Here is a 72,089-nt window from a genome sequence, read left to right as displayed (position 1 = left end):
TCGATTGGATCAGTGTCCTCATCCATATGGTCTTCTGAGAAGTGATCCTGTGGTCCTAACGGAACAAAGCCTGCAGGTTCCTAAATGTAATCTGCTGGGTTAAACTGGCCTCTGAAGTAAGGAGTGGGGTCGTCAAAAGCACGGTGCGATACCGAACGCTGTAGAGGTATGTAGGAGGGTTGAGGGTTATTGGGATCATTTTCGGAATCTGGCCCGAACGAGTGACGGTACAATGGTGTTGAGCTGTGCGAGGTGGAATGTCTCGCAGGTTCAAAAAGGTTTCTCCGTCTTTGCGGTTCTTCACTCCTTGTGGTCGAAGGAGCTCGCGTATTTGAAGGTCCAGCTTCGTGATCGTGGTGAGTAACGATCTCTCCTCTGCCTCTTCTTCCCTTCCTCTTCCTCGGAAAATTACAGGTGCCATAGTTCCTGCTTTTAAAACTTTAAATAACAATAATAAAAGAAAAAGACAAACTTGGAATAAAAATTCGAATTTGTCCTAAGTTCTTGTCTAGACTCAAGTATGTGCAATTGTGTCACTGAGATTAAACACATTAGGATACTGTTTAATTCACTCAATGTTGGCTCTGATACCAACCTGTCACACCCCGATTTCCACGTGTCTCATCGGTGGGCCCAGTGGGGGATTACCGTGACGTAGTTGGCAACAATATAGTCAAACCACACAATTATATGAATGCACAGCGGAAGCATAAAGATAAATATAATTCAACCATTGACTGTAATATCGAATGTATCACAAATAGTCGAATGGTATCCACAGGGGGATCAAAATAATAAAAAAAGTATTGTTCAACAGACAAGGCATCAAAGCTTGTGAGACTTCTTAAGATGCTAAGGAGCTATAGCCAGCCGATTACGTTTTGTACCTGCATTTAATCTTTTTGGGAAAATACGTCAGTTTACACTGGTAAATACATTCAACCGACACTTTTGTAAAATGTTTATTAAAATTGATTTGAATGCACAAGGCACAAACTCTTTTATAACTTGGGAGAATTATTTAATATTATAATCTTGTGAACGAATTACATGTTCCTTTGGCGTTCGGTAGCCCGGATCTAGTCCGGGTTAAAGATCAATAGACACACCACATAGCATATAACACCGTGGCGGGTAACCAACGGCTATGCCTTTATAATTATGGACATAATGCCGGGTGTACGCCTACACCCGAATGTCAAGGTCGTGGCCATTTCGTAAAATGCTGCCAAGGATATCCGGGACATGGTCATTAACCCCCCAAAGGCTTTTAAGTAACAAGACTGTTTAAACGAGCCGATCAAATTATTCAATTAACCACCAAACGATGGAAGATTTGATGCTCGATCAAGCGATATTTTATATATACCGTAACCCAAGCCCGTATAACGGAAAATAAGTTAAAAGTATTTACCTTTGCAAGTATAGTCCTTAATTGATTAAATCACAGATATCTTTTACTGGTCTCCTATTCTGGAACGAAGGTTTTAAAATAACCTATTAGAATCCTAACGGGTCTTCATATTGGCCGTAGCCTAGACCGGTCAGTTTCAGAGGATAGATACGGTTTAATCGCGTGAAAGGCGAAAACCGTGAATGGAGTGTGATTTTGACCCAACAAGTTTGAAGACTTGTTTTATATGGGTATAATAATCATACTCTGGATTTTGGGGTCAAAATAATGTGGTTTGACCCGTATCGGCTAATTTATGTAAACTAGTTACATAAGCCGAACCGTGCGCGCAATAGGCGCAACGGGTAACCGTAAGAGTCCTACACTGTTTCCTAAGTCAATATACTTTAAAGAGGTTGTGGTATCAGTAGGATACCTTCCATAATGCCCGTAACGAGTTTTAGTTCATTATACGCCCCGTAGGGGTTTTCCGGTCATTTTAAAGACTTTTAAAGGGCTTTCTGAGTTCTACAGGAAATCTGAGTTTCCCGTTCAGTTTATAAAGTCCTAAATACTTTATTTATTATTTAAAATCAGTAGCAATTGGAATCGGGTCAAAAGACCTTGTAGAACTCAAGTTTTGGCCGAAAAGGGCATATTCGGTATTTACCGAACCGTAGCCATAACCGCAGGTTATGAGCAGGTTAAAATTAATTAAAAATCTTTAAAAATCCCAAAATATTATTTTACAACAGTGAGTAAAAGGTTTGGTGTCAAAATCTTGGTTTAGGTAGGCGTTATGCTAATCGCGCCATTTATTACAAAAGTTTCCTTTAATTGCGCTATTTAGCGTAACTCCTACTCTAGACCTCGGATTGGCGTGAAACTTTAGGGACATGCTTAGAATTTAGTAAGCAAGGTTATGGTCCCTTCACGTGTCCGAAATACTCGTTTTATTTTGAAAAGGGCGTTACGGTCAACTTTTAAGCAATTAACGGAAAGGCGTAAAAGACTCGGACAAACAACGAACCGGTCACAGAGGGTGATACCATCACGTGACCTGGTCCTAAGAGAGTCCTAAAGCATATCTACATTGCACTAAAACGGGTCAGAACTGAAGTTAAAGCAAAAGTCAAACTTTTGCGACATTCGGCTCCGAACCGGGTCAATATAGCAAATGGCCGAATCAAACAAGCTTAGACAAGTTTATATACTTAATATCATGTTTTATGAGTGTTCAAATAGGTTACATATCACCTACATTACAGATTATGCAAGAATCGCAAAAATGGCTTTCTGTTGACTTTTTAAGTATACGTTTGACTCAACATTTGGCCTAGTTAGAGTGGTTATCAGTGGGAACCCTTTTAGGGGTTTATTACCCACATAAATACCAACACATAACTACTTTTGATTTGACAATTCACTGGACCATTCGTGATTTATCACAAAGTCAATCGTTAGTTACGACGGATTGACTTTTGAGCTAAACTAAGCAAAAACTAAACCACAAAAGGGTTAGACAACTTACAGAAGCTTGTGCACGACTTAGGAATGTTAGAAGAAAGCTTGTGAGCTCCAGGAATGATCAGAAGATGTGTTTTGAGGTGTGTTTCAATTGTGAACTATGTATGGCCTTTTATAGTAAAGTTTGGTTCACAAGATCATTACAACACATCCTACATTGCTCATGGATGATTGGCAGGTGTCCTAAGGTGCTAGGGGTCAAGTAGAGGGCGCACATGCTTCATTGATTGCTCACAAGTTCGTTTACAAGCCAAATCATTGAAGCTGCCCATGTTTTCTGTTACTGTGTGTCCCACGCGGCCCGCATTAAGAGTTCATGCATCTTGGTCGCGGGCCGCCTGAACCCATAAGTCAGAAACCGGATTAACAGGTGGCTCGCGGCCCGCATTAACTAACCCTTAACCTTTACGCGGCCCGCGTCAGGTCTATTTTTCAAGATTTTTGAATCTTTTATAATCATTGCCTAAATCTTTGTAATTAATAACGAAATCTTAGGTAATTAATAACCTGACCTTTCGGGTTTGAAGGGGTAACTTTGCGATTTGGCCCTTGATTATTTACAACTAAGGGCCTCGTGTTATTTACCCGCATTGTTAAGTCCCCGGTTAGTTTGTTAATTATTCGGAAAGCTTTAACTTTCATTGTTGACGCTTTAAACCTTTCTCATACGAATTTGATCATAACTTTCTCGTTTTAAAAAAACGGAACTTCGCGAAATTTATATAGTATATTCTAGTGAGCGTATTTTATTGTTACAAAGCCTCGGGTATGTCAAAGGGTCACTCAGAGGTATAATTGAACATGTTGACACAGTTAACCCCCTGCAGCTTGTAATCTCTCACTTTCTTCCGCGATTCGCTTTCGTACGATCCATGATTTATTCGTTTGAAGGTACGAGCATCGTTTAGGGTTACTATACAGTATACTTACACTTGTTTGACATTTATAACCCTCGAATTTACATACTTTCAAGGTTTGTCAACTTTAGTCCTTTATTTAATATTAAATGCCACGTGTAAACTCAAGACACGTGTCAATACATTATTGGACACAAAATTTCGAGGTGTTACATAAATAAAGGACTAAAGTTGACAAACCTTGAAAGTATGTAAATTCGAGGGTTATAAATGTCAACGAAGGGTAAATATATTGTATAGTTACCCTAGACGATGCTCGTACCTTCAAACGAATAAATCATGGATCGTACGGAGCGAAACGCGGAAGAAAGTGAGAGATTACAAAGCTACAGGGGTTAATTGTGTCAACATGTTTAATTATACCTCTGAGTGACCCTTTGACGAACCCGAGGCTTTGTAACATAAAATATACTCACTAGAATATACTATATAAATTTCGCGAAGTTCCGTTTTAAAACGAGAAAGTTATGATCAAATTCGTAAGAGAGGGGTTAAAAGCGTCAGCAATAAAAGTTTAGGCTTTCCGGATAATAATTAAACTAACTGGGGACTTAACAGCGCGGGTAAAAGGCACGAGGCCCTTAACGGTAAATAATCGAGGGCCAAATCGCAAAGTTACCCCTTCAAAACCGAAAGGTTAGGCTATTAATTACCACAGATTTGGTCAATGATTATAAAAGATTTAGAAATCTTGAAAATCAAGCCTAACGCGGGCCACGTAAAGGTTATGCATGAGTTGATGCGGGCCGCGAGCCACCTGCAGATACGCGTTCTGACTTAAGAATTCAGGCGGCCCGCGTACAAGTTGCCTGATCTCTCATGCGGGCCGCGTGAGAGTCCCAGATGCAGAAACTTTGGACAGACTTGTTGTTTGAAGTTGTGAACGATCATATGGGCAATAAATGAAGCATGGGCGCCCTCTACATGCCCCCTAGCACCCAGGGCCACCTGCTGAACATCCATGATGCTTTGTAGGATGAGTTGTGATGATCCTAAGCCTCATTTTTCACTACAAAAGCCAATGCATTGTGCATAAGTGAAACACACCTCAAAACCTGCCTTCTGATCATTCTTGGAGCTCTCAAGCATTCCTCTATCATTCTAAGTCGTGCACCAAGCTTCTGTAAGTTGCCTAACCCTTTGTGGTTTCATTTTTCCATAGTTTTAGCCTAAAAGTCAATCCGTCGTAACAAACGATTCACTTTGCGATAAATCACGAATGGTCCAGTGGTTTGTCGAATCAAAGATAGTTATATGATGGTAATCATGTGGGCATTAAACCCCTAAAAGGGCACCCTCTGATTCCCACTCTAACTAGTCCGAATGTCGAGTCAAACGTGCTTAGAAAAAGTCAACAGAAATGTCATTTTGCGATTTCTTGCATAATCTGTAATGTAGATGATATGTAACCTGTTTGAACACTCATAAAACATGATAATAAGTATATAAACTAGTCCAAGCTTGTTTGATCCGACCATTTTCTGTTTTGACCCGGTTCGGAGCCGAAAGTCGCAAAAGTTTGACTTTTGCATTGACTACAGTTCTGACCCGTTAAAGTTTGATATAGATATGCCTTAGGACTCTCTTAGGACCAGGTTACATGATGGTATAAACCTCTGTGACCGGTTCGTTGTTTGTCCGAGTCTTTTACACATTTCCGTTAAATGCTTAAAAGTTGACCGTAACGCCCCTTTTAAATTAAAATGAGAATTTCGAACATGTGAAAGGATCATGACCTTGGTTACTGATTTCTAAGCATGTCCCTAAAATTTCGTATCAGTCCGAGGTCCAGAATAGGAGTTATGCTAAATAGCGCAATTGCGAAACTTTAGTAATTAAATAGCGCAATTAGCATAACGCCTATCTAAACCCGGATTTCGACACCAAACCTTTTACTCACTGATGTAAAATAATATTTTGGGATTTTTAAAGATTTTTAATTATTTTTAACCTGCTCATAACCTACGGTTATGGCAACGGTTCGGTAAATACCGAATATACCCTTTTCGGCCATAACTTGAGTTCTACAAGGTCTTTTGACCCGATTCCAGTTGCTACTGATTTTAAATAATATATAAAGTATTTTAGACTTTATAAACTGTTCGGAAAACTCAGATTTCCTGTAGAACTCAGAAACCTCTTTTATAACCTATAAAAAGACCAAAATACCCCTACGGGGCATAATATGAACTTAAACTTATTACGGGCATTATGGAAGGTATCCTACTGATACCACAACCTCTTTAAAGCATATTGACTTACGAAAATAGTGTAGGACTCCTACGGTTACCCATTGCGCCTTATGCGCGCACGGTTCGGCTTATGTAACTAGTTTACATAAGTTAGCCGAAACGGGTCAAACCATATTGTTTGGACCCCAAAATCCAGAGTATGATTATTATACCCATATAAAACAAGTCTTCAAACTTGTTGGGTCAAAATCACACTCCATTCACGGTTTTCGCCTTTCACGCGATTAAACCGTAATTATACTTGAAACTGACCGGTCTAAGCTACGGCTAAAAATAAAGACCCGTTAGGATTCTAATAGGTTAAATTAAACCTTCGTTCCAGATTAGGGGACCAGCAAAAGCTATCTGCAATTTATTTCAATTAAGGAATTATACTTGCAAAGGTAAATACTTTTAACTTATTTTCCGTTATACGGGCTTGGGTTACGGTGTCTAAAATACCACTTGGTCGGGCAATTGACCCCAACTCATTAGTAGTTGGGTATTATCAATGTGACCCGTTTAAAAACTTGTTTTGTTGACTTAACGCCTTTGGGGGCTTAATGACCATGTCCTAGATATCCTTGGCAGCATTTACGAATGGCCACGACCTTGACATCCCGGTGTAGGCGTACACCCGGCATTATGTCTATAACTATAAAAGTGTAGCCGTTGGTTACCCGCCACGGTTTTATACTTTGTGGTGTGTCTATTAAACTTTAACCCGATACGACTCGGGCGACCGAACGCATAGTAACATGTAATTCTTTACAAGATTTGATTATAAATTATCCCAAGTTATAAAGAGATTGTGCCTTGAGCATTCAAACCAATTTTATTAAACATTTTTACAAAAGTGTCAGTTGGATGTATTTACCAGTGTAAACTGACGTATTTTCCCCAAAAAGACTAAATGCAGGTACTATGCGTAATTGGCTGGGATTTCTTCTTAGCATCACTAGAAGTCTCGCAAGCTTAAGATGCCTGAAGTCTGTTGAACAATACTTTTGTTATTTCTTTTTGATCCCCTGTGGATTATTATTTCAACAATGGTGATACATTGATATTACACTTAACGTTGAAATATATTATCTTATTGCTTCCGCTGTGCATTCATATATATTGTGTGGTTTGACTATAATGTTGCCAACTACGTCACGGTAATCCCCCACCGGGCCCACCGGTGAGACACGTGGAAATCGGGGTGTAACATATATCCTACCCAATATCCTTTATAGCCCAAAAGTTATCAAAAATTTAATTTCTGTACGCCGTTTTACTCGCGATAATAATTTATCTATTGAATTTGACCCATTTGGTTTTACTTTGAAGGATCTTCCAACTGAACAAATTCTTTCGCGCCACAATAGCACAGGAGACCTTTACCCGCTCACAGCTCCTGAACTTCCTCCACCAGCCTGCTTTCTTGCTTCCGCCTCTCACCCTTGGCATGATCGTCTTGGACATCCTAGTGTTCGAGTATTAGATATTCTTAGTCGTAATTTCAATTTTCAATGTAATAAGACAAAGTCTACTTTTTGTCATTCTTGTCAGTTACCTAATAGTAAACGATTGCCTTTTTACACTTCCAATTCTTTTACTTTTGCCCCATTTGATATTATTCACTATGATTTGTGGACATCTCCTGTGCTTAGTAAAACTGGCTATAAATACTACATGGTACTCATTGATAACTTCTCACATTTCATATGGGTTTATCCCTTAAAATATAAATCTGAAACTTTCCCAGCCTTTGTCAAATTTCACCATTTAATAGCCACACAGTTTAATCGTCCTATTAAAACTTTTCAATGTGATTTAGGGGGTGAATTTGATAACACTACTTTCAAAACCTTTGCTCACCAACACGGACTCCTTTTTCGTTTTGCGTGTCCCCAAACCTCATCTCAAAACGGCCGAGCGGAACGGATGATTCGGCGTCTAAATGATATCATTCGTTCTTTGCTCATTCATGCCTCACTTCCTCCTATTTTCTGTGTGGAAGCTCTTCATACCGCAGCCTATCTACACAACATTCTCCCCACAAAATGCCTCAACTATTTCACTCCCACCTATGCCCTTTATTTACGCCATCCCACGTATGATCATCTACGTGTTTTTGGATGTGCTTGTTACCCCAACACCTCTGCCACTCAACCTCATAAGCTTCATATCCGTTCTGTGAGGTGTATCTTTCTTGGTTACCCTCCAGACTTTCGTGGGTATCGTTGTTTTGATCCCACAACCGGTAGAGTCTATATCTCCCGGCACGTCACCTTTGACGAACATACATTTCCTTACACCATTCCTACCCCACCCACCTCCTATCAATTTCTTGACGATCCCATGCCACCTCTCTTTCAGTTTCATCAGCCCAGCCCGTCATTGCCTAAACAGCCTCACCCGGCCACCATACCCTTCCCGATTACCTACACTCACCAAAAACGTCCCACATCAGCTGTTCCGGGTACTTCTGTACCATCCCACATCACCTTCTGGTCACCCTGCAGAGGTGAATTCTGCACCAGTTGCACCACCTCCGCCACCATTTGGATATGACAATCCGATACCAGCGTACGGCGCTTCCACGGCGTACAATCCGTTTGAGCAGCCGACACACACGCACTACAACTATAACTATGATGCCGATCCATATGTGATAGCGGCTAATTATAATGCCCTCCATGGAACCTCTTGGAGAGCAGATTACTCAGCTCATGGGTATCCAATACCTCCTAGACCTCCGGTTCAGCAACCGGCGCAGCAGCCACGTTTTTCTCCACCGGAGCAAGAAGAAATACTCCACCGTTTATACCGTGTGGAACGAGTCTTCGAACAAGAGCGCAAGAGTAGTCGCGGATTTCTCAAGGGCTTAGCAAACCTACTGAAGGGAAGGAAGAAACGAGACCATTAGTCTCCTTATGTAATATTGTATTTGCAATTTAGTCCCTGCGTGGACATTTATCGTATTTCAGTCCCTACGTGGACTTATCTTTTAGTCCCTGCGCGGACATCTATCTTGTGTTGGTCCATGCGTGGACTTGTTTTTCTATAAATCTCTGCGTAGGTAGTTATTTAATTATAAAGTCCCGTTTAGGGCAGCGTGTAATCGTATTTGAAGTTTATGGAATGTTAGGTTATAAATTTCATTTTTGTTATTACTATATATGAAATAAATCAAAATCATTCCTTTTAATTTAAATCTGCCTAAGTAAAGAATCTTAAGAGTGAAACCTAGCCAGGTGTCTTTTTAGACCCGGCCAAGATGGTAAGACCTAATTAAAAGATTCAGAATTTCAGTTAACCTCTGTAATCATGTTAACGTTCATGGTAGATGTGATTCGTTAAAAATCGCACACGTCATTCTTATATAAGAATCCTTCTAAGGATTTCAAAGCCCAAATTAATGATTTAATAAATCATGGGTTAAATCATCAATAAAGATGATCATTTATTAAACATCCATTAGTGATGTAGTGCCTACGGGCCGAATTATTAAGCATCCATTAGTGATGTAGTGCCTATGGGCCATGATGATTGTCATATAAGACAAAAGACAGTGGTAGTCTATGACTCCCTGTCAGAAAGGGTAAAAGGACTACGGTTCAAACCTTCATACCTTGATTCTCTGTAATCTCGGCTAATATTATAAAAACGTCCTCGTGACTAGGCTTTTGTGCCAATAGCAATATTGTTTGTAATTAGGATAAGTATGTTCAAATCCTAAATAAAAGTGAGTAACAAATTAACCAGATATGGTCTCTGTTACCATGGTTAATGAATTGCCGTAAAAGACAATTCCATAATAAACTCCTAAATAAAATTTTCGTTATCTTCTGTAACAGATTCAAGTTACCATGGCTGATCCTAGTGGAGAAAATAGCCACTCGAAGGAAGACGAATATGATAACGCCCAAGTTCATCTGACGGGCGCAGAGTTGAAAGCTCTTGTCGATAACGCTGTCAAGGCAGCTCTGGATCGACAATATGAGGAATATACTGAATCTCGGAGCCGAACTATATCCAAACCGCACTCCAAGCCGAAGACCCACACCAAATCTCACAGCAAACCGCTGTCCAAGCCTAAAAAGGACGATGATAATCATTCGTCCAATGAAAACAGTGTCCGTCAAGAAAGAGTATATACTGACGCATCTCGCGCCAGAGGCTGCACCTACAAGTACTTTGTATCATGCAAGCCCCGGGACTTCACTGGGGAGAAAGGAGCGGTCGATTGTATGACGTGGCTTGACGAGATGGACACCGTGGTGGACATCAGCGGTTGTGCAGAAAGAGACGTGGTAAAGTTTGTGTCTCAATCATTCAAGGGCGAGGCCCTGGCTTGGTGGAGGTCGTTCGTTCAGGCCTCAGGAAAGGCTGTTCTATACAGCATGACATGGGAGGAATTCGTTTCTCTCATCAAGGAGAATTACTGCCCTCAACATGAGGTGGAAAAGATAGAATCCGATTTTCTATCATTGGTGATGACAAACCTTGACTGCCAAGCTTACCTAACGAGCTTCAACACGATGTCCCGGTTGGTTCCATATCTAGTGACCCCGGAGCCAAAAAGAATCGCTCGTTTCATCGGTGGGTTAGCCCCCGAAATAAAGGCAAGCGTGAAGGCCTCTCGGCCAGCGACCTTTCGATCTGTAGGCGATATATCTTTGTCCCTTACTCTGGATGCGGTCCGACAAAGATCGCTAAGGAACAAAGAAGCTGAAAAGAGAAAGTGTGAAGATGAAACTTCACGGAGGTCGAGCAAGAAACACCGTGGAAACAGTGATAACAAGAGGGGGTCGGAGTCAAGGAAGGATGGGCAACAGTCTGGTGAGAAGCCCAAGTGCAAGACTTGCAAGAGACATCACTTTGGAAAGTGTAGGCTCGACTCAAACTCGCAGACTCAGTCGAAGTCGTATGCTTGCGGGTTGTGCAAGTCCAAGGACCACAAGACTGTGGATTGCAAGAAAATAAAAGATGCAACCTGCTATAACTGCAACAAGAAGGGGCACATTAAAAGCAACTGCCCTAAGTATGCCAAGAAGCCTGAAGAGGCCAAGAAGAACAATGCTAGAGTCTTCAGGATGGAGGCGAAAGAAGCAGTGCTGGATGACAATGTGATCACAGGTACTTTTCTCGTAAATGATATCTTTGCAAGAGTACTTTTTGATTCAGGCGCTGATAAGTCTTTCGTAGATCATAAATTTTGCAAATTGTTGAATATGCATGTCAAAACCTTAAATGTGAATTACGAGGTAGAGCTAGCAGATGGCACCATAGAAACCGTCTCCACTGTGTTAGATGGATGTGTGATATCCATTAAGAACCACTCTTTTCCTCTATCTCTACTTCCCTTTAAATTGGCCGGTTTTGACTTAGTGTTGGGTATGGACTGGTTATCTCACAACCAGGCCCAAATCGTCTGCAACAGAAAGCAGATTGTGATAAAGACTCCGGCTGGTGAATCGCTTACCATTCGGGGAGATACCCAGTACGGATTGCCTGAGCAAGTGACTATGCTCAAGGCTTCAAAATGTCTAAAGAAGGGTTGTGTCATCTACATGGCACAGGTGATTATTGAAGAGCCTAAACCGAAGATAGAAGACATTCCCGTCATTTCGGAGTCTCCAGAAGTTTTCCCTGAAGATCTACCTGGGTTGCCACCAGATAGGCAAGTGGAATTCAGGATTGATATCATCCCTGGAGCAGCACCTATTGCTAGAGCACCTTACAGGCTAGCACCAACCGAAATGAAGGAGTTAAGGACCCAGCTGGATGAACTACTAGCTAAAGGTTTCATCAAACCTAGTTCGTCTCCCTGGGGAGCACCTGTCCTGTTTGTTAAGAAGAAGGACGGATCGATGCGTCTGTGCATCAATTATCGCAAACTTAATAAGGTCACGATAAAGAATAGATATCCCTTGCCGAGGATCGACGATTTGTTCGATCAGTTACAAGGGGCAAGTTATTTTTCGAAGATCGATTTGAGGTCAGGCTACCATCAACTGAAAGTCAGAGATGAAGACGTACATAAAACAACATTTAGGACTCGTTACGGTCACTGCGAGTTCCTAGTGATGCCTTTTGGGCTCACTAATGCACCGGCTGCGTTCATGGATCTCATGAATCGCGTCTGCAAGCCGTACTTGGACAAATTCGTCATCGTCTTCATCAATGATATTCTTATATACTCGAAGAACCGAGCTGACCATGAGAAACACCTTCGCTGTATTCTCAAACTGCTACATCATGAGAAACTCTATGCCAAAGTCTCTAAGTGCGAATTCTGGCTACGAGCAGTCCAATTTCTAGGACACGTTGTCAGCGAGCATGGTATCCAGGTGGATCCCGCTAAAGTAGAGGTTGTCATGAATTGGCAAGAGCCAAAGACGCCTACTGAGATTCGTAGTTTCCTGGGGTTAGCAGGATACTACAGGCGATTCATTGAAAATTTTTCAAGGATTGCTGCGCCCTTAACTTCCCTGACCAAGAAGAAGATAAAATTTGTTTGGGGCCCTAAGCAGCAAGAATCCTTTGATATTCTAAAGCAAAAGCTGAGCAACGCCCCTGTGCTGACATTACCTGAAGGTACCGAAGAGTTCGTAGTTTACTGCGACGCGTCACACACTGGCATGGGATGTGTGCTCATGCAGAAAGGCAAAGTTATTGCCTCTGCTTCGAGACAGTTAAAGGTGCACGAGAAGAACTACACCACCCATGACTTGGAGCTGGGTGCCGTTGTGTTCGCACTAAAACTATGGAGACATTACCTGTATGGTATCAAGTTTGTGATCTATTCGGATCACAAGAGCCTTCAACATCTGTTTAATCAGAAGGAGCTAAATATGAGGCAACGCCGTTGGATGGAGACTTTAAATGATTATGATTGTGAAATCAGATATCATCCCGGCAAAGCGAATGTAGTCGCTGATGCCCTGAGTAGAAAGGAAAGGGTGAAACCCATCCGAATCAATGCCAAGAGCATTGAAGTCAAGAATAATTTGATTGAAAGGGTGTTAGCTGCACAGAGAGAAGCTGTGTTGGAAGCTAACTATCCTAAGGAGAAGTTAGGAGTAACTGAGGAGCAGTTAACTCTTAGCAAGGACGGAATTTTACGTTTGAATGGACGAATATGGGTTCCGATTTATGGAGGACTACGAGATGTTATCCTCCAGGAAGCCCATAGTTCCAAGTATTCTGTTCACCCGGGAGCTGATAAGATGTATCAGGATCTAAAGGCAAATTATTGGTGGATAGGCTTGAAAAAGTCTGTAGCCGCTTATGTAGCAAAATGCTTAACTTGTGCGCAAGTCAAGGCTGAGCATCAAAAGCCATCTGGCTTGCTACAACAGCCTGATCTTCCTGAATGGAAGTGGGAATGCGTAACTATGGATTTTATTACCAAGTTACCCAAGACAAGGAAAGGAAATGACACAATATGGGTTATCGTTGATAGGCTGACTAAATCAGCGCATTTCTTACCCATCAAGGAGACTTATAGCTCCGACATGTTAGCCCAGTTATACGTTGATAAGATTGTAGCCTTGCATGGCATACCTGTGTCTATTATCTCTGACCGGGATACTAGATACACGTCGTATTTCTGGAAGAGCTTCCAGCAATCTGTGGGCACGCGTTTGAATTTTAGTACGACTTACCATCCTCAGACAGACGGTCAGAGTGAGCGTACCATTCAAACGGTGGAAGACATGCTACGTGCATGTGCTATCGATTTAGGTGGTAGTTGGGATAAGAACCTACCACTAATCGAATTCTCCTACAACAATAGCTACCATACCAGCATTAAAGCTGCGCCTTTCGAGGCATTATACGGTAGAAAGTGTAGATCGCCTGTTTGTTGGGCGGAAGTTGGAGATGTCCAATTGTCTGGACTAGAGATAGTTTTCGAGACGACGGACAAGATTGTCCAGATTCGAGACCGTCTCAAAGCTGCCCGAGATAGGCAGAAGAGTTACGCGGATCCAAAGCGTAAAGATTTTCACTTCGAAGTAGGTGAAAAAGTGTTACTTAAAGTATCACCCTGGAAGGGGGTGATGCGTTTCGGTAAGAAAGGCAAACTAAGCCCGAGATACATAGGACCTTTCGAGGTTATTGAACGGGTCGGGTCAGTTGCCTATAAGCTAAACTTACCGGAGGAGCTCAATGGAATTCACAATGTGTTCCACATCTGCAATCTAAAGAAGTGCTTCGCTGATGAATCATTGGTGATCCCACACACAGATGTGCATATAGATGAGAGCTTGAAATTTGTGGAGAAGCCTTTGTCGATTGAAGATCGACAGGTAAAGAAGCTTCGAAGGAAGCATGTACCTATAGTAAAGGTCAAGTGGGATGCCCGTAGAGGTCCCGAATTCACGTGGGAAGTTGAAGCCACGGTGAAAGAGAAATACCCTTATTTGTTTGAGTAAATCTCGGGTCGAGATTTATTTTAAGGGGGTGAGGATGTAACACCTCGAAATTTTTTGTGTCCAATAATGTGTCAACACGTGTTATGAGCTTACACGTGGCATTAGATATTAAATAAAGGACTAAAGTTGACAAACCTTGAAAGTATATAAATTCGAGGGTTATAAATGTCAACGAAGGGTAAATATACTGTATAGTAACCCTAAACGATGCTCGTACCTTCAAACGAATAAATCATGGATCGTACGGAGCGAAACACGGAAGAAAGTGAGAGATTACAAAGCTACAGGGGTTAATTGTGTCAACATGTTTAATTATACCTCTGAGTGACCCTTTGACGAACCCGAGGCTTTGTAACAGTAAAATATACTCACTAGAATATACTATATAAATTTCGCGAAGTTCCGTTTTAAAACGAGAAAGTTATGATCAAATTCGTAAGAGAGGGATTAAAAGCGTCAGCAATAAAAGTTAAGACTTTTCGGATAATAATTAAACTAACCGGGGACTTAACAGCGCGGGTAAAAGGCACGCGGCCCTTAACGGTAAATAATCGAGGGCCAAATCGCAAAGTTACCCCTTCAAAACCGAAAGGTTAGGCTATTAATTACCAAAGATTTGGTCAATGATTATAAAAGATATAGAAATCTTGAAAATCAAGCCTAACGCGGGCCGCGTAAAGGTTATGCATGAGTTGATGCGGGCCGCGAGCCACCTGCAGATACGCGTTCTGACTTAAGAATTCAGGCGGCCCGCGTACAAGTTGCCTGATCTCTTATGCGGGCCGCGTGAGAGTCCCAGATGGAGAAACTTTGGACAGACTTGTTGTTTGAAGTTGTGAACGATCATATGGGCAATAAATGAAGCATGGGCGCCCTCTACATGCCCCCTAGCACCTAGGGCCACCTGCTGAACATCCATGATGCTTTGTAGGATGAGTTGTGATGACCCTAAGCCTCATTTTTCACTATAAAAGCCAATGCATTGCGCATAAGTGAAACACACCTCAAAACCTGCCTTCTGATCATTCTTGGAGCTCTCAAGCATTCCTCTATCATTCTAAGTCGTGCACCAAGCTTCTGTAAGTTGCCAAACCCTTTGTGGTTTCATTTTTCCATAGTTTTAGCCTAAAAGTCAATCTGTCGTAACTAACGATTCACTTTGCGATAAATCACGAATGGTCCAGTGGTTTGTCGAATCAAAGATAGTTATATGATGGTAATCATGTGGGCATTAAACCCCTAAAAGGGCACCCTCTGATTCCCACTCTAACTAGTCCGAATGTCGAGTCAAACGTGCTTAAAAAAAGTCAACAGAAATGTCATTTTGCGATTTCTTGCATAATCTGTAATGTAGATGATATGTAACCTGTTTGAACACTCATAAAACATGATAATAAGTATATAAACTAGTCCAAGCTTGTTTGATCCGACCATTTTCTGTTTTGACCCGGTTCGGAGCCGAAAGTCGCAAAAGTTTGACTTTTGCATTGACTACAGTTCTGACCCGTTAAAGTTTGATATAGATATGCCTTAGGACTCTCTTAGGACCAGGTTACATGATGGTATAAACCTCTGTGACCGGTTCGTTGTTTGTCCGAGTCTTTTACACATTTCCGTTAAATGCTTAAAAGTTGACCGTAACGCCCTTTTTAAATTAAAACGAGAATTTCGAACATGTGAAAGGATCATGACCTTGGTTACTGATATCTAAGCATGTCCCTAAAATTTCGTATCAATCCGAGGTCCAGAATAGGAGTTATGCTAAATAGCGCAAATTGCGAAACTTTAGTAATTAAATAGCGCAATTAGCATAACGCCTATCTAAACCGGATTTCGACACCAAACCTTTTACTCACTGATGTAAAATAATATTTTGGGATTTTTACAGATTTTTAATTATTTTTAACCTGCTCATAACCTACGGTTATGGCAACGGTTCGGTAAATACCGAATATACCCTTTTCGGCCATAACTTGAGTTCTACAAGGTCTTTTGACCCGATCCCAGTTGCTACTGATTTTAAATAATAAATAAAGTATTTTAGACTTTATAAACTGTTCGGGAAACTCAGATTTCCTGTAGAACTCAGAAACCTCTTTTATAACCTTTAAAAAGACCAAAATACCCCTACGGGGCATAATATGAACTTAAACTCGTTACGGGCATTATGGAAGGTATCCTACTGATACCACAACCTCTTTAAAGCATATTGACTTAGGAAAACAGTGTAGGACTCCTACGGTTACCCATTGCGCCTTATGCGCGCACGGTTCGGCTTATGTAACTAGTTTACATAAGTTAGCCGAAACGGGTCAAACCATATTGTTTGGACCCCAAAATCCAGAGTATGATTATTATACCCATATAAAACAAGTCTTCAAACTTGTTGGGTCAAAATCACACTCCATTCACGGTTTTCGTCTTTCACGCGATTAAACCGTAATTATACTTGAAACTGACCGGTCTAAGCTACGGCTAAAAATAAAGACCCGTTAGGATTCTAATAGGTTAAATTAAACCTTCGTTCCAGATTAGGGGGCCAGTAAAAGCTATCTGCAATTTATTTCAATTAAGGAATTATACTTGCAAAGGTAAATACTTTTAACTTATTTTCCGTTATACGGGCTTGGGTTACGGTATCTAAAATACCGCTTGGTCGGGCAATTGACCCCAACTCATTAGTAGTTGGGTATTATCAATGTGGCCCGTTTAAAAACTTGTTTTGTTGACTTAACGCCTTTGGGGGCTTAATGACCATGTCCCGGATATCCTTGGCAGCATTTACGAATGGCCACGACCTTGACATCCCGGTGTAGGCGTACACCCGGCATTATGTCTATAACTATAAAAGTGTAGCCGTTGGTTACCCGCCACGGTTTTATACTATGTGGTGTGTCTATTAAACTTTAACCCGATACGACTCGGGCGACCGAACACATAGTAACATGTAATTCTTTACAAGATTTGATTATAAATTATCCCAAGTTATAAAGAGTTTGTGCCTTGAGCATTCAAACCAATTTTATTAAACATTTTTACAAAAGTGTCAGTTGGATGTATTTACCAGTGTAAACTGACGTATTTTCCCCAAAAAGACTAAATGCAGGTATTATGCGTAATTGGCTGGGATTTCTCCTTAGCATCACTAGAAGTCTCGCAAGCTTAAGATGCCTGAAGTCTGTTGAACAATACTTTTGTTATTTCTTTTTGATCCCCTGTGGATTATTATTTCAACAATGGTGCTACATTGATATTACACTTAACGTTGAAATATATTATCTTATTGCTTCCGCTGTGCATTCATATATATTGTGTGGTTTGACTATAATGTTGCCAACTACGTCACGGTAATCCCCCACCGGGCCCACCGGTGAGACACGTGGAAATCGGGGTGTGACATATATCCTACCCAATATCCTTTATAGCCCAAAAGTTATCAAAAATTTAATTTCTGTACGCCGTTTTACTCGCGATAATAATTTATCTATTGAATTTGACCCATTTGGTTTTACTTTGAAGGATCTTCCAACTGAACAAATTCTTTCGCGCCACAATAGCACAGGAGACCTTTACCCGCTCATAGCTCCTGAACTTCCTCCACAAGCCTGCTTTCTTGCTTCCGCCTCTCACCCTTGGCATGATCGTCTTGGACATCCTCGTGTTCAAGTATTAGATATTCTTAGTCGTAATTTCAATTTTCAATGTAATAAGACAAAGTCTACTTTTTGTCATTCTTGTCAGTTATCTAATAGTAAACGATTGCCTTTTTACACTTCCAATTCTTTTACTTTTGCCCCATTTGATATTATTCACTGTGATTTGTGGACATCTCCTGTGCTTAGTAAAACTGGCTATAAATACTACATGGTACTCATTGATAACTTCTCACATTTCATATAGGTTTATCCCTTAAAATATAAATCTGAAACTTTCCCAGCCTGTGTCAAATTTCATCATTTAATAGCCACACAGTTTAATCGTCCTATTAAAACTTTTCAATGTGATTTAGGGGGTGAATTTGATAACACTACTTTCAAAACCTTTGCTCACCAACACGGATTCCTTTTTCGTTTTGCGTGTCCCCAAACCTCATCTCAAAACGGCCGAGCGGAACGGATGATTTGGCATCTAAATGATATCATTCGTTCTTTGCTCATTCATGCCTCACTTCCTCCTATTTTCTGGGTGGAAGCTCTTCATACCGCAGCCTATCTACACAACATTCTCCCCACAAAATGCCTCAACTATTTCACTCCCACCTATGCCCTTTATTTACGCCATCCCACGTATGATCATCTACGTGTTTTTGGATGTGCTTGTTACCCCAACACCTCTGCCACTCAACCTCATAAGCTTCATAGCCGTTCTGTGAGGTGTATCTTTCTTGGTTACCCTCCAGACTTTCGCGGGTATCGTTGTTTTGATCCCACAATCGGTAGAGTCTATATCTCCCGGCACGTCACCTTTGACGAACATACATTTCCTTACACCATTCCTACCCCACCCACCTCCTATCAATTTCTTGACGATCCCATGCCACCTCTCTTTCAGTTTCATCAGCCCAGCCCATCATTGCCTAAACAGCCTCACCCGGCCACCATACCCTTCCCGATTACCTACACTCACCGAAAACGTCCCACATCAGCTGTTCCGGGTACTTCTGTACCATCCACAGCCCACCCAACTGTTGCCGAACAACAGCATTCTGCTGCTACGCCTCAGCAGCCAGCTCCGGCTGCTCCATTGCAGCCCGCTGCTGCTCCGCAGCCTCCCCCTTCTAACGTTCACCCGATGACCACTAGGTCCAAATCTGGTTCCCTTCCTCCAGCCCTTCACAGCCTTGTTTCGACCACTATTTCCCCTGTCCCTACCTCCTACACCATAGCCTTTGCCGATCCAAATTGGGTACATGCTATGCAATCTGAATTTATAGCTTTACATGAGAATGACACATGGGAGTTGGTGCCTCGTCCTCCTGACAGGCCTATTATCAGGTGCATGTGGCTTTTTCGACACAAGTTTAAGTCCGAAGGTTCGTTGGAACGCTATAAGGCTCGACTGGTTGTTAATGGTAAATCTCAGACAGTTGGGGTGGATTGTGATGAAACTTTTAGCCCGGTTGTTAAACCAACCACTATCAGGACGGTGCTCTCTTTGGCTATCTCACGAGACTGGCCTATCCATCAATTGGACGTTAAGAATGCGTTTTTGCATGGTACTCTAAATGAGGTTGTTTTCATGCATCAACCTACGGCTTTTGTTGACAAACGACATCCAGAATTTGTGTGTCGCCTGAAGAAATCATTGTATGGTCTTAAATAAGCACCACGGGCATGGTACACCCGTTTGGCAATTATATCCTTTCTCACGGATTTCGTAGCAGTGCTTGTGATAATTCATTGTTTATCTATCATTGTGGGTCAGAGACTGCTTATTTATTGTTGTATGTTAATGATATTGTTGTCACAGCCTCTACTATCACTTTGTTACAGGAGATCATCCATACTCTGTCTCGGGAAATTGTTATGACAGATTTGGGCCACTTGCATCATTTTTTGGATATCAAGGTTACACGACAGCCCAATGGTTTATTTTTGTCCCAAGAACCATATGCTAAAGACATCATCTCTCGGGCGTCCATGTCCAATTGTAAGTCGTGTACTACTCCGGTTGACTTATCAGCGAAACTCAGTGCCACAGATGGTGCACCTTTTTCCGACCCTACTTTGTATCGGAGTTTAGCGGGTGCTTTACAGTACCTGACATTTACATGCCCAGATATCTCTTATGCGGTCCAACAGATATGTTTGTTTATGCATGATCCTCGTGACCCACATTTTGCATTCCTGAAGCGTATTATTCGTTATCTTCAGGGGACTTTGGCCTATGGATTACGTATAATGAAGTCTGGTACAGATTCATTGATTGCTTATTCCGATGCTGACTGGGGTGGTTGCCCCGATTCGCGCCGGTCTACAAGTGGGTATTGCGTTTTTCTCGGTGATAATCTTATCTCATGGTCTTCGAAACGACAACCCACCATCTCTCTTTCGAGTGCTGAAGCAGAATATCGAGGCGTTGCAAATGCTGTTGCTGAAGCTACATGGATTCGGAACTTGTTACTTGAGCTGCGTACACCTTTGCAGAAGGCTACTATCATTTACTGTGATAATGTTTCAGCTGTGTATCTCTCTGACAACCCGGTCCAACATCAGCGAACTAAGCACATTGAGATTGACATCCATTTTGTTCGTGAAAAGGTTCGAGTTGGACATATTCGAGTTCTGCACGTTCCTTCATCTCTCCAGTATGCAGACATTTTTACCAAAGGCATCTCCAAGCAGTTGTTCAAGTCTTTTCGTACCAGTTTGAACGTCTGTCCTACGCCCGTTCAAACTACGGGGGTGTCTTAGCCGATAATTGTGAAGATAATTATGTGTATTATTATTAGATAAATATTTTATAGAATTAAGTTTATCTTTTCCAAAAATACAGCTAGGGTTGTTTTGTATTCTGCTCTATATAAGGAGCCTTTGTTGATCAATAATATTCATTCACAATTCATACCATAAACACTTTTAGTATATCACCTATTTATGCTTTCTCTTTATAAGACCTGTTCGAATTGCATAAAGGGATCAGAGGTTAAAAAGCAACTCGTACAAACCGTGATTCTTTTGGCTTGCTGGCTGATTTGGCGAACTCGTAACAAGATGGTCGTTGGAGAGATTTTTGGCTTAACTGAAATCACTTAGAGATACCTACAGGTAAAGAGCCGCTCAAGGATTGCGCCGCTCGAATGGGAGCAGTGGTGTATTTTTTGTTTTTTTTAGCAATATGTAAATTCGGGTTGACCTTTGTGTCTGTTGGTTTGCTGTATGTTTATTGAGTAAATTGTCATTTTAGTCTCTAAGTTTTGGTCCAAATTGCCATTTTAGTCCAAATAGTATTTTTTTTTCTTCACTGGGTCCCTGACTTTTTCATTTTCTTGCTATTTTGATCACATTGCCTAACTCAGTCTAAAAATCTGATTATAACCAGGAGTATTTTTGGCATAACTGTTGTGTAGTGATAACCAGGGGTAGTTTACAACATAATTTATAAACCTCATAATAATTTAATGCCAAAAATACCCCTGATTATAACCTGGTTTTTAAACTAAGTTAGACAATGTGATCAAAATGGAAAGAAAAAAAGAAAAGTCAGGGATCCAGAGGAGAAAAAAAAAAACTATTTGGATTAAAATAACAATTTAAACAAAAACTCAGAGACTAAAATGACAATTTAATCTATGTTTATTGGTTTCAATAAAATAGCCTTTCAAAAAAAAATATAACAATCAGAAGCCCCTAATGTTTGGACCATATTTATTTTGCTTTAAATGTAGTGATCATATCATCTCGTCTTACTAATTTTGGTAGTAATCACACATATTGTTTCGTTTCATTAATCTTGGTCATGAACACCACTTTATCTTCTTATAGATATACATACAAATCAGCCCATATAAGTGTTCGCAAGATTACAATGACACGCAGAAATGAAAGTAATAAAAGTGTTAGTATCCGTTCTAGCAAACCTTTAGATAAAACTCATATGAGAGAAAATTTATTATAATATTAAAAGTTTTTTTAAACATTACAAATAAACCTTTATTTATAGGCTAGTCTACTAGCTTACACATTGAATTCAGTCAAAGTAACTGACACATTAACTAGAGACATAATTGAGATAATAGACCATAATCGATATGTTACGTCGGTCGACATAAGCTACTCTCTAGACTTAATTTAAATAAATAATAAAAACCAATATTATAAAATAAAAATAAACTATTAAAATAAACTATCACCAGTTCACACAAATAAGTCGGCTTTTCGAGTTATCGGCCCCGCATCAGGTACACAAGAACACTTGCTCATTAGAGAAATCTATAATTTAAAAACATCATTTTTAGACGTCCTTTTTGCCTAAGTTTTTAAATTGGAAAGCGAGTTAAATGCCATTTTAGTCCTTGTGGTTTGGGAAATTTTGTCAGTTTAGTCTAAATGTTTCATTTTTCTCCTGTGGGTCCAAAAAGGTTTCACTGTTGCCATTTAAGTCCACTGGGTTAACTTCATCCATTTTTTCTGTTAACAAGAAAAGCAATTCGGTCATTTTATATGGCTGAATTGTCCTTCTAGTTAACAGAATTACATGAAAAATGACCGAATTGCTCTTCTCGCTAATAGGAAAAATGGATGAAGTTAACCCAGTGGACTAAAATGGCGACGGTGAAACCTTTTTGGACCCATAGAGGAGAAAAATGAAACCTTTGAACGAAATTGGCAAAATGGGCTAATGACATGGAAAACTTCCTCTAAAGAAAGACCCATCTCGATTTTGAACTTTATTCTTTAAAACTTTGTTTTATAAAAAAAAAAAAAAATTATTTAGCTTGGATTCATTTATAGAAAACACATTCAAAAGTAATTATCTATTCTACAACTTTTTGCATCATATTTCACGTTCATGGTTTAGACTAGGGGGTGTTTTGGCTCTTTAACGTCGGGTGCTCCACCCCGGGTTGGTATTTTGGTGGGCGTTGCCCGTTTGGCGTGGCAATAGTGCTTGGCGTGGGGCGCTGGCCTGGGATGACGTATCTGGCAATAGTTGGCTGGGTGTTGATGGCCGTTAAGCTAGCCCCTTCCACAACGCCCGTCTGGCCACGCCTCTTCCACACCCCACTTTTTTGGGTGTGGACTGGTGAAGCCCACACCTGCCACGTGTCAAGCAATGCCCCCAACCCAAGCCCCTCCACACCCCATAGTCTTAGTTATTATTGAACGGCGTTTGTATTTTTCTTTGGATGCACGGCCAACTGTTGTAGCAACATGCTATTTTTACAGGTTCAACTGCCTCAACAAGAAACACTCGAATCCACAAACTAACAAAATCCAAGCGGCAACATAGTTGTATCCAAGGTTTAAAAGAATGGAATCGAGCCTCGAGGCGTTTTCCTTCGCCTCCTAAATGGAATTAAAAAATAGATATAAAAATTATATATCTTATAAAAAAATTGACACTAAACGTCTAAAACATCAAAAACACACAACCCCATGAGGCACACGTTTTTTTACCGCCTCAGCCCTTAAAGGTGTACGTACAAACATAACCCATGAGGTACCGCTTCATACACTTATATCTATTCATATTATTCTACATTAGACATTTAAACAATTTACAGTTTCAATTCTCAAAGGGAAGCAGGTGCATTTTACACAACATTAAGGGAGCTGAAAGCTTTGCAGCGTCTTTAAAGGCCATTGAACATAATCAGAAACAAATTAACGCAAGAGGCGCATAACGGCAATGTTTTTGTAATAAATCTGCTTAACTAATCACCGGAAACATTTACTAATCTATTCTTCTTGTTCTTCTTCATCACCGCTACTCCCTCCAAACATTGACGCCATTTTCATGGCAAAATTCGCAGCCATTTCCCGTCTTTGGAAATCAGGCATCAACCTCAAACTGTCGCGCATACTTCCGATCTCAGACAATAACTGTTCCATATCCTCGAGTTCGAAATGCGTATCACCTTCGTCGGCTTCTTCATGTGCTTCGGGTGTTTCCTTTTCTCTTTCGGTTTCGATTTCTTCTTGTGATTGTGATGTTGATGGCTGTGTATCTATGTTAACTGGTCTTTTGTTATTGAGATCTGGTCCTGTATTGTCGTTGGTTGCGGAAACCCATGATACGTCTGTATCGTCCCATGGTTCTACAGATCCAGCTGATAAGACTTCGTACTCGAATTCGTAATTCTGTTCTTCATCCGATGAATCTGGAATTGGGGAACGAGAAAAAGTAAAACGTAGAAAAGTTCATGGTTGTAAAAATCGCTAGACGCTAATTGGGGTGGGGTAATGACTAGCGATTTATCGAGATTAATAAGGATTAATCGGATTGGAATTTTATATGTAATTTTCAAACTTATAAATATACATACACAAAATAATTCAAAATTTTATATATAATTTTTCAAACTTATTACTCGGAATGGATTAATAAGTATGAATTTTAAGTACTTCAAAGAGTTTGACCACTTTTGAAGGACTTAGCTGGAAATTTGACCGATTACCGATTTTAGGTCCAACCAGGTGAAATTTAATCGGTAAACTACCGATTATTACCTATTAAAGATTTTTCAACACTTCTAAAGTTGCATTGTAAAGGAGAAAATTTTGACCCATATACTTATACTTGTATTGATTTGGGGTTGACTTTAATCTGGGTCAAATACGTGAAATAAAAAAAAAAAAAATAGGACCTTAAAAAGAGACGGGAAGAAAGTGTTTTTATTTGCATAAAAAAATTAAAACTTCCTAAATCATGTTATTCGAAAAAATTAGATTACTACTGAAACAATATTTTGTTTGCAATCATACTCGACACACTAATATTACACAAATAAATTAATCAAATAGTGTTTCAAGTCAAGTCAAGTCAACTCATCCCGACCCCTACCAAAAGACTACATATTTTGACCCGTTACCCAACCAGCCTATCTGGTCAGTATTGCCAACTCTATAATAAAATACCAAAAATGTATACTAACCTTCTTGTTCAGGTAACGTAGGTTGATTTATAGTATCACCGGATTTCAACACCATTCCAGGCCACATATGAGCAGATAGAGCCCCGAGAAGTCGTTCAACACCTTGTGAATCACCATCAACCGACAAACCTGAAACGAAATTTCTTAAACTTGAAGTAAAACCTAAAAGATTAAACTTAGAAAAATATCATTTTATCAGATTTTTACATTTGTCAAATCGAGGGTTTGATGCGCAAGCTTCGATATATTCTATGTTATGCTCCAAGCACCATTCCATACAAGACCGCTTAACATCCGTTGAAGACTCTTCGTCTCCAAGTAAACTACTTCCTTCGGTTTCGGAAATACCACATTCCGATGACTCATCGAGATTTAGTAGATGTCTTCGGTATTCGATATGGGCTGAATGACCCGGAACAAGATCCGCTTTGTTCCCAATGCATAACAAGATGTCGAAGTTCTGGATATCGTTGCAGGAAACCCATTTCTTAAGTTCGGAAAACGAAGACATCTGCATGCAGTTATAAACTTTTTATCATGCTTATGATTAGAAATATAGCGTACGATCGTATGGGTAGAGTTAAGCGATGCTAACGTTATTCAGGTCGAAAACCATCACTAGGGCGGCTACTTGATTAAGCATTGGTGTCCCGGTGATTGAAAATTCGTTAAATAAATGAGCCATCCACATGGAGACATCGGCTGTGTAATACTTTGTGTTAATTGTCCACCTGCAAGTTAACAGAAAGACGAACAATTTAAAGAAAAATAAAATTTACAATGTAAATGTACATGCTTTGTATAAGTTACGTTACCTGTAAGCAAGAATGTCTGAGGACGAGTCCAAATCATCTTCAAAATCTATAGATAGTAATCCTACAACACGCAAGTGGATATGTTGTTTAGGAAAGGAACTAAGAAGTAAGAACTGAGCAAATTATACAAATTTATATGAAAAATATCAATTATGGCCATATAGATAGAAATCCATACACTTTGTAATGCAAAAACTCAATCTTAACAGTGACACTTCTGGACATAGTTATTTAGGATTCTCTTTTTTTTTGGGGTTATTGGATTTTATCACCCTCAACTATCGGCCTTTGGCCGTTGCCACCTGCAACTAACACTTTGACACTCGGCACCCCCAACTTGACTTTTTGTTTGCACTGGCACCACTCAGTTAAATCTGCTCTAACTTGGTTAGTAATTTGTCTGACGTGGCACCATTTTGATGACGTGGCTTTTTTATCCTTCATGGCCTGTATGAATATCACGTGACATGTAACGTAACTGACTATCCTCAGGCAATCCCCTGCATCACCACCAACATCCACCAATCGTTCAACACCCTTAAACCCATCGTAACCTTCCAGAATCGCCTTCATAAACGGAACAGATATCCCGGACATTGCCTTCTGCATCATCTCGTTCATCTCCAGTTTCCTCCCGTACATGTCGTACGCCGTCTCACCGTCGTTTGCCTTCACGAAAGGCTCTGTCGATGAATCAACCACTGCCTTGTGCACCATCGTCCACGCCTTCCTCAACCTCATCTCAAACTTTACCAACTTCACTAATAGTAACCTAAACTTCACGAGATTACAAAATTTCCCAAACCGAAACGCTAACCCAAAACCTAACTGTCACAATTTCTTTGTCGGAAACACCAGTAGAAACAGAGCTTCATAACATCAAAAAAACGATTAGTTTCACACCGGCCAATTCCGTTCTATTAGCCGAGATTGATATGATTTCCATATTATTGTGATTATATTGTATTTATGTACAGAATATAGTTTCCATGTTTAGTGCTAGGGTTAGTTCCTATTTAAAGGGACTCTTTGTATTCAATTGATTCATTCAGAAAATAATACAATCAGCACTTTTATGGTATCAGAGCTTCGGCTCTTCTACCTTCGATCCTTCCTGTCTTTTCAGTAAGAGCTTCGGCTCTTCTCTTTCGTTTTTTTTTCCGATCCAAACCCACCCCTGCACTTCTACATGGCCGGCGAAGATAAAACTGACAATCCGCCACCCCCGTCTGATAAACTCACAAAACCCCTGCACCCCGCGTACTCAGTTACCAATGTCCAATCCAAGATACGTACCCTTGATGGTACTAAGGTCACGTATACCTCTTGGGTTAAACTCTTTAACCTTCATGCCGTCGCCTATCAAGTCATTGATCACATTGACAACACCGATCCACCAGAAGACACAGCACCCGAGTATCAATCCTGGAAGGAACTAGACGCCTTGGTCCTTCAATGGATACTCAGCACGGTTTCTGATAACCTGCTGCCCCGGGTCATGGATAATACCACTACTGCTCGTCAGGCTTGGTTGAAATTGGAGAAAATCTTCCTCAGTAATAAGAAGGCAAGGGCTGGGGCGCTTGAAACAAAATTCTGTAACCTAACTTTGGCCGCCTGTTCGTCCTTGGACGACTATTGTGAGCGCCTCAAAGACCTTGCCAATCAGTTGGAGGATGTGGACCACCCGGTTACTGAAGAAAGGTTGGTGTTACAACTTGTTCGAGGGCTGCCCGCGGAGTATGACACAACCGCATCACTTATCAATGCCAATAATGCCGACTGGGATCTTGCTAGAAGTATGTTGGAGGACGAAGTTATTAGACAAGAAGCACGCCAGAAGAATACTCAATCTGTTCTTGTTGCCACCAACCAACACCAACCCTCCCACAACCAATACCCATCGAACTCTACCACCGGATCTCAATCCTATAACTCCTCACAACAGCAGCCCTATTACAATCGGTCCCGTGGCCGAGGACGTGGCCGAGGGCGTGGAACTCGTGGACGCGGCTCCGGCCGTGGTCAATCCTCTTCGTCACCTAATTGGGCACCTCCCAACTTCTCCTACCCGCAATGGGCTTGGTGGAACACTCCACCTTGCCCATACCCGACTCAACCCCCTACAATCCCCCGCCCCATACTCGATGCCCACTAATCAGCCCCCATCGGCCCATTACACATCAGCCCAACACCCACATATGACCCCGCCTTCCTTCGGGCCGGCCCAAAACCCAACAGCCCCATACCCACCTGGCTTCGCTCCTCAGGCCCACGTTGCTACCAACCAGCCCACCGGTTTTAACCCCCTGTGCGGCTGTGCCCATCTGATCTAAATGCAGCCTTCTCCTCAATGCAGCTCAACTATGACCCGAACCAGATCATGGACACTGGAGCTACGGGGCACTCCACTGATGAACCAGGTATGATCAAAATCCCTAACTCTTTTCCTGTTTGCAGTAAAATATTGGTCGGTAATGGCGCGTTTTTGCCCGTTCAAGGGTCTGGAACAGGCTATTTAACCTTACCCAACCGTACCTACATCCTACCCAATATCCTTTACTGCCCTCAAATTATTAAAAAGCTTATCTCTGTTAGACGGTTTACTCGTGATAACAGTGTTTCCATTGAATTTGACCCCTTTGGTTTTTCTTTGAAGGACCTTCGAACTGGGCGTCTTCTTTCCCGCCACAATAGCACAGGGGACCTCTATCCAGTCACACCACCGGAACTTCCCTCACAGGCCGCTTTTATCGCTTCTACATCCCTTCCATGGCATGATCGTTTGGGCCACCCCGGCGCTCAAGTCTTGGATGTCCTCAGTCGTCATTCTCAGTTTAAATTTTCTTGTAATAAAAACAAATCGTCTAGTATTTGTCATTCTTGTCAGCTTTCTAATAGCAAACGTTTACCTTTTTATGCATCAAACTCTTTTACCTTTTCACCTTTTGATATAATTCATTGTGATCTTTGGACTTCTCCTGTGTTAAGTAAGTCCGGATATAAATATTATATGGTTTTGATTGATAATTTTTCACACTTTATCTGGGTGTACCCTTTAAAATATAAATCCGAAACATTCTCTACATTTGTCAAATTTCACCGCCTAATTGCCACACAATTTAACAGAAACATTAAAACCTTTCAATGCGACCTTGGCGGTGAATTTGACAACAACGCTTTTAAAACCTTTGCCCAACAACACGGTCTGGTTTTTCGTTTTTCCTGTCCTCAGACGTCTTCCCAAAACGGCCGTGCCGAGCGTATGATTCGTCGCCTAAACGACATCATCCGCGCTCTACTTATTCACGCCCATCTCCCACCTAGTTTCTGGGTTGAAGCCCTACACACCGCTGCCTATCTCCACAACATTCTTCCCACCAAACGCCTTAACTTTTACACACCCACATATACCCTCTATCTTCGCCACCCTACATATGACCACCTTAGGGTGTTCGGATGCGCCTGCTATCCGAACACGTCCGCCACCCAGCCACACAAACTTCACCAGCGGTCCATCCGGTGCATCTTCCTCGGTTACCCACCAGACTTTCGTGGGTACCGGTGCTTTGACCCCACCACCGGGAAGGTTTCTATCTCCCGGCACGTTACCTTCGATGAAACCACGTTCCCATATACCATTCCTACATCCACCTCTTCCTACGGTTTCCTCGATGACTCTGCTCCTATCGGATTTAATTTTTCTCGTCCTTTGACCCAACTCCACTCACCAACACCCCCAACCCATGTGCTACGGCCCACCTCCACCTCCTCTTTTCCCTTCACTTATTCCCGCCGCCCTCGTCCAGCCCAACAACCCCCTGTTTCTCAGCCTGCCCCTACGGCCCAGACCCATTCTCACACCCCCCCAAACTCACTACAGCCTCCGGTTCCACCGTCATCCCCTGCCCCACAGCCACCAAATCCGCCAGCTGTCCCACAACCGCCTGTCCATCCACCACCCTCTCACCCGATGGCAACCAGATCAAAAACCGGTAGCCTAAAGCCACCCTTATACAACCTTACCACCACTCACCTATCACCTGTCCCTAAAACCTATCACCAGGCCTTCACCGACCCGAACTGGCTGCGCGCCATGCAGGCTGAATATACTGCTTTACAGGAAAATGAGACATGGGATTTGGTCCCTCGACCAGCTGATAGACCTGTTATCAGATGTATGTGGCTCTTTCGCCACAAATTTAAATCAGATGGATCGCTTGAAAGGTATAAGGCGAGATTGGTTGTTAATGGGAAATCACAAACCGTGGGCATTGACTGTGCGGACACTTTTAGTCCGGTTGTAAAACCTGCCACGATTCGCACCGTGTTATCTCTTGCCGTTTCTAAATCATGGCCCATCCATCAGTTGGATGTCAAGAACGCGTTTTTACATGGCCACCTTAATGAAACGGTCTTTATGCATCAGCCGCCAGGGTTTGTTGATAAACGATTTCCGGGTTTCGTGTGTAGATTGAAGAAATCTTTATACGGCCTTAAACAGGCCCCACGTGCTTGGTACACAAGGTTTGCAAACTATATCTTATCCCACGGGTTTAAGAGCAGTGCGTGTGACAATTCCCTTTTCATATACAGTAGCGGCCAGGAAATTGCATATCTTTTGTTATATGTCGATGATATTGTCCTCACAGCTTCCTCTGACAAGTTGCTGCACGACATCATTCAGACACTCTCACGAGAGTTTGCTATGTCTGATCTGGGTACATTGCATCATTTCTTGGGTATTCGAGTCACACGCCAAGCCAATGGCCTATTTTTGGACCAGACACAGTATGCCAAAGACATCATTGCTCGGGCTAACATGACATCTTGTAAGCCCTGTGCCACTCCAGTTGATCTCTCGTCTAAATTAAGTGCCACGGATGGTCCTCTGTTTCATGATCCAACTCTTTACCGCAGCCTTGCGGGAGCTCTTCAGTACCTCACTTTTACCCGTCCGGACCTATCTTATGCGGTACAACAGATTTGTTTATTTATGCACGAGCCTCACGATCCTCATTATGCATTCATGAAGCGCATACTTCGGTACATTCAGGGGACTTTGGACTATGGCATCCGCATGACACGATCCAATACACAATCATTGGTTGCCTACTCCGATGCTGACTGGGGCGGGTGCCCGGATTCTCGTCGATCCACGAGTGGTTATTGTGTGTTTCTGGGAAATAATTTACTGTCTTGGTCCTCTAAGCGCCAGCCCACTGTTTCGCGTTCCAGTGCAGAGGCTGAATACCGAGGTGTTGCGAACGCCGTTGCTGAAGTCACTTGGTTACGCAACTTACTTCTTGAGCTACATGTACCCCTCCTACAGGCTTCGGTCGTTTTTTGTGATAATGTCTCTGCGGTGTATCTGTCTGACAATCCTGTCCAACATCAGCGTACAAAGCATATAGAAATCGATATCCATTTTGTTCGCGAGAAGGTCCGCCTAGGACATGTCCGGGTTTCTCATGTCCCTGCTCCGTTTCAGTATGCAGATATATTTACTAAAGGACTATCTCGGCAGCTTTTTCAATCGTTTCGATCCAGTTTGACCGTTTGCCCACGGATCGTTCAAACTGCGGGGGAGTATTAGCCGAGATTGATATGATTTCCATATTATTGTGATTATATTGTATTTATGTACAGAATATAGTTTCCATGTTTAGTGCTAGGGTTAGTTCCTATTTAAAGGGACTCTTTGTATTCAATTGATTCATTCAGAAAATAATACAATCAGCACTTTTACGTTCATCGATCAATCCACCGGCCAATTCCGTTCCGTCTAGCTCGTACGGCAACGGCTACAGGTACATTACGTTCTGAATCAGCTCGTACACTAAAACAGAGCTTCAAAACATCAAAAAAACGATTAGTTTCAGATCTAGAACGTGTACAGATCCTCCAGCAATGGATCTGCTTAACTACGACGGAGAAATTGTTGAAATATTATCTGCCTGAGCTGAACATACCGGCACTTACTACACCTAACCATTTTGTTGGCCGGAAACGTTCGAATCCAGCACCGCCGTTAATGAAGATGAAGAACCGGTGAGTATTTTGTGGCTGGAAAGGGGAGGAAGAGGGAGACTTTTAAGGGGGTGCTAGGTAATTATATCCACCTAGGATAGGGATTGACACATAAACAAAAAAACCTAACTAAGTTAGTGCTCAGTTAACAGTTTGGTGCCAGAACACATAAAATGTTAAGTTGGGGGCGTCGGGCGTCAAAGTGTTAGTTGGGGGTGGCAGCGGCCGATGGCCGATAGTTGAGGGTGATAAAATCTAATAACCCTTTTTTTTCAACCAAACGAAACCAGCATGTAAAGTTTTTCTCCTCTAACAAAATAAATAAATCACGCACAAGACATAAATTTGTATAGTTGTATGCAATTATCTGTATTGATATAAACATAACATGGTAAAACTAGATTAACCGATGTTTGTTATGTTACTTTAAATTTTGTAATTTTACACCCCACAACCAAAGAAAAGCACACATCTAACTTCTTAGCACCAATCGAGTAATCTTTCAACTTAAATTGGATGAATCATCATTTGAGATTTGAGAATTGAGAAGAGATTGATGACTAATAGCAAGTTAGCAACCACAAAATGAAAATGTATAGAATAAATCTAGAGCTACAAACTAAAAATCATGTCAATTTAATCTTAAAAATTATTAGATTTTTTTTGAATGGCCAACTAAATCACCGGAGAAGCATCCTGGGATGCCCTCAATCGAGCAATGCATCCCCCCCTCTGTAACGGTCAAGTTGGATGCATACCCGAGCCAATAAGCCACCAGTTCCAGGGAAAACCCGTCAGCTCGAAGGCCCACTACGCTAAAACCCGGTTCGGCTCAGTTTCGAACTAGCAATCATCAGAATCAAAAGTTAGTACTATTCGACAGCAAATGTCAACATGCACTTGTTATTTTAAACAAGAGGCAATTAAATCACAAAATTAGGGTTCCTCGAAACTAATCAAATTCGTCAAAATTATGAGCGAACAAAATTCACTTCGCAGGCTTTCTTATACCAGTTCTAAATGTCCCATTCGACAAGCAAACAAAAGTTTGCCTACGTAACCTATCTTAATATATATCAAACATGAAAGACTTTAACTTGTATGCAACTATCTATATCCATATAAAGTTTATATATGGTAAAACTAGATAACCTATGTTTGTTATGTTAACTTGATTTTCTTTAGTTTTACACCCCACATCGAAAGAAAGGCATAACTGCATAAATCTAACTTCGTAGCACCAAATGAAAATTATTTCAACTTAAATTGAATAAATCATCCTTCTTTTTTTAAATCATAAAACAGTCATATAAATATTTCGCAACAGCAAACTAATACATCGAAAAAGAAGACAAACAAGCAACAAGCTTTTTGAATAGCAAAACTAAGTCATCATTCGAGGTTGGGAAGAGACTCAGACAGACTGATGACTAAAAATCATATTCATAGTTGTCAATAGGATCGCTGTAGCGCGCTACGTAGTGTATTGGTATAGTGTCGCCATTAGGGTTGTAGCGATGCATAGCGAGAATACCAACACTTTATTATTTTTTTTGTTTTTTAATATAAATAACAATTAAATATAGCTGGATTTTATGTTTTTGTTAAATATACATGTAAAATAGCCGGGGCCGGTCTTGGGAATTCATGTACTCTGTTCGAGCTCGAAAAAACGTGTCCTTAGGCCTTAACGAAATTGGGTATTAGGCTCATTAAAGGTTTAAACCCTATGTAGCACGGGGACGCCTAATGGCAACGGGCTAATAACTAATCTAAACCATAAAAATAGTTTTGTAAGTGGGCCAATGTTGGTGTTTGTATGAGTATACCCTATTAGTTTATTTATTTTTACATTTACATATCGGACTTTTTTTTTAAATAACAGGCCCTTCGAAGTATCAGCCCCTGGCCGGTGGTCCTCCCTGCCCACCCTAAGGGCCGGCCATGAAAATAGCATATATATACCACGGTATTTTTATATAATATACATATAAATTTTTTTCGAGTGTAACGCTATTTAAAAAATAGCCGCCCACTGTTTATACAGGTAGCTTGTCGCTATTCGCCATTAACAAATATGATCATATCAATTTGAACTTGAAAACTATTCAATTTTAACTATCAGAATCAAGAACAATATTTAACAGCAACTGTCAACATGGACTTCTTTGTTACCAGATGCAATCACATGCGATACAATAAACAAATCACAAAACTAGGGTTCCTCAAAATTAATCAAATACTTCAAAACAAAATCCAGTTAATAGTAATTCCTTAAACCTAAGGATTCTGATGCAGCTAGAAACAGGCAGTAATTAAGAAACAAATGAAGTATAAAGCAAAAGAAGTTTACGAGATAAAAGGGTTCGTTTGCCGACGCCGGAGGATCCGATAACGAGTACACCGGGTCTCTTCGCCAACGAATCTCTGTCACTATCATCCATTTCTCCGAGATCCGCACCCAGATTTAAGATCGCCAAATATTGTTTTGGTTCTCAAATATTGTTTTGTTTGGGTCTCTTGGTAGATGATGAGTAAAGTGCAATTAGCTTCCCTAAGTTTTCGACATAGTCAACTTGAGTCCTCGCAACGAGTTGTTGAATGGTTGATCGTCAAATACCTTTTTCGTTGACAATATGTCCCAAGAATTGCACTTACCTCCAACGCATGAATGACTTGGGTTCTCAGAAAACTCACCACCATGAAAACTTTTCAGGGTAAAAAGTGTAGGCCCTTCATTTTTGACACATAAAAAATGATTCTTTACTCATAGTGTATCATAATCAGTCCTCAATCGTGACTACACATGTAATATAACATAACATTGTGTTGATTACGTTTAAAACAAAGCAAAATTAACATACCGTAAAAAGACTAAGGATCAATGTACAAATCATCAGGACGAACCCTCCAATAACTTCCGGCCATCTTCGTCTTTAGCTCAAAAGAAAGAAGAATCAAGAACAAAGTAATGGCTAGTGTGTAGAAGAAGCGTCAAAAAGCAAAAACGAAAGGGTTTATGGCGAGGATGATTTGTGCAATTGGGGATATAATAAATGAAATGACGAAAGTGCCCTTCGAATCAGATGGTAAAAGACTAGTTTGCTCTGGTCAACTAACGGTTGACTGACATAAAATGTTAGCAGAGACGTTATTGATCCAAATCGACAAGCACGTGGATTTGATTGTTCCATTTTGCCAAATGGAAACTCAACGTGCAATTAGTTGTTTACCACATGGACTCAAAATGTAGTTTACTCAAATTAATATTTTTAAAAATACTCACACGAAAATCACCTAAATATTCATTTTGACTCATAACTAACAAAATATCATTTGCTTTGCGAAATTATGAAAACAACCGTATGAGTTTTTTTTATTTAATTTCCAATAATATCAACCAATAACATGCCGCCGTGTCTCAACACCCTGTGCGCGCGACATTAGGCAAAATCTACGATGCCGAATTTTCTCGGCTACCGCGAATCTATGGACTAAAATCTCCTACGCCAAAGAGTTTGTTCCGCCAATGGGATCCAATTCACTACTCCATTTTGAATCTCTTGCAGGTGTTGTTACATTATCATGTGCCAGATTAAAATCTATCGCCAAATGACACATGTTGTGCCATAGTTTATTGGTAAATTTTATAATTTTCCCTTTTTCAGCCAATGAATATATATTTATGAGTAAATTATTTTTTGAGTACCTGTGTTTTAGTGGTTTTAACCACCTGAGTTCAAAATAAAAAAGTTTAACGCCCTGAGTCCTAATCGTTCATTTTATAGTGTTTTGAGTCCAGTTAAAAAAAATTGGATTCAAAAGGTTAAAAGTTGGACTCAAAATCACCCAAAAAGTTATAAAAAAAGCGTCTAGCGACTCAGGTGTTAAACATTTTGATTTTGTACTCAAATGATTAAAACGATTAAAAGATAAGAATTAAAAAGTAATTTACTCTATATTTTTATTTTTAATAAGGGATAAAATTTCGGCTGTCTTACCAAACGGACGCATATTCTTGTCCGTTTGTGATTAGCGTACGCTTAATTTAACCTAGTTTTCTTTCTCGTAAACAACGGTGATCGGTCGCAATCGCATAAACCCCAAAACCCAATATTCCTGGGGTTTAAACTTTAAACTGTAACGCACAACCCAAATTCTTCCGTCATTTTCACTTTCAATCATTAACAAAAAACGAATAAAGCGTTGTTGCCGCACAAATGCTTGTTTTGTGAAATGGGTTGAAGACCCAAATCACTTAACACCAATTACAGAATGAAAGAAACCAAATTCTGTGAAGAATTTTCGCCCAAATATTATGGGATTTGCGCCATTGGAGGAATGCTTAGTGCTGGAGCAACACATGTTGCAATTACACCACTTGATGTTCTTAAAGTTAACATGCAGGTTTCTGCTTCATGATAAATTTATGCATTTTGTTTATGTGGGATTTTTTTTTCTTCTTTGAATTTCAGTTTAGTAGTTTGTGAATTTTATATACGTTTGAGCTTGGTTAATTTGTGAACTTTCGCATGTCATGATGATTTTGTTATTATTCTTTAAATTTTAAGTCACTGTTCATGTTCCTAAAATGTTTGGGCATAAATAGCTTTGACTTTGGGGGGATACCAAAAATGAGAACCGTACCGAAAGTGCTCGGTACGTTAGTCACGGTATTTGAAGGTAAAAGGTGGGCAAAATACGGTACCATATCGAATCGGTACCGAACCGAAAGTATCGATCTCAAAAAACGTCAAAAATGGTACCGAATTGATACCGGAATTCGATTGGTACGGTACGGTTTGGGACGAATATTTTTCGTTACCCAGTGCTGATTGCTCATCCCTAGTTTTGATGTCATTAGCTAATCCTCGAATTTAATTTTGATGGGAATCGTTTGCCGTGTGTCTTATTGTACGCTATCTATGTGTATATAGAGGAGTGTTCATTTCAGAACCAATTATATGTTGCTACGGAGTAAAATGCATTTGTACCTATTATTGGAAGTTGTAGAAGTGAGTACATAAACGTCTCGTGTATCACATTTAAAGTAATACGTACAAGTGAATTATGCTGGTCTCAACACAATATTGGATCTCAACATAATATTGGTTCTGAAACGAATGTGTCCCTGTGTATCTAACTATCTCTATGTGCATAATGCACATGTGCGCTCAACAAAATAACTGGGTTAAAAGAGGGATGCGCATTTGGTACCGGGTACCGGTACCGAACTGTACCAGGTATATTCGGTACTGGTACCGGTTCCCATTTTCTTCGTTTTTCGGTACCGGTCAGGTACCGGTATTTACGGGTAAAACACCGGTAAGTACCGGTACCGGTACTGAACCGGTGTATTCGGTACCGGTACTACTTTTCCCCGTTTTTCGGTACCGGTACTAGTTCGGTACCGAATGGGTACCATGCTCATCCCTAGTTTAAAATAGAGAACCCCGAGAACCACATAAGCGGTTGTACTTTGTGCTTGTTACATATAGTGGGAGAAAGATATAAGGAGGCAGTTATGTGGTTACATAAACACCACACCACCTTATGTATCATAGCCAATGCTATATATGTGTGTGTGTGTGTGGTTCTCACAAATTTCTATTTAACCTGGTTATGTATCGAACGACACTCTGTATTGAAAACACTTATTCAACTTCCGTCACAATGTTGTATTGAATCTTTGATTGTAATGTTTCGGACTTTAGGTGAATCCGGTTAAGTATAGTAGCATTTGCACAAGCTTTACGACTCTACTGAGAGAGGGCGGGGTTTCAGCTTTCAGGAGAGGGTGGACGGGGAAATTCTTTGGATACGGTGTTCAAGGAGCTTGCAGATTCGGTCTTTATGAGTACATGAATAAGATTTACTCCAACAGTTTAAAAGAACGAAACAAGAGCCTAATCTTTTTCCTCAGCAGTGCAACTGCTGAAGTGATTGCTAATGTGGCTCTTTGTCCTTTTGAGGCCATCAAAGTTCGTGTTCAAGCTCAACCCCGTTTTGCAAAGGGTCTAGGAGACGGGTTCCCAAAGTTATATGCATCAGAAGGTCTTCGCGGGTACGAATTTTTTTAACTTTCATGTTCCTAGAGGGCTGTTTGGATTCACCTTTTAGACATCCGAAACATTGGTAATATTTATGGGTGGCAATTATGTTGGGTTGTCGGGTTGAATTGTTGAAAACGAACACGACCCATATATTTATTCGTGGGTCAAAGATATCAACCCTAATCTGGACACATAAAATCGTGTAACCCGGATAAAACGCGTTTAACCCATTTATCTAACGAGTCAAACGGGTTGTAATCAAGTTGTTAACATGTTAAATGGGTTGGCGTGTTAAAATAAATTGGCTAAACGGGTCGTAAACAGGTTAACGGATCAACTTGTTAATTAAACGGTTGACAGGTCGACCTGATTAATTAAGCGGGTTAAATAGGTGAAGCCAAACACAACCCTTTTTAAATTAAACATGTCAACCAAAACACAACCCGTTAATTAGATGCTATGCAGTTAATGTTGGTGATATATCGGCTATCGGTCCCCATGTAAAATATTGGTAACGATATCATCGGCGATATTGACCGATATTTGACCAATATATCACTGAATTGTTAGTGTTAATTTGCTATATCTAAATAAATTCTGCATGATATTAAAATTACCGATGTCCCACCGATATCTCATCGAGATAACCTAAATATCAAACATTGGTCCTTACCAATATCCGATATTTACCGCATCTTTTTTTGAATGACAAATTTCTTTTTATTCATGTCGTCTGTGGGACTTGAACCCAAGACCTCCCCCCTCCCAAGGTGTTTAAAGGCTTTGCCTTTGCCAATGGACCACCACCCCATTGGTTGATATTTTACCGCATTAACTGAATAGATTGGATGGGTAGATATGACAATCCAAAACTAATTTTTTTTTTCAAGTCTTGTTTCGGGTCATGTCAAGAATTGCCACCCTAGTTTTATTAAGTAGATTATCTCATTTTCACCATCCAGTTTAACATAATCACGTTCGGAACACACATCTAAACACTTATTTACCTTTAAACTATCAGTAAGCTAACCATACCAATTTTTTGCAGCTTTTACAAAGGGCTCGTTCCACTCTGGGGTCGTAACTTGCCATGTAATCTGCCACTATCATACGGTCAAGTCAAACCGACTAAAATAGTATCGTTTGTGCCTAATTCCTCTTGATGTTTTTGATTCTTTTGTGCAGTTTCCATGATCATGTTTTCTACTTTCGAGCACTCTGTCGATTTTCTTTACCGTAACGCAATTCAAAGAAAAAAGGAAGATTGTTCGATCACACAACAACTCGGGGTTACATGTTTAGCTGGATACGCAGCTGGATCTACCGGGAGCATTATTTCAAACCCTGCAGACAATATTGTCGCATCTCTTAATAACAATAAAACTAACAGTCTGAAGATGGTACTTTAATTTTTTTACTTGTTTATTTTTATTTTCTTATTTTCATTCGATTGGTTGTTTCTTGAAATGTAAGCAGGCCGTGAAGAAAATCGGGTTGCGGAATTTATTTACTCGAAGTCTTCCGATCAGGATCATGCTTGTCGGGCCGGTTGTGACTTTACAGTGGTTGCTCTTTGACACCATTAAGGTGTTAAGTGGCTTGTAAGTAAAGTTATTGGATATAATAACATCATTCATATTCAAGATGAATATGTGTATGATTATTGATTAAATTATCAAACTATCTGATCCAACTAGATATTTAATGTAAATTCTTGCAGACCAACAAGTGGTCACATTACAACCGAAGTAGAAGTTACCCGCGCCAAGATACAACCCGCTTAACCAAACTCTTGTTAGCGGTTCATGCTTGCAACAAGTTAACCATGTGTTTTGCTCGGTTTGGTTTCTCGTACAAATCTGAAATGTTTCATTTCGTTAGGATGTCTCGGCTTTCGAGTATGATCATGGTATGTTCATCGTCTTCTTTCCCTTTTCGTGTCTATAGCTTTTACCTACGGTTTTGTACGGTTTGGTTTGTTTTTACCCTATAAGCCGAACCATAGCAGTAGGTTTCGGGTATTGGAAATCTAAAATGACCGACGGTTATTGTTGGTTTTTGGTTAATTGTATAAAATAGTTCAGTTAACAGACCACTAGGTCTTATTTTTGTGTTTGGTCTAATTGGAAGTTTAATACAGATTTCAACTTACGAATATAGAACATTTTAGATGCATAATTATGTACTCTTAACTAAGTTTATTCATGTCTACATATGGTTTGAATGGAATGTGAATTACTATTTGTTTATCATTGTAATGTAATTAGTGTTGTCTCACATATGAAGGTATACAATTGGTTATTATTTGGTTCAGCGTTCATATGTAAACTCGAGTTTTAAATACGAATAAAATCAAATTTCGAATTGGGCATAAAATTTGAATACGAGTTCAAATCGAATGAGTCAAATCTAAATCGAATTTGAATTCAAGTAAAAAATAAATAAATATTCAAAAGTTGGTTATTCGATTCATTAAACACCTTGGGCAGTGTTGTATGAATCGCTAGACGCTAGTCGGGCGGTGGGGTACTGTCTAGCGATTAATCAGGATTAATAGGGATTAATCGGATCGAGATTGTTATATTTAGTTTTTAGTTATATATACACACACACATTTTTATATGTAGTTTTCTAAAGTAGACATGTTTTAAATTCCTCATAACCCATTCTTTTAAGTAACTAGAAGGAATTTATAAGGTTTAGTCGAAATGTGGCCGGCGTCTCGCCAAAATTTGGCCAGAATAGGACCGTCATTGACCGCCTAGCAATTAATCGGCCATTAATCGGTGAACCTCCGATAGTGATTAATCAGGATTTTTACAACCATGCTATTGGGTTAATGTTGCCTTGCTATTATGATGATTATCTAGTTTTGCTATAATGTCATGATTAATATATGTCCTGTTTGCTACCCAAAACAATATAGACGACACTAAAGTTTGAACTTGTAAGACACAACGAACCTTAAGATGAATCCATCACACTAAAGATTTGGGTTGTGTATGCTTGCATGCTCACACCAGGAGTGGTATTGTGGCAACTAGCAACCGAGTTAAAAACACGCTCAAAAGCCACACGCGTGAGCCATGAATTACTTGATCATTGTTGTTACGGACGAGAAAACACATGCATAAATGGCCAACAATCATAGATATACACAATTTAACTAGCCTGTTATTTAGGGCTGGAACATGATCTGTTACATCTATGTTTATGTCCATAGTAAAATCTAAATCAAAGCTGGTCCATTTGGGTTGAAGCATAAGAACCTCCGGTTAATAGAAGGCTCACCCACAAGTAGAGATGCACAAACCGGGGTGTTTTTTTTTTTATTTTTTATTTTAAACCGGGTCTGGGTTTGGTCAACAAAGTCAAGAACCGGGTGGGGTAGGAACCGGTTCCACGTATGTTCGGGTTTTTGACCGGTTTGGCCTGTTTTTTTTTTCCGGGTCTTGACTGGGTAGAGGTGGAACCGGGTCCGGTGGTTCTGGTTCGGTTCCTTTTTCTAAGCCTGGGTTTGGACCTGGTGTGTACCCGCGGGTCGGGTAGGGTAGGAACCGGTTGGGTTCGGAAGCGGGTTTTTTTGTGCATCTCTACCCACAAGTCAACAACCAAGAGGTGGTTCCCTCTTTCTCTAAATTTCTCTATGCTATTATACACATGCATATTATCTTCAATGTGGCATCGACTGACTTGAGAGTTGGGTGGGAGTGTCTACGAGCCTTTAAGCCCATGGACCCTATAAAGGGTTTCTTGTTACTGTTTGTATTGAGACATGAGAAAAGGAAAATGACACGACATACACACCAACACTGATTCGCCGGTTTCTCCTAGCGTTGCTATCTGAGTCCTTGTCACCAACGGTGCAGTTTTTGGTAGCAACAATCCATGAACGCGTTGCTTGTAATATAGTCCTCGTATACCACTATCGAACAAGGTTCACCTATATGTGACTCGTGGTTTCTTCTTTAAAATAGCATGTAATATAGTCCTCGTGTACCAACGGCGTGGTTTTGTAATATCGCCCCCTCGATAACTTATTACATTATCATTAGCAATCTAATCATACTCTTAATTTCAACCATTGTCCACTGTGGGAGCTCGAGTTCATGAGGAGGGATGCTATATTTACACACCTTGGTACCACTACGACACAGGCCCTTTGGTCGATAACTTTTACATAACCGAACGACCATAAGCCAATTGAAATCCAAATAAGATCGTCTACTTGCTGCATTCTCGACTGGTCACAATCCTAACCCATCATATATAATCCCTAAAAACATTTCCCCTAGAATTTCCACACCAAGTAAAAAACCTTAAACAAACAGAAGAAAATTTTGTAATTAACCATAGTACCAAACTATCTTAGAGAAAATGAAGCAAACCAGGAGTACAAATGTAAAATAAAAACAACAGTTATCAGCCATCCTAAGGTAACATAACATACTGAGAAACATTCTGACAACACACAGCCACATTTCCTAATAAACATGCATGTCTTCAAACCTGTCTCCAAAGCATATCAACAATGTCCTGTGGGTAACTGTTACTGCTCTGGCCAACAGGGCTCCAGGGGACCCGGCTCGAAGACTCACTCATGCTTCCAGACACCGGGTTTGCTGGAGCGTTCACAACTTCTGCTTCACTGCTACCTCTTTCTTTTGACCGTTTTCTGCTTGATGGATCAAAACTACCAAAAAACACCTGTTTAAACCGTGAAACAACCATTGCAGGTATTAGCGATGTATCTTTATCTATATTTGAGTTTATCATACATATTTTATCACATCTCTGACTTGTTTTATGAACACCTATTTGTTAACATTTATTTTCTTGTATTATCGTTATTATAAAAAAAAAAAAAAAACTACTGAACTATAATGAACACAAAAACTTTCATGATTCAACACCAATATCGTATTCTATTTTTTTTTGTTTGTTTATGTAATTTCAAACGCATTTAACGATTCTGAAGACCAAAGATCCACTGAAACCAACTGTGGGAACAAGATGACCTTATCGTGTTTTCGTGGCTTGTTAAAGAATATTGAACCTGCCATGGCAGGAATGTCTACATGTCTACAGTTAACAAAGGATGAAGATGGGAAAGATATTGACCCAATTGTGTATCAAAAAATTATAGGCATTAGACAGCCTTCGCTATTTAATCCACACTCGGCCAGACTTGAGTTATGCTGTAGGAGCTGTGAGCAGATTTATGCAGTCCCCAAAACATAGTCATTATGCAGCAGTTAAGCAGATTTTAGTTGGCTGCTATCGGACAACTCGTCGACGATAGAGAAACTTCATTGGTTTCTTTGTGGTCTTGGTGCATCGTTTGAAACATTTTATACGGCTATTCGGGCTGCTACTCCAGCTCTAGCATTCAAGGATCTCCTTTCCAAAGCCAAAAGCCATGAGATGTTTCTCAAATCCTTACATGGAACTACTTCTTCTGCTGTTGCGTTTAATGCACAGCATCATCGTTCCTCTCAGCAGCGCGGTCGTGGTCAGCCCTCTGCTCGTGGAGGTGCCTATCGGAATTCGCATGGCAGTGGTGGCTCTGGGGCAGGTCGTTGACCTCCTCAGTGTCAGCTCTGTCGCACCAATAGCCATTATGCTTTGGCTTGCCCATCTCTACACACTTATGCCCAGTGGCGAAGCTTGGCAATGAAGACGGGGTAGCAGCCCGAAGGCTCTAGTTGTTTGTTTAACATGGACCGAAGGCTCTAGTTGCAAAGCATAGTATTTTAAATAAAGCTTCTTTTGAATTATGGCATAATCGCCTTGGATGGTTATTTGCAAAAACTTGGTGCTTTGCATGTTGCTTCTTTATTGCCAAAACCTATTATTTGCAAATCATGTCAACTCGCTAAATGTCACAGGCTACCCTTTGAACCAAATCCATTAAATCCGTTAGATTTAATTCACTGTGATCTATGGGGACCCACGCCTGTTGGTTCTGTGGATGGTTATCGGTATTATGCTGTGTTTGTGGATGACTATTCTCGTTTTTCATGGCTATATCCTTTGAAATCAAAAACAGGTTTTTATTTTGTTCTCAGTGTCTTCATTAAGCTTGCTGAAACACAATGCTCACGGAAAATTAAGGTCTTTCAATCAGATGGTGGTTCTGAATTTGTTAACCATAGTGTTCGTAAGATTTTGGAAGAAAATGGTATGTTTCATCGACTTTCTTGTCCGTATACACCGCAGCAAAATGGTCGGGCAAAAAGAAAGCATCACCATGTTGTTGAAACAGGCCTTGCTATGTTATTTAACGCCCATGTACCGGCCTCTTATTGGTTTGTTGCCTTTTTCTTCAGCAACTTTTATTATGGTCAGGCTCCATACTATGGGGATTTTCGAGCATTTGGTTGTCAAGTTTTTCCCTATTTAAGGGATTACTCTCCACATAAACTTGCACCTAGAAACATCCCATGTGTTTTTATCGGCTACAGTTCACAATACAAGGGTTATAGCCTATAGGTGCCTTGATCCAACAACCTCTCGTGTTTACATTACGAGACATGCTCGTTTCAATGAAACTGTTTTTCCTTTCTCAAGACACTTGGCTTCTATAGACACTTCCACCTTAGAATTGTCAAGCTTTCATGAGGAATTTCCTGGGCCTAGCTTATCTACTGCTAAAACAAATTCAGTTCCAACTCCTTACCCTCCTGGTGCCCCATGTACTCTTTGCAAGCCCACTCATGTGGACTTTCAGGCCACAAATGGGTCTGACCAGAATCCACCTCACACACCTCCAACGCTGCTTACTAGCCCACTGACCAGCCCGCCAACCACACCGCCTACTACCCTACATACCAGCCCACCTCCCACACCGCCTAACAGCCCACCCGCCACCCGCCAATCAGCTCACATACTACACCAGCCCATGCCGCTTCTTCAAGCCCAATAAACCAATCCTCTGGCCCACCCGTTCAGCCCTCACCCGCCACCCAATAATCAACACCCTATGGTTACGAGAGCTAAGTGTCACGATCCGCCTAAATACACAACTTTCTTCGTGAGTTCTGGAAGGTTCCGAAACACTAAAGATGCGTCTAGGGCTGCCCGGAAGTTTTCGGAACAGCCTACAAGTTGCTGGAACATCTTGGCACCATCGGAAGACTCTAGATCAGCCAAGAATACTCTTGAATGACCATGAAAACACTTAGAAGTCATGGATATTTTGAAGGAACCCTCTAGAATTCAGCTCATAAATATCCTAGATATTTGTACGGAATTCTCTAGTTAAGAATTCTCTAGAACTAGTATCAACTAGTATAAATAGGTGATGAAGGTCTCTTTTTGAGATCACCCCACATGACCCCTCATAACTCATTCATAACCCAACTTCTTGTAAACACTTTGTACTTGTAACTTTGTTCAAGTAATACATAACCATCTTTGTTGTAGTATTGCACTACAAAATCATACTTGTGATCCTCACAAACAAAGACTTCTGCTGCTATACATAACCAAACCCATCCAAAAGGCTGAACTTAGAAGTATTCTAAGTGCCGCACGAGAGTCCAAGAATAACTCCGTGACATAAGGCTGACATCTTTAAACCCAAACACAAAGCTAATTTTGCCACCTTAACTACGCATACGCTTCATAGGGATCTTTATGCTGAAACGCTACCACAGGGTTTAAAACAACCACTAAAAGTCCAAATTGGATGGTGGCCATGCATGATGAAATTGAAGCATTACGGCACAACCATACATAGTGTATAGTTCCTGGCCCATCCAATGCAAATGTTGTAGGTTCCAAGTGGATCTATCGTCTCAAATATCGTTCTGATGGTTCTATTGAACGGTATAAGGCTTGCTTAGTTGCGCAGAGCTATACTTAGGTATCGGGGCTTGATTATTCATATACTTTAAGTCCGGTTGTTAAAGCCTTCACAGTTCGAATTGTGCTCTCTCTTGCGGTCCTAAATAAATGGTTCTTACATCAATTGGATGTAAAAAGTGTTTTTCTCAATGGGAATTTAACTGAAACAGTTTTGCTGATTCAGCTTTTCCTAACTTCCAGGTTATGCTTATGTTGATTCAACTTTTCCCAGTCATGTCTGCAAGTTATCTAAGGCTCTCTATGGATTAAAAAGGCTCCTCGTGCTTGGTTCCAACGCCTTAGTTCCTTTCTTCTTGCCTTTGGGTTTTAATGCAATCGTGCAGACACTTCTCTGTTTGTCTACCGGCATGGCTCCCATCTTATGTATCTTCATGTGTATGTTGATGATCTTATTCTTACCGACATCATGAAGATACTACTATTGCTTTTATTTCTCATCTTAATCGAGAGTTTGGCATTAAAGATCTTGGAAATCTTAGTTATTTTTTGGGTCTTAAAGTTGCCTACACGGGCAACGGGTTGTTTTTGTCTCAGTCTAGATATGCATGCCATTGATATCCTTGCCTGAGCCGATTTGCTTGAATCTAAACCGGTAAGCACTCCTCTTGCCCCGCATGAATCATTTACTTCAGATGGACCCTTATTTGTAGATGTTACTCTCTATCGATCTAAGGTGGTTGCTCTTCAGTATTTGACCATCACACGCCCTAACTTGTCCTATGCTGTGAATCAAGTGAGTCAATTTCTTCATGCTCCCACCGTTATGCATTATCAGTCAGTCAAGCGCGTTCTCCGTTATGTTAAAGCACAACTATATCCTTTGAACTGCATTTCACTCGACCACATCAAAACTCAATCCTTGGATATTCGGATGTTGATTGGGCTTGTTGTCTTGAGACTAGATGCTCCACCTATGGTTATTCATCTTTCTTGGTGGAAATTTAATTTCATGGAGTGTCAAGAAACAACCCACTGTCTCATGGTCTAGTTGTGAGTTGGAATATCGTGCTATGGGCCTATGGCAAATACAACGGCTGGAATAGTTTGGGTTACTCATCTTCTTCGTGAGCTTCATGCACTGCCACTAGATCGCCCAACTCTTCTTTGTGATAATAAGAGCGCTTTGTTCATGACACAAAATCGGGTCTCTCACAAACGCGCGAAACACATTGATTTGGATTATATTTTATTTGCGAAACTAGTTTCCTCGGGTAAATTATATACCAAGTTTGTTCCTATCAATCGTGAAGTGGCTGACATCTTTACTAAAAGTCTACCTCGTGCTCAATTTGAACATCTTCGCGCCATGCTACGTCTCAGTCCTCCATCATGCCGATTGAGGGGGGATATTGGATAATCTTGAAGAATATATTGTATTTATTTTTTATATCTTTTATATTTGTTAATCTCCTTAATTAAGGGAGTGATTGTTGTAGTTACTGCCTATATATTTTTAATCAAAGAATTGTCTCATTGTGAGGTTGAACCATAATTCCTTACACTTGTCAAGGGCTTTGGTTAAGAAACCTGATCAGTGATTTAAAGGGAGAAGAGGCACAAAAGATAAAGCTTCTTGTTGATAGCAAGTCAGCCATAGCACTGTTGAAAAACCCTGTCTTCCACGAGAGAAGTAAACATATTGACACTAAACATCATTTCATTCGGGAATGTGTGGAACGAGGGAAAGTTTGTGTGGAACATGTAAGTGGCAATTTGCAAAAAGCTGATATATTAACAAAGCCACTGCCCCGTGTCAAGTTTGCTGAAATGAGGAGCCTTGTCGGCATGACAAGCCTACACAAAGATGTCAACACCACAGGGGAAAGTGTTAGCCTAGTGTTGACCGAGTCTGCAGGAGAATTACGTTGCATGGAAGTGAACGTTGGAGTCCTTTGACCAATAAAAGTGTGAAACACTGATACGAACCAAATCGTTATCAAATGATCCAAAGAAAATAGAGGGAAGCTTGATAGAATATTTAGAGAGAATTCAGATTAAGTCATATTTTTCATTCCCTTAATCTAAATACATATGGCTCCTATATAGCTTTACAGAAGCAATAGGAAATAAGCAAAAACAAAAAGAAATATAATAACTGTTGGCAAATGGGAAGGTGATGTGCATGGTTTTTAGAACATGGCACATATCAAACACCTGCTCAACAGGAAATTAGTTAATATAAATATATATTCCTATTTAAAGTTTCGGTAGCTGTTTATTTTGCATCTCAATTAGTAAAAAGAAATCTGTAATCATTTCGCTAGTTTTCAAGCTTCTAACTATTGAATAAAATTGATTACATTCGGCTATTTTGTTCTTGGGATAATTGGTGTAAATTCAATATTGTGTAAAATGTTGTAATGGTTTGTGGTGCTTGGCCTGCAGTTTTGTAGGTTTTCTAGTTGTTTAATGAAATTTTCCTTTAAAAAAAGAAAAATATTCATCATATCCTCAGTCAATCAGTCTCCATTTGCACAACTGTACATTAAGGATAGCCTTTATTGTGTTTCCTTTTATTTTTCATTGCAAGTCTGTATTTATAATCTTCCCTTGTACCTTTGTTTAGATGAATCAATATACAAGAATATTCTCTGGTTATCATTTGATAATATACTATTGTGTTTATCATAGAAATTCTCTCTTTTTTATTTTATGAACACTTATTGGTCAAGAGTTTTTAGCATTTATTTTCTTGTATCATCTCTGTTATATAAAGAGATACTTTGAACACAAAAACATTCAACACCAATATTAGATTGTATATTTTTACTCAATCTCTTTCAACAGGGTTTGGTGGTGCTTGGTCCAGAACACAAAAAAGGGTGGACAAACCTGAACTGGTGATGCAGCGGTTAGAACCCCAGCCACGTTGCCGCCTAACGCGTAACCATCTGGGCCGGCGAGTACCACAGTTAATCCACATATTCTACTACGTTGATTGTCGTTCTCAGGCACTCTAAATGTACCAGAAAGAGAGAGCATCTCAAATCGTCCCTATACATGTAATGTACAAGTAATAAATAAGGATGATCAAAGTGGATGCATGACCTTGATTTTGCATAACACGCGTAATTAATCTTTGATATGGTTATAGAGCAATATCAGACATGTAAAAATGACTACTTTCGTGATCTTCCAAAAAATAAATGCATTCGAAATGAGTTCCAATGAATTCTATAGAAGAAATATAGATGTTGACGCATACCTCATAGGTGACAGTTCCGCCAATTGTTGCCCGTTGTTCAAGTCTCACCTTTGATATGACACCAGTCGCCGAAAGAATGCACAGAGCTCTTGTACTATTCTGGGATGATGCCCATACAAGTTTTTTCAATATATCCTGTATATAAAAAAGCTAGGAGTATTAAAAAAAATCTATGAATTGAATTAAGAATAAAACTCACTTAAACCAAAAAGAGTAGAGAATCATGAAAGTAGTCTTTTTTGAAGTGTGTCATACCACTATAATCAAAGTTGAACAATTTCTCACATAAATATATAAATTATTTTTACTTGGCAAGTTTTTGGTGAAATATATAAATTATTTTATAAAAAAAAACTATGAATAGAATTAAGAACAAAATTCTCATAAACCAAAAAGAGTAGAGAATCATGAAAGTAGCTGTTTTTCAAGCATGTGATACCACTATGGTCACATCCAAACAATTTCCACTTAAAAGGCATAAGATACGTGAATCTTTGATCGCGTATACAGCCTGACCCTAATATTTTCAATTTTTACAACTATGAACAAGAAAGTAGCCGTTTTCAAGCGTGTGAAACCACTATGATCAGATTTGAACAAGTTCCCACATAAAGCTATAAGATACGTGAATCTTTGGTCATGTATATACCTTACTCGACAGACCGTAAATATTTTTTAGTTTGTACAACTATAAATCGAATTAAGAACAAAACTCAAATAAACCAAATAGAGTACAAAATCATAAAAGTAGCCATTTTTCAAGTGTGTGATACCACTATGGTCATATTCGAACGCTTTCACACATAAAGCCATAAAATACATGAACCTTTGGTTGTGTGTATAGCTAACTCGCCTAACCCTCAATGTCTTCGTTTTGTACAACTATGGATATAACTCGCCTAAACCAAAAAGTGTGTGATACCACTATGGTCACATTCGAACAATTTTCCACGTTAAGGCATAAGATAAATAAATCTTTGGTCTTGTATATACCTTTTCAGCCTGACCCTAAATTTTTTCATTTTGTACAGCTATGAATAGAATTTAGAACAAAACTCACAAAAACCAAAAAGAGTAGGAGAATCATGAAAGTAGCCATTTTTCAAGTGTGTGATTTCACTATGGTCACATTCAAACACTTTCCCACATAAAGCCATAACATTATAAGATACACGATTCTTTAGTTGCGTATATACCTTACTCGCCTAACCCTAAATATTTTCACTTTGTAAAGCACACTTAAATCAACACACAAATGCTATAAATATTCACAAATTAAATACATATTCAAGTCCTATATGGTATATGGTGCCACATATCACATTAATTTAAGTACTTGTTAACAATGAGAAAAAGTCTTATATGTTATATTCATGCCTAAACGTATAACCCATCGAAAAAGATGATTAATTTCTTGCTTTTCTTCTAAAAGATAAGACATTGTTAATAATGGAAGAGAGGGAAGAGGAAAGAGGGGCGGGTCTAATGTGGCGAGGAGAGAGGGTGAGTGAAATCCATCAAAACAGGCCGGTAAGAGCCAGGAATGTGGGAGGGGAAGAGAGAGCGAGGGAGGCTCGCCCATTGAATTTTCTTTCGGGCAAGCTGGTGAGAGGGGTAGGGGGCGCCGACGAGAACATGGAGATGGTCTAGATATAATGAAACATTAAAACAATCCAATCAAGATCAACCTATGAAACAAGATTAATTTTTTTTTTCCAAATAGAGCCCACCAAGAATAAAACACGAATGTATCTACATTTTCACACTCTAAAAGAACATAATACACAACATTCAAATTTCCTGAATTCATAGAGAAGTATCACAATGTACCTCTCCAGCTTTCACATCAAGAATGTGTACCATAAATCCTCCTGCTGGTGAACCTGAAGCAACAGGCTGTATTTTCTTTGTAGAACCAGGTGGTCTACCCCTTGGTCTCTTCACTAAATTCGGTCCTAGAGGCGAAAAGGCACCAGATTGAGCTGCAGCAGCCAAAGGCCTAGAGCCATCAATAGGGTTTTTCCTTGGCCTTCCTCTCCTCCGCTTCACCACATCGGTCCCTGCGGTCACCAAAGCATAATTACTGTCTCCAGGATCTACTCCTCCACCGCGGGTGCCGCCATTAAGGTTATCCTGCTGGTTGTAAGCAGTCGTTCGCGAGGATGCAGGTGGCAACAGATTTGTATATGCAACTGTTCCATCGGGTGCATATGCTAGTTGCATGTTGTTGATTGTCGAAGGTTGGAATGCCATGATTTGGTTTTCTGTCTGCTACAACCTTGCTATGATGGATCCTGTGATTTGATCGCAAAACCCTACTATAACTATACCGCTGCAGATCTAACATATTACACTCACTCTCATAATATCATATCAGCATTAAATTCAAAATGGTTTATTCCATTTTCGAAAATTATAAATCAATAGTTATTAAATGTTGTTTATTTCTTTGTTTTTTTTCTATCGAAAATTATAAATCACCGAATAATAGTTATTATAGGTCGACTTGATTAAATGTTGTTTATTTCTTTGATTTTTTCTAGAAGGATGCTAATATAATCTAATCTAATCTTCTAATCTTCTAACTTATAATAAAAGACTCCAAATAATGCCACATGACATTCTCTCCTTCAATCTCATAAATTTTATAAATTTCTTTTATTATTAATATTAACAATAACCAATATATAGATAGGGGATGATTCAAATGAAAACCACTTTTATTGTGAAAACTCGAAAACTAACTAAAAAAAGCCTAAAAAACACATAATCTTTTTTTCAATTTTTTTATAAAAATCATTGGTTTTTATATATGAAAAAAAACTTTTTTAAAAAAAAAAAAAAATTTTTTTGTAGTACACATTTTTTTGTAATAATACATATGTGTAGTACACATACACATGTTACACATGTGCACTACACAAATTTTTTTTTTTTTTGAAAATTTTTTTATATAAATAAAACCTGCAAAAATTATTATGAAAAAAAAAAAAATTTGGTATGTTTTTTTGGCTTTTTTAATTAGTTTTCGAGTTTTCACAATAACTAGTGGTTTTCATTTGAACCTTTCCCTATATAGATATCACTTATTTTTATTCTTATCTTTATCTAAAATCAATAAATAACTTCAATTTTGCAATTTAGATCCTTTGTCTTTTTTTTTTTTTTTAAATTTTTAACCTAAAGTTTTTCATTTTTACAATTTAATCCAACTCTTTTTTATTTTCAATTTTGGTCCACCATACTTTTCATCTTTCTTAAGTTTTTCGTTTCGTTCTAAATTTTGTGAGTTAACGCACCGCGACGTGCGTGCGTGTGGGGTTCAATATTTTTTCGTATATTTTTCCCGTTTATTATCATTAATATTATTATTATTATTATAATTATTATTTTAAAATTTTAGTAATTACATAGTTAATTATATTTGGGTATTATTATAAAATTTTATTTTTTATATACTTAAGTGTTTCAATAAGATAATACTTAATTTAAATAATATTTAGTTATAAAATATCTAAATAGTAAATTAAATTTAAATCTTTATTATAAATAAGATAATAGTTAATTTGGCAAATTAAATAATTTAATTGCATTAAATAATATATTAATTATGAAAGAGGTTTATTAACGTGTATATAAGTAGGAACCCGCGTGTTCCTGTGGAGCCGACAATTTGCAGGATGATACTTGTTCCTGTTAGTTAGTTAGAGACAAATTTATCGTTTTTCACTATCATCTACTACGTAACTTTTGTCTATTTAAAGAATACTTACACTTTTGCACCTAATCTTTATTAAACTTTTAGTTATTTAAAGAGTACTCATATTTCTTTAGTTTCAATTTTGAACCACCAATACAATGTCAGATTCTATTTTAGTGTTTTTCATCTATATCTCTTAAAATATTATGTTTAAAAAATCCGAATGTACCGTCATGACGTGTTTATTTTTATCAATGTTTCAAAGTAAATTTCATTGAGTACCAATGTATGAATTATAATCTACAAGTCATACATGCATCAATATACAAGTTTGAAAAACTGAGACAAAATTCTCCACATTGTTAATAACTACACTTTGAAAGTCTGAAATTACATTTTAATATGATGAAATATTTACAAATTTACCTAGATATTAAACTAAGCATTTAAATATACATCACATTACGAATTCAAGTTTTCATGATTTATCTGTACACATGAAAAAAGATGTTTACAGCTTTTTAAAAGTTTGCATTTTTCTGCATTTTATAAAAGGTGTTTTAAAAAAATGCTACTTTCCTTTATGTATCAAATTTTCGAAAATATTTACACAACAAGAATAGTAGCAAAATGAATGATGACTTTACCTATTTCGTTTTTGTCTTTACTGCGCGTCGGTTGTGTAGCTAATGGCTTTTCCAATATTAATGTCATATAAGAAAATTCGAAAACGCTAAAACAATAAATATCATATTGCTGTGTCGAATTTTAGACGATTTATTACCTTGTAAAAATACCGAATGTGTTACTTTATAAACAAAACACTTATTGAATAGAATAATAAAAACAATAAAGATATAATAACAAGTCAAATTAATTAAGAGGTTTATAAATGTTAAGATCATATTTAAAATATTATTAAAGCCACGAGGGTTGTTGAAAAAATTCAAATGAAATTAGAGAACCAGTTCTTCATTCTCAAGGCTTTTGAACCGTTCCTTAACTAGCAGCTCAAATGATTAGAATTAGGGGTTTAATACATTTTATGTACGTATGAACCTACAGTTTATGAACATGAATCAAGTAGTCCTTAAAAAACATAAGAACCTATAATTTATTGTAGTTAAGAGTGGAATCAGATTCATGAATGTTGATACACTATCTGATTATTCGTGAACTTCTAAAACTTAGTTTGACAGATAATAAAATCAACATATAACTTATCGGCTTTTAATAAAATAAATAAGCCGTCTACTTAAATTTAAATAGAATAAAACCACAAAGGTTTAACTTTCTACATTATTCAAACAATACGTAGACTCATTAGGTGTGATAACTAACTGACTCAAAAATGATTATTTTAGATAAATATTTGTTATCCAAACTGATAAACTCTATCATCTTCTTCCTTGGCTTCCATTAATAACCATAATAACAAGTTCAAATTGGTTTATGTATAAGTATGTAAATGTTTATGTATCGATTCGTATTTCATACTTTCTATTTTTAGCAAGCTTGTATTCGTATTTCATTTCAGTAGTTGTTATCTCGAGACTTTGATCATAATAGAAATACATTTTTAATCATACTTGTTTGTTCATACATATACATACGTGATACTTAATCAAACACAAATACCTATTTCATACACGAGAACCGAACCATACTTGGAGTATATTTTATGTACGGAACATTATTCATACCTAATCATACTAAACACATGCTTAAACATACCTTAAAATGCCCTAAAACACTGAACATATTGAAGAAACTACATAAATGGGCAAACAACAAAACAACAAGGATCAAAACACAAAAAACTGTCATCTGAGGGTCCTTACGGACTGCCAGGCTTGGGCCTTACAGTCTGCAAGCCCATCTGACGGGTAGAAATGCTGACAGTCGCGATTTGAGCATTAAATCCCACTTTTCCTCACCTTTCAACCACTCTAACACCCAACTAACTTCATTTAAACCAAAACCCTAATCTCCCACTTATAAATAAGCCTCCTCCACACTCTCCTAACCCTTTACACACTCTCAATTCACTCCCAAATCATTTCCAAGCTCTCTAATCTTGCAACTTTGGGTAGAAGGTTCTCTGAACCAAAAATGAGCTTTCAACTCACTTCTCTGATTTTCTTCACATTTTTCTTACTTCAATCAACTTGGATAACCTCTAAGGATGTTACCCAATGTTCACCAAGGATAACAAGGTGGTATATCACCAAACTTGAGGTTTAAAGTCAGATTATACTTTCTGTTTTTATAAAACTTTTACAACTTGTTTGTTTCTTGCTCATCTTGTGGAAATCTTCCACCATCCTTGTTCCCAACTAAACTCATGTTATGGGGCTTGTGTTATGGTTAATTTTCAAAAGATTAGAGGTTGATAACCTTAATTACTTTTTGCCTTAAAACATCCCAAGTGACGTACAAAGTGTTGCAACCAACTAAGCCTTCAACCTTCAATGTTGAAAGACTTGTGTTTTGGTTAGGTGTGAACAATGGAAACATTGGTTCTCCAACTTAGATTCCACCACTTCATTTGTTACTTAGCAAATTTGTTAGTCCATTCCCTAAGTCACCATACAAATTTCAAGAAAACAAAGTGAACAAACTACACCAAGTCTTCAAACATTATCCATGTTTTAAATGCACTCGTCTAGCTTAATCACTTGGTTGCCTTGGTGAATTAGGAGATCTTATTTTGTTCATATTCTTGACCAACCAAAGTCATCTATTAAATCAATGATTTTGTGCTTTGGCGAATCCATTTAATGAGGTTAAATGGATGGGATTCATCCTAACTCCTTGCACGACCATTACATGGTACTCTATGATACATATGACGATTATACAAACTAGATAGCTATAATATATATCCTGAAGGGGTAAGGTCCCAAAAACCTTGCTTTAAGTGTTTAGGGCCATACCATAACCTCGTCAACAAACCCTCTTTAGACCTTGCGTGACCGCGCATTGGTCCTACAAAGAGAACTTAAAAGGAAAAAATGATGATCAACACCTGCGCACCAAAAGGAGACTAACAAATCCTTGTACCGATCTCCATAACAGGTAGGATAAAAATCCTAACAAACACTTCCGCATAATTAACATCCAGACTTGGATAAAAATAACTTCTCTGAAACTATACAAAGTTAACACGAGGAAGAGTCACACCGGATTACAGCTGTATCCTTCTAGAAGACTCTATCATGCACCACTATTCGGTTATAACCAAATGGCCACGTGGCATTATCCCAGACTCTCTCAAAGTCACGATGATGGCACAAAATTGAAGAGAAATCTACACTTGCCCACTTTCCATGTGGCAACACCCCAACCTGTGACAACTGTCAAAATCCCAGGTATCCGTACAACCATTAAACCATGATTAGTGCTTAATGACTGTGCTGAATTACAATTAACTGCTTACTGATTATTGCCATATACATACATGTGCATCACATATTGCTTAATGTCATATCATTATTGCATGAGAACTTTATTGACTCAAATGATGCATTAAATACAGTTAGCACAGTTATCAGACAAATCAGAAATATGCTGACGGAGGTCAGTATATAGGCAGACAGTGTGTTGAGAAACTAAGTATTACACTAGTATAGTGTGTAGGAAAGTAAGGATCACAAAACTGCCTTCCTAGAGATAGTTTAAGTGCCGGAAAGTGCCTAAAACTCACACAAAGTGCCGAATTTAGCAAAAATCATCAATTATCAGCATTTAAACAATCTAATATCATGCAGAAATATGATTAAATGGTCCTGAATGCTTTCCTAAGTGTCGGGAATTAAAAGTGTCACAAAAGGGTACATAAAGCACACTAAACTGCATAGTTTAGCACCATAACGAACCGGTAACCAACTGAACAACCGGACACTACCCGAAACACCAAATTTTCACTAGAAACACTGTTTTAACATTACCAAGCTAGTTATGGTCCCCGAACATCATAACACTACATAAATATCTAGTAACTAAAGTATCTAACTAGATACTTAAATTTTTTACCATAATCTAACTAATGTTTACAACCTAAGCCTACTACCCCCCACCTATGTAATCGGCCAACATGGCCCCTGCACATAGATTTTCTTTCAATTAAAAATTGGATTATGTTGGCACTTTAATGACATATTACACATGAGATAAAGCCTTGGAAATGGATTATAAGAAGAAGTTGAAGATCATAACTCTCATATCCTCACACACTAAAACACACACAACTTTCTCCTCCTCCCTCTTGTGCTCTCGGCCGAAACCCAAACCACACCCACCCACCATCATTGTACCATTCTCATACATTCCAAGCATATAAAAGGGTCTTAGAGGTTACATAAAGAAGCTAGGAGCTTTCGGAAGTTCAAGGACCTCTTTCATTTGCTTTTATCCATCTCTTATCTTCTCTTGATCATCCCTAGCCTTGAGCTAGTGGTAAGAACCTTAATCTTTCTATTTTACATCTATTTTAAGTGGTTAAAAGATGTTACATGTTGATTATTATGAAGAACACTAAGAATCACAAGAAAGAAACTTGAACATAAGCTTGAATACATAAGAAATCTAAATGTTTATGTGTTGTAATACTTGTTGATTGCTTGTGAAAATGATGTTGATCATCATATGATCTTGCTAGATCATGATTAAAAACATAATCTAGCAAGATGAGAGGATGAAAGTGTTGTAGGATCATAGATCATCCTCATAAGAAACATGAACTTGAAAGGATATGTGGTTTTCTTGAAAAATAATGATCAAAGTAAGTTGTAATACTTGTAGATCTAAAATTTCATGGATGGTTTTTCAAAGGAACCAAGTTAAAAACACAAGATTTACTTGATCTTGGTTCTTACATAAATAAACCCCATTTTTAAAGGTTAAACAAGTGTAGAAACACTTATGTAACAAGAAAAATCAAAGAAGAAACATTTTTGAAAAATATGATTATAAGTTGTGAAGATCCATTTTCTTTAAAAATGAAGTTTTTAAAGAATCAATCACACTTTAAAGGGTAACAAGGTCTACTAAGAACACTAGTAAGTTACTACAAATTTTTGTGAAATTTCAAGTTCATGAAGTAGTAGATTATGCTTGTTTTTGGCAAAATTGGTAAGTAAAGGTTGTTTATTGTTGATTATGGATTAATTGTGTTGATTTTACAAAAGAAAATGATATACCTTCAAGGTATGGAAACCTCCATTTTTAGGGGAAACTATGGCAAAATTTTTCTAAAAATTAAACAGTTAGAAAAATATTTCCAAATAAATATTTACAAGTGTATTTTAAACCATAAATTTTTACATAAACTTTGCCATAATTTTTGATACAAAAATTATAAATATTGGAGGTTGGTTTTTATAAATAAAAGTGACTAAATATGTATTTAGGAAATATATATTTAGATGACACCATGTGTGTGATTATTTGTATACTTTGTGTATTAGTTATATTATTTTAGGACTTGAAATAATATAACTCATCAAAATACCAAAAATTACAATCCAAAATATTACCAAAATTCCAAGAAAATGAATATACAAGTTATTTACAAATTACTGGTGAAACCGAACAAAAGAATGTAACTCACAAAATACTCTGGAAATAATATTCATGTGTATATTTTGGAAAATAATATTTTGGACACCAAAGGAAACAAAAATATGATTTTTACAATTATTACAAAGTTATATCATATTTTTGACAAGAAGAAAATATATTATTTTTGGGTGAATAAAAAAATATATATTTTTCTTGGAATTATTAGAAAATGTATTATTTTTGGGAGAAAATATATATATTTCTTAAACGAACATGAAATACAATATTTTTGGGGAGAAAGATATATTTTCTCAAATAAATATGAAATATATCATTTTCGGAGAAAAATAAGTTTATATATATTTTCCAAGTTAGACTTGAAAATATATTATTTTTGAAACTTATATGAAAATACAAATATTTTTGCCCAATGGAAAAATTATAAATAATTTTTCTAAGTAATATTTATTGAAATATATATTTTGAAAATATATATTGGTAAACTTTTATTAAAGATAATATTCTGGAATAATTAATACGAAATTAAGTATAAGAATACTTAATGAATACAATAAAGATACGTATTCTCGTACGTATAAATACACTTTGGATATGGCCCTGCTTCATGGTTATAAGAATATAAATACAAATACACCCATCCTTGGGAATGAAATACATGTACAAATACTTGAAGAGTATCAAGTTAGAATATATCATTTTAACAATTATTCTAAAATTTAATAAATATAATTTAAGTTAAAATATTTATATAACTTGGAATAATATCAAAGACACTAATTAATACTAAGTCAAGGCACGACCCGATCATCTAATAGGCCTTAGTACGTTTTAGGTAGTCGTGTGTATCCGAAGGAGCTTTGAGTTACCGTTGAAGAACGCAAAACTGTGAGTTCATGTTCCCCCCTTTTTTTAACTGTTTTCGGTTTTATAATTTCGGGGGTGAAGTACATGTTACAAACTGTTTACAAACGTTTGTACGTGGTATGGTTAGCTAAGGAAGGGTACTGCTAGATCATGTGAGTGGTGGGTATGACGCTTAAGACCATCAATCTTCTTTGTAGGACCGAGGGACATGAGTGATAGATCTATTTGGGTGTAGCGAGCCCCGCCCATGTTGGACCAGGGTTTGGCCCATGGGTTGACTATGTCTTACAGCCGGAAGCTCGGTGCAAAGTCTGCTAGGTTTGAGTCTTCCTGCATCACGCCACACATATTAATGGCCTTGCAAACCATTAATGATCTGTTTTCCTTGTTGCTTTCATCCCGGGATTTACAAACATACTTACACATTTTCGATGATTACAAAGGTTTATTCGCGCACACAAACACACACATGAACTCGCTCAACTTTTGTTGATGTTTTCAAACTACATGTATTTCAGGGATTTAAATGTGGATCTGGCGGGCGTTTGGAAGTTCCAAGTGTTGTTTGAGAATAAAAGATGTCATCCATGGTCTTAGGGTTTGGTTAGTGTGTCTTATCCTGGAATAATATCAAAGACACTAATTAATACTAAGTCAAGGCACGACCCGATCGTCTAATAGGCCTTAGTGCGTTGTAGGTAGTCGTGTGTATCCGAAGGAGCTTTGAGTTACCGTTGAAGAACGCAAAACTGTGAGTTCATGTTCCCCCCTTTTTTTAACTGTTTTCGGTTTTATAACTTCGGGGGTGAAGTACATGTTACAAACTGTTTACAAACGTTTGTACGTGGTATGGTTAGCTAAGGAAGGGTACTGCTAGATCATGTGAGTGGTGGGTATGACGCTTAAGACCATCAATCTTCTTTGTAGGACCGAGGGACATGAGTGATAGATCTATTTGGGTGTAGCGAGCCCCGCCCATGTTGGACCAGGGTTTGGCCCATGGGTTGACTATGTCTTACAGCCGGAAGCCCGGTGCAAAGTCTGCTAGGTTTGAGTCTTCCTGCATCACGTCACACATATTAATGGCCTTGCAAACCATTAATGATCTGTTTTCCTTGTTGCTTTCATCCCGGGATTTACAAACATACTTACACATTTTCGATGATTACAAAGGTTTATTCGCGCACACAAACACACACATGAACTCGCTCAACTTTTGTTGATGTTTTCAAACTACATGTATTTCAGGGATTTAAATGTGGATCTGGTGGGTGTTTGGAAGTTCCAAGTGTTGTTTGAGAATAAAAGATGTCATCCATGGTCTTAGGGTTTGGTTAGTGTGTCTTATCCTGGACGAGACACATCTTCCAAAGCCTGGTTTTATTTAACGTCTTTTGTCGAGTCCTTGTGAACTATTAAAACAAGTTGCATGGTTTGTACTCGAATTTGAATTCTGTGTTTTAAAACAATGTTGTTGTTATGTTTTTAAACTTATTTAATGGATGAACTGTAATGCCCAGCGTCCTTGAACTTTAGGCACTTGTCAAGGATAGTCCCTGAAGTTTAAACTCTTTGGATAATTTAGCCTAAATCTATGTTGGATTGTCTATTTTCTTGGAATGTCTGAGTATACGTTTGGAAATGCCTAATTCTATATGATTTGAATGCCTAAATCTATGCTTGAATGTCTATCTGGAATTCCTAATATTAAATGCCTAAATGTGGGAATGTCTATATGTGGGATTGCCTGAATTCTATATGATTGGAATGCCTAAATGTCTATATGCTTGGATTGTCTAAATCACAAAGCTTGGAATGTTGGAATGCCTAAATCTACTTGGTGCCCGACTCCTTGGACTCGTGAAACTTGATTCTTGGAGCCTTGTCACTGGCGGAATCTATTGAATCTTGTAAACTTTTGATGTGTATATGGTAATCTAGTTATTCTATTACTCAAATAAAACGCAACGCTTAATCTAACTCGCAAATCGAATCAAAATCTGGAATGCGGAAAAGGTGGATTGGCTAGAGTGGCCATCCGATCGGATTGTCACCCTATCGGATGACCTCCCGATCGGACAGTCATCTGATCGGACTGCCATCCGAACCAAACACACTTCTCTCCTTCTCATCTTTCACACTATAAATAGACCTGTCACATCACCTTTTCAGTGATGTGACAGCTCTGCTCGACCAAGACACGCGCACACGTCCTTTTCTTCATTTTCTCATCGATTTCGGAACGTTTTAGGCTAGATCTTGTACTTTCTTGATCTACACATCATTCTCTACGTGATTCTCACTTGAAATCACATTTTTCACCGTGGAATCTCTCAGATCTGAGCTCTTGAGGGTGATGTCATCATGGTGGTTTGAACAAACTGCCGTGTGATGTCATTCCAAGCGAAATCTAGTACGGATCTAAGGTATTTCATGCATTTTTACAGGTAAATCTAAGCTAAATTTAGACTTTTCATATAAAAATTGGGTTATTCTTCATCCTTTCTTCAAACTTACGATTTACTTCGTTGATGAACGGACTGTAGACTTGGTCGGTGGTCTAGAGTTGGTTTATGGACGGACTGTTCACTGATTAAGACGATCACGGGATGGATTCCGGCATAAACCCGTCACTAACAGGCAAACGGGTCGGACTGGGGTGATACCCGACCGATCAGAATGCCTGTGAAATGATAAGTTACTGTTGTCTAAGTTTGTACCATGACGTCACCATTAATTTTCAAACTTAGAATTTTTGCAACATTGGTAAACTAACAAACTTGGAAGTCTGATTGAATCGATCGAGCAGCCGTCCGATCGAGCAGCCGTCCGATTGGAACGGCCAGGTTATCTGCACTCAGATCAAGTGGTAATCGATCGGATTACCATCCGAACGGACAGCCACCTAATTCCCTTTGCTCATAAACTTCACTCAAGTGGCAACCCGATCGGATGGCCATCCGATCGGGCAGCCCTCTCATCTCTTTATCAATGAGTGTCGTTCGATCGACCGACTATCCAATCGGACAACCATCCGATCCAATGACCAACTAGACACCTTAGGCAACCTCGTTATTCTGCCCGACTCTTATCCTATTGTAATCTAATCAAGCTAACTCTAAAAGAGCTCCCTTTGATCCAATAACAGTTGCGACTGTTAAGCAAATCACTGTGAGTATACTCGATCCATTTTTTACTTTAAACTTTTGGGGTGTAACATGTATTCTATGAAACATAAACTTGAAGCTTTGAAACTTATACTCTATCCTATGCGAAACTTGTGATTCTTGATTCTTTGTGCTACGTGACGTTTAATCCAGAGTGTGTAGTTCTGCCTTAACAATAGTAGCGCTATAGGGGGTGCACTTCTCCCATTATTCTTCGGGGGTATTGTTAGGAGGATTCTAGTTTACCTTGAGTCTTGGGTAAACACTAAAGCATCGGGATACTTGGGCTATCACTGCGTGGACTGCGACACTAGCACGACTGAAACTATTTTTATTGCTTACACTATGGATATGAGTTGTTTTTAATATATTATTCTATTATCAAACTTGTATACTCGCCAATACTTTCGTATTGATATTTTAATACATGTTGCAGGTTGATAAGTAGAGATGGATCATGGAAATCAAGCTAGTGGAATGCCTAGAAACGTCGCCTAGTGAACTTAGAAACTTTTGAATAATTTGAACAATCTTTGTTATGTTTTGTACTCGATGTCTGATGTTGGATTTTGATTCAGACATATTTATGTTTTGGGATTGAACCCTGCCAAAGGAACAGATAATAAAAGCCAAAACTGGACCAGAGCAGTGGATCCAGAATAAGCAGATGTAATGCATGCAAGTCTCCCCCCTGAAAGTGGTTTCAACATCTGCTGACCTCCTATCTGCTGATCATGCAAACTGCTGACCTACAACTGCTGAGCAAGTCAAAGACTGTTGAAGTACTAAAGCTCTACTGCCCAATCTACTGCCTTGAGTCAAGCACTGCTGATCATGACAAGTACTGCTGGGTTCACAACCGTGGAAGGATGCAGCAGCTGTTTATGTTTACTTTATGTAATGAATTGTAACATCAGTAGTTAGCATAGCAGTGTTTGTATAGGTCAGTTGTTAAGAGTTTGTTAGGAGGTTAGATGTCACTTTCATGGTGACGTCAGCTTAGATGCTCAGTGGTTTGCTAGTGCCTATAAATAGAACAGTGCTCTGTACTGTTCTGTAGAGCTCTTTCATCATCTTCTTCCTGTACGAACAAATCACTGAGCTCGGGCTGAGGGGGAGTTTACGAAGCATACATGCAATTGTAATCAAAGTTTGAAATAAATTTAAGCATTTGGTTCTTTGTTGAAAATGTATGTTTGAAAGCATTTCTTCTGTTTGATTGTGAAAAGTTTGCTTCCATTTAATTTTCGCTGCACTACTCTTTCATTAATCATCTTAAATCAAACACAAATCACAATCAATCCAAACTTAGATCCTAACATTATGCATGAAATCAATTAATCTCTATTGTCACAATAGCGTTATGGAAATCTCATGAGCAATCTGAACGCCTAGTGCTCGCACCCCGATGTTTCCGCCATCGGTTGTGGTGTGACAAATTGGTATCAGAGCCATAATTATAGGGAATTAGGATAAGTAGGAATACTTGCCCTAGTCTATAGTTTAGGAACTTGATTCTTATGTGTTGTTTAAGACTTATGCACTCTACCGTATCTGCTTCCTAGCAGCACACGCTCCTATTAAACTTACGTGCCTTTCCTAAGGCTGATACAATGTACACTTATTACTATGAAAACACTGTTACACAGTGCTCATATTATGCACAAGATTGGTGTGACACTTCGGATTTTCCCGGGAAACCCTTGTGATGTAAATTACATGTATATATATGTTAGTAAATGAAAATCTGAACTATTGTGTTACATGTTATGTGTGTATATGTATTTGTGATATATATGTGTATATATATAGGAGCCGAAACCATGAACCAACTCGAGACCCCTTGGTCTCGAGTGAACAGTAGAAATTGGGCCGGTTAGGGCCTTATGACCGAGAACCCAACCCGGAAACCCCCTTAGCCCACTCGGGATCTTATATAAACCAACCCTCCCCTCCCTTAACCATTTTTACAACACTCTCATACTCTCCTCTCACTCCTCCTAGCTTTCTCTCTCTAAAAACCCTAAAACCCTAAGTTTCTAGCAACCAAAATCATCTCCCCATTCCTTCATACCTCTCGGATCAAGTGAGCTATCAACAAGGAAGATCGGCCGAACCAAGAGACCACCCGAACACCCCTTTTCTCTCAACCCCGAGTAACCGGTTAGTGCTTATATGTTCATGATTGTTGATGTTTGTTATAGTTTTATGCTTGTTGATGTGATTAGATTATGGTTTTATGCTTGTTGATGTGATTAGAGGTTTTAGTATGAATATTAGGTTTGTATGTTCATAAATATGATAAGGGAGGTGATTACTCGACGATTTTCGTTGTTCATAGTTTCGGGTTATCCAATAAATGTTAAGGGGTTGGCTAGAATTGCATGTTCTTAGGATTTGTTTGATAACGAATATGATTTCTATGATAGAATAGGTATTATGATCTTTGTCAAGAAATGATACATGGTTTTATAAGTTTCCTGTTTTGATTCGGGTTTATTGAGAGTTCATGAGTATGCTGATTTCTTGTTTATGTGTTTGAAGTTTTATTTGAATGATTGAAGAACACTTTGAAGATTTTTAGGATATCCAAATGGTGCATATTTTGATCTGTTTTGGTAAGAAATCAGACAAACAAACATGTTTAGTGGGTATAGTACATAATTCTCATGAAAATGAAATCCTATTGGCTAGTACTGTTTTGCAGGTTCTAGAAACTGTTTTATTTGCACGTAATCACGGTTGCGAGTCGCAACCTTTGGTTGCTACTCGAGACCACAGCAGGATTTGTCGAGACCTCCCGGTTGCGAGTCGTAATCAACGCACATCGAGTCCGGTTGCGAGTCGGAACTGCTGGTTGCGAGTCGTAATCTCTGGTTGCGACTCGTAACCAAAACATGACGAACCGAGACCTCGGTTGCGAGTCGCAACCTTGGTTGCGAGTCACTCTTGTCTCGACTGGGCTGTTATTGGGCCAAAGAACTTGTTGGATTATCTGTTAACTGGACTGTTTGAGTATCTGTTACTGTTTAGGCCCAATAACCCCACTGTTGTATGTTGGACTTTCTGTTGACTGGGCTGCATGTATACCTGCTACTGTAGTTGTTTGCATTTATGTTAAGTGTGTTTTATACGTGTTTACTTGTACCCAACTTGACCCATACTTGGTAACCATGCTAGGACGTGGTGACCCACACACTTAACCAAGTAACGTATCATACCGAGCAACCTAAGGTGAGTTCACAACTTAAAAGCATGCGTCCCGGTGGTTTGGGACACGAGACTAGAACAACCCTATCCCCTTGTAAAGGGGATACCATTCACTTCCCTTCCCTAGTTATTGGGAACAAACTTACTTTTCCTTCCCTTGTCATTGGGAAACCTTTTAGTTAATTACTGTTTATACGGAATGCAACCAACGGCACTAAACGCAACTCTATCACTCCAGTCCCTACTACATAATACCGATTAGTCGCCGGGGCCAGGCGAACGGGTTATTAGTTGATAGCGCTATTTAGGTCTTACCAGCCTCACACCGTGCCATGGTATGGGATCGGTCGTGAACTAATGTACTCAGGCATCCGTCAATGATGATAGAACATTGACATCGGGGCATCCTGCGGAAACGCAAACGGTTACCTAGTGTTCGGTATTGGAAAAACAGTTTAGTCGCTAACTTTTGGGGTAGCTCCCCATGGCATGTATAAACGGATAAATTAACTGATGAAACGAGTTTTTGGTAATTAAAACTGGACAACTAGTGAACTCACTCAGCATTATTGTTGACCCCTTACTGCATGCTTTGCAGGTGGCCAGTGACTGGAGCAGCTGCTTGGGATGTGTAGTGGTCGTCTGCCCGTGTGTTGGGCATTTATCATGCTTACCTTATGAACACTGTTTAAAACTATTTATTTATGCTTCCGCTACTTATTACTGTTTAAACTTGAAACCTTAAACTCTGAACTTGATATTTGCTAATCTTATGGTTAGTAAGTATTACTTTTTGTTATCAATTTAATTAGTCAGTATAATTGGTGGCTGGATCCTGGTCAGTCACGCCCTCAAAGCGGGTGTTATCCGCAGGTGGATTTTGGGGGTGTGACAGATTGGTATCAGAGCCATTGGTTATAGTGAACTTGGTTTTAAAAAGGGGAAAAATCTTTTTGAGAAAAACCAGACTATAACCCGTGACTCGTGACGACACTACACTCCAAGTACAAGGCTCGACTTATCTGACCTCATAGCTCGGACCCATAGTTACTTGCTTAATTGTCTTATGCTTTCCGCTTTACTATACGTACTGGTTTGCCTGATTAGATAGATACCTCTTCTCTCTTCTATCTTATTCTCGCTATCACACACTCATACTATGTTTTCTGGTTATGAAGACAATGAGTGGACGCGGACGAGGAAACGTCAACATGACTCAGGCTCAATTCACTAACCTGCTCAACACTGTGGCTGCAGCTTTCGCAGCTCACCCTATAGGTAAACTCGATGTTTTAGGATGTTTAGATCCTACCGCCACATCGTCTTTTCGCCTCTAAACCTATTTCGCTTCACTCCTCACAACAGGTCAGCCTGCACCTGTGCAACCACGTGTCTGTACCTTCAAGACCTTCATGGATTGCAAGCCTCTTCCGTTCAGTGGCACTGAGGGTGCCATAGGACTCCTACACTGGATCGAGAAGGTCGAAGCTGTCTTCGCTGTCTGCGAATGTCCCCCTGCTAATTGGGTGAAGTTTGCTACTGGTACTCTTGAGGGAAGCGCACTTTCATGGTGGAAGGCGCAAATTCAAATGCTTGGTTTGGAGACTGCAAACGCTACTGCGTGGGAAGATTTCAAGGATATGATCAAGGAAGAGTACTGTCACAGGGATGACATCCACAAGCTCGAGGACGAGTACTATGAACTCAAGATGGTTGGGTCTGAGATTGAGACCTACACCAAGCTGTCCAACGACTATGCTGCTCTCTGTCCAAACTTGTCCCGACCCATGTACCGAAGGATCGAATTGTACATCAAGGGCTTAGTCCCAGAGATCAGGAGCCATGTAACCTCGGCTAACCTCCCTACTATACAGCCTGTGGTTCGTCTTGCCCACAAACTCACCAACCAGGCCGTGGAGGAGGGCAGGTTGCCCAAAAGGATCAGTGCTGTGGAAGGAAGTTCTAGTGATGGTAAACGAAAGTGGGATGGAAATCAGGGCAAAGATGCTAACCCTACTCAAGCCCCAGCTCAGCAAAGGAAAACTGACAACAACAAGGGCACTCAGCAACAGGGTGGCTACCGGGGAAGCTACCCCAAGTGCAACAAGTGTAACAGGCACCACAATGGGGCATGCAACAAGGGTCAGTGTCAGCGATGCCACAAGATGGGGCACGAAGCCAAAGATTGTAGAAGTCAGTTCCCAGCAAGGCAGAACCAGCAACAACCCCAACAGCAACAGCAGCAGGGAAACAACCGGGCATGTTTTAAATGCGGGGCAACAGGGCACATGCGAAAGGATTGCCCTGAACTGAATCAGAACCGCAACAACAATCAGGGAGCTGGGAACAATGAGCAAAACAACAATGTTGGGAATGCAAGGGGAAGAGCTTTCGTGATTGGAGCTGGTGAAGCAAGGAACGATCCCAACGTCGTGGCGGGTAAGTTCCTACTTGATGATCGTTATGTTTCTGTGTTATTTGATTCCGGTGCCGATGCCAGTTATGTATCCCTTCGCATTAGTAAGAAACTTAAACACCTGCCTGCACTACTAAGTACTAAGCACATCGTCGAGATAGCTAATGGTAAGAACATCGAGGCCACGCACATGATCCACGACTGCACACTAGAATTGTCTGGCCACACGTTTAGTGTCGATCTTTTCCCCGTTAAGCTCGGAAGCTTCGACGTCGTCATTGGTATGGATTGGTTATCCAAACATCGCGCTGAGATCCTCTGTCAAGAGAAAGCGGTCCGTATACCTCGCCGTTCTGGTCAACCCCTCATCGTCAAAGGCAACAAAGGTGGAGAAGTCACAGGCATTATCTCGCTTTTAAAAGCCCAGAAGTGTTTACAGAAAGGGCACACTGCTATCCTCGCACTCGTCACCAACACCCACGAAAAGGAAAAGAGGATTGAAGATTTTCCTGTAGTACGTGATTATCCCGAGGTATTTCCTGAGGAACTACCTGGACTCCCTCCCCACCGTCAGGTCGAATTCCAAATCGAGCTAGCTCCCGGAGCAGCACCCATAGCTCGTGCACCGTACCGTCTAGCCCCTGCAGAACTAAAGGAACTCTCTACGCAACTGCAGGAGTTATTGGATAAAGGATTTATCCGTCCTAGTTCATCACCCTGGGGAGCACCAGTACTCTTTGTCAAGAAGAAGGATGGCACATTCCGAATGTGCATCGACTATCGTGAGTTGAACAAGGTTACCATCAAGAATCGTTACCCTCTCCCGCGTATCGACGACCTATTCGATCAGTTGCAAGGATCGAGCTACTATTCAAAGATTGACCTGCGATCAGGCTATCATCAGCTGAGAGTTCGTAATGAAGATATTTCCAAGACTGCATTCAGGACTCGTTATGGTCATTACGAGTTCCTCGTCATGCCTTTTGGGATGACCAACGCGCCGGCGGTGTTCATGGATCTTATGAACCGCGTATGTAAGCCTTACCTCGACAAATTTGTGATTGTGTTTATCGACGACATCCTGATTTATTCGAAAAGTCAAGAAGAACATGAACAACACCTACGCCTTATTCTGGAACTCCTTCGCAACGAGCAACTGTACGCCAAATTCTCTAAATGTGACTTCTGGCTTCGAGAAGTCCATTTCCTCGGCCATGTAGTTAATAAGAACGGAATTCACGTCGACCCCGCTAAGATCGAATCGATAAAGAACTGGCCTACGCCTAAGACTCCCACTGAAGTTCGCCAATTCTTAGGATTGGCAGGTTACTACCGCCGATTCATTCAGGGATTCTCAAAGATTGCACAACCCCTCACGACTCTTACTCAGAAAAGCGTCGCCTACAAGTGGAATGAAGCGCAGGAATCTGCTTTTCAGAGGCTTAAGGATAACCTCTGTAGCGCTCCTATTCTCTCGTTGCCTGAAGGCACTGACGACTTTGTGGTTTACTGCGATGCGTCTATTCATGGGCTCGGTTGCGTGTTGATGTAACGCGAGAAAGTTATTGCCTACGCCTCTCGACAACTCAAGACGCATGAAAAGAACTACACGACGCATGACTTGGAACTGGGAGCAGTGGTTTTTGCACTTAAGATATGGAGACATTACCTGTACGGTACCAAGTGCACAATTTACACCGATCACAGGAGTCTCGAGCATATCTTTAGGCAAAAGGAATTGAACATGAGACAACGTCGATGGGTCGAACTCTTGAATGACTATGAATGCGCCATCAAATACCATCCGGGCAAAGCCAATGTCGTGGCAGACGCCCTCAGCCGAAAGGACACTGTACCCAAGCGCGTGCGAGCATTGCAACTTACCATCCAGTCTAACCTCCCTACCCAGATCCGAAATGCTCAAGTTGAAGCATTGAAGCCGGAAAACATCAGGGCTGAGTCTCTGCGAGGGTCGAGGCAGCAACTAGAACAGAAAGAAGATGGTGCTTACTATGTGACAGGGCGCATTTGGGTTCCGCTCTTTGGAGGTTTACGTGAACTCGTGATGGACGAAGCCCACAAGTCCCGCTACTCAGTACATCCTGGTTCGGACAAGATGTACCACGACTTGAAGACTACGTATTGGTGGCCTGGTATGAAGGCCCACATAGCAACATACGTCAGCAAATGTTTGACTTGCGCAAGAGTCAAGACAGAATACCAGAAGCCCGCAGGTCTACTCCAACAACCAGAAATCCCGAAATGGAAATGGGAACAAATTTCCATGGATTTCGTTACAGGGCTACCTAGGTCCCAACGCGGAAATGATGCTATTTGGGTGATCGTAGATCGATTGACCAAGTCCGCGCACTTTCTGGCTATCAAGGAAACAGACAAGTTTTCTACCCTGGCGGAGATTTACTTAAAGGAAGTAGTTTCGAGGCACGGAGTGCCAACCTCAATTATTTCCGACCGAGACGCTCGATTTACTTCGGAATTATGGCAAGCTATGCACAAATGCTTTGGCTCACGTTTGGACATGAGCACTGCTTATCACCCGCAAACGGATGGACAGTCCGAACGCACCATCCAGACTCTAGAAGACATGCTTAGGGCGTGTGTGATCGATTTTGGCAAGAACTGGGAGAAGCATCTACCGCTAGTAGAGTTCTCCTACAACAACAGCTACCACACTAGTATTCAGGCAGCACCTTTTGAGGCATTGTACGGTCGTAAATGCCGGTCACCTCTCTGCTGGGCAGAAATCGGTGATAGTCAAATCACGGGCCCAGAAATGGTGGTAGATACAACGGAAAAGATTGCCCAGATCAGACAACGCATGGCGGCAGCTCGTGACCGTCAGAAGAGCTACGCTGATAAGCGTAGGAAACCATTGGAATTCCAGATCGGTGATCGGGTTCTACTTAAAGTCTCACCCTGGAAGGGTGTGGTTCGCTTTGGTAAACGGGGCAAGCTTAATCCGCGTTACATTGGACCATTCGAAATTACCGAGAAGATCGGTAAGGTCGCTTATAGATTGAACCTGCCTGAAGAACTGAGTGCGGTACACAACGTTTTTCACGTATCCAACCTGAAGAAGTGTTTGTCGGATGAAACACTTGTGATTCCTTTTAAGGAACTGTCGATTGATGAACAGCTACACTTTACTGAGGAACCGATTGAAATCACTGATCGAGAGATCAAAATCCTCAAACGTAGCCAGATACCTCTTGTACGAGTCCGTTGGAACTCGCGGCGTGGCCCAGAGTATACCTGGGAGCGGGAAGACCAGATGAAGCACAAGTATCCCCAGTTGTTCCCTAACGAAAATCCCAGCACTGAAGCTACGAACGAATTTCGGGACGAAATTCCAAACTAACGGGGGGATGATGTGACACCCCATTGAAACGCTTTCACTTACACTAGCTTGACAGTGGCTGCCTTAACTTTCGGGACGAAAGTTCCTAAACTTGGGGATAATGTGACACTTCGGATTTTCCCGGGAAACCCTTGTGATGTAAATTACATGTATATATATGTTAGTAAATGAAAATCTGAACTATTGTGTTACATGTTATGTGTGTATATGTATTTGTGATATATATGTGTATATATATAGGAGCCGAAACCATGAACCAACTCGAGACCCCTTGGTCTCGAGTGAACAGTAGAAATTGGGCCGGTTAGGGCCTTGTGACCGAGAACCCAACCCGGAAACCCCCTTAGCCCACTCGGGATCTTATATAAACCAACCCTCCCCTCCCTTAACCATTTTTACAACACTCTCATACTCTCCTCTCACTCCTCCTAGCTTTCTCTCTCTAAAAACCCTAAAACCCTAAGTTTCTAGCAACCAAAATCATCTCCCCATTCCTTCATACCTCTCGGATCAAGTGAGCTATCAACAAGGAAGATCGGCCGAACCAAGAGACCACCCGAACACCCCTTTTCTCTCAACCCCGAGTAACCGGTTAGTGCTTATATGTTCATGATTGTTGATGTTTGTTATAGTTTTATGCTTGTTGATGTGATTAGATTATGGTTTTATGCTTGTTGATGTGATTAGAGGTTTTAGTATGAATA

General features: G+C 39.6%; 4 protein-coding genes across 5 annotated transcripts; 2 read left to right on the top strand and 2 right to left on the bottom strand.

The window, feature by feature from the left end:
- The first annotated feature begins 19,830 nt into the window (after window positions 1-19,830).
- LOC110883467 (uncharacterized mitochondrial protein AtMg00810-like) lies at window positions 19,831-20,910 on the top strand. Its single transcript, XM_022131207.1, has one exon. It carries the CDS (start codon window positions 19,831-19,833, stop codon window positions 20,908-20,910), a length of 1,080 nt encoding a protein of 359 aa, XP_021986899.1.
- A 2,632-nt stretch (window positions 20,911-23,542) lies between these two features.
- Window positions 23,543-34,501, bottom strand: LOC110886767. Of its 2 annotated transcripts, XM_022134609.2 has the most exons (7): window positions 34,293-34,459; window positions 32,698-32,782; window positions 25,910-25,970; window positions 25,690-25,825; window positions 25,302-25,605; window positions 25,095-25,223; window positions 23,543-24,320 (listed from the first exon to the last, which is right to left on the bottom strand). In XM_022134609.2, the coding sequence occupies exons 4-7, from the start codon at window positions 25,783-25,785 to the stop codon at window positions 23,899-23,901; spliced, it is 951 nt and encodes a 316-aa protein (XP_021990301.1). In that variant the 5' UTR covers window positions 25,786-25,825; window positions 25,910-25,970; window positions 32,698-32,782; window positions 34,293-34,459; the 3' UTR covers window positions 23,543-23,898. The 2 variants fall into 2 exon arrangements, with proteins under 2 accessions (XP_021990301.1, XP_021990300.1); XM_022134608.2 differs by lacking the exon at window positions 32,698-32,782 and having other exon boundaries at window positions 34,293-34,501.
- A 1,483-nt stretch (window positions 34,502-35,984) lies between these two features.
- LOC110886766 (mitochondrial phosphate carrier protein 1, mitochondrial) lies at window positions 35,985-40,142 on the top strand. Its single transcript, XM_022134606.2, has 6 exons — window positions 35,985-36,346; window positions 37,654-38,003; window positions 39,041-39,084; window positions 39,178-39,392; window positions 39,469-39,593; window positions 39,713-40,142. The coding sequence occupies exons 1-6, from the start codon at window positions 36,215-36,217 to the stop codon at window positions 39,774-39,776; spliced, it is 930 nt and encodes a 309-aa protein (XP_021990298.1). The 5' UTR covers window positions 35,985-36,214; the 3' UTR covers window positions 39,777-40,142.
- Window positions 40,143-42,364: 2,222 nt separating this feature from the next.
- LOC110883466 (AT-hook motif nuclear-localized protein 10) lies at window positions 42,365-51,410 on the bottom strand. Its single transcript, XM_022131206.2, has 4 exons — window positions 50,897-51,410; window positions 49,067-49,201; window positions 48,694-48,855; window positions 42,365-42,699 (listed from the first exon to the last, which is right to left on the bottom strand). The coding sequence occupies exons 1-4, from the start codon at window positions 51,317-51,319 to the stop codon at window positions 42,496-42,498; spliced, it is 924 nt and encodes a 307-aa protein (XP_021986898.2). The 5' UTR covers window positions 51,320-51,410; the 3' UTR covers window positions 42,365-42,495.
- Between the last annotated feature and the right edge of the window lie 20,679 nt (window positions 51,411-72,089).

The sequence above is a fragment of the Helianthus annuus genome, chromosome 7 (genome assembly GCF_002127325.2).
Source record: "Helianthus annuus cultivar XRQ/B chromosome 7, HanXRQr2.0-SUNRISE, whole genome shotgun sequence".
Classification (NCBI taxonomy): Eukaryota; Viridiplantae; Streptophyta; class Magnoliopsida; order Asterales; family Asteraceae; genus Helianthus; species Helianthus annuus.
This window is presented reverse-complemented; position numbering and strand designations above follow the sequence as displayed.

Bases quoted from the DNA above. Each gene is read 5' to 3' on its own strand.
- LOC110883466 (XM_022131206.2), bottom strand. From the start codon at position 51,319: ATGGCATTCCAACCTTCGACAATCAACAACATGCAACTAGCATATGCA. The intron at 49,202-50,896 runs GTACATTGTGAT...TTTTATATACAG, and splicing joins TTGATGTGAAAGCTGGAGAG to GATATATTGAAAAAACTTGT. The intron at 42,700-48,693 runs GTTTGTCCACCC...CGGTTTAAACAG, and splicing joins CCGCTGCATCACCAGTTCAG to GTGTTTTTTGGTAGTTTTGA.
- LOC110883467 (XM_022131207.1), top strand. From the start codon at position 19,831: ATGGTACACCCGTTTGGCAATTATATCCTTTCTCACGGATTTCGTAGC.
- LOC110886767 (XM_022134608.2), bottom strand. From the start codon at position 34,383: ATGGATGATAGTGACAGAGATTCGTTGGCGAAGAGACCCGGTGTACTC. The intron at 25,826-25,909 runs GTAACGTAACTT...GTTAACTTGCAG, and splicing joins TCAGACATTCTTGCTTACAG to GTGGACAATTAACACAAAGT. The intron at 24,321-25,094 runs GTTAGTATACAT...CCCCAATTCCAG, and splicing joins TACGTTACCTGAACAAGAAG to ATTCATCGGATGAAGAACAG.
- LOC110886766 (XM_022134606.2), top strand. From the start codon at position 36,215: ATGAAAGAAACCAAATTCTGTGAAGAATTTTCGCCCAAATATTATGGG. The intron at 36,347-37,653 runs GTTTCTGCTTCA...TTCGGACTTTAG, and splicing joins TTCTTAAAGTTAACATGCAG to GTGAATCCGGTTAAGTATAG. The intron at 39,085-39,177 runs GTAATCTGCCAC...TCTTTTGTGCAG, and splicing joins CTGGGGTCGTAACTTGCCAT to TTTCCATGATCATGTTTTCT.